Source organism: Euprymna scolopes, chromosome 32, assembly GCF_053919585.1.
Source record: "Euprymna scolopes isolate OS-2025 chromosome 32, ASM5391958v1, whole genome shotgun sequence".
In the NCBI taxonomy this organism is placed as follows: domain Eukaryota; kingdom Metazoa; phylum Mollusca; class Cephalopoda; order Sepiida; family Sepiolidae; genus Euprymna; species Euprymna scolopes.
In genome coordinates this window covers 5,228,469-5,300,557 of record NC_136513.1, presented here as the reverse complement: position 1 = coordinate 5,300,557, position 72,089 = coordinate 5,228,469, and the positions used below count along the sequence as shown (strand labels likewise).

The following is a 72,089-nucleotide window of genomic DNA, read 5'->3' as shown; positions in this document are numbered from 1 at the left end:
ACATAAATATATATGGAAACAATTTTGTGTTTACTATAAAATTTTACGCAAATATTATGCAAGTATAAATCATGTAGAATATCTGCATTAATATAATTACACGTAATAGTTAACTAACGATGATCATCCTATAAGAAAACCGAAGAAACTAATAGGGAATTAATTAAAATGAATGTTTAAAAGAATATGCAAATTAGCTAGATCTTTTGCCAGTGAATGCAATTCCACGACCCATATATAAGACAATTGTATTTTCTTTTTAAATAAATAGAGATATAGTAACACAACAGATCCTAGACTTTGCAATATTTATTTGCTCAAAATATAAAGTAATTACATTTTAATGTTTGAATAAATTAGACACAATATCATTCAAAAGTGTAGGAAAATGAGTGTTTGTCCTACTTTGTTACCATAACTAGAAAATGTCTATCTAAACTAGAATCATCAATCACCATAATACCGCATTTACTCCAGGGGTCGTCCTACTTAAAATTTCTAAATTATTAAAACTTTTTATTAAAAATGAATAAATAAATATGTCTATATACAATAATTGCATTGACGAGAATCGTGGAGTGGGGGGGGGGAACAAAGAATAAAAATTGGTTAGTAAGAACCTCCCAACCTTTGATCCGAACCAAAAGGCTAAGTCTTCTGACTAAATATTAATTTGGGAATGATGCTCAAACCATGCTTCACGGCGTTTTCTATTTTTATTTGTCAAACTCATGAAACACCGCTAATCTGGAAATATACTTTTGTATAGTGATGACATTGCAAATGCTGATGCAAAGAAGGTAGTCTCTATACCTTGTGAGAAAGCTACTTATACCTGACAGCATTCTAGGACCTAGTGACATATGGCCGAGTGGTCCTAGACGTTGTATCAAAGTTTACAGTTACCCAAAGGTGCTGAGTTCAATCCTGAACGAAGGCAGTGAAAAGTAACATTCAAAACAGAGAATCAGCAACTATGTCACAGAGTCTAGCTGGAGTCCGAACACGGTAACCCCGTAATAATAATAAAGGGTTGGGTTCGTGACTTCTAACAAACGATTCCCCAGTTCGATACAAAACACCTGATGAAAGCCGGAGGGCAAAACGGCCGAAACGTTGTAACTATAACAACCAACATGAGAAAGTCAATCCGACAATCTCAATCAATGAAAACACCTCATCTCGAAAATACAGACAATTAATAAAACTAGATAAATACATCATTTATCAATACAATAAAGAATCGTCTAATATAACTAGGTTTGATAAAGAAGAATATCTCATTTAAATATAAAAGTAAATCATCGGCATTTAACTGTTTTAAAAGCGAAATTTTATATTAAAAGTAAATAAGCTTAATGAAATATAATTAAATGATAAAAAAAGAATTATAATGTATGTAATAATAAATTTAATTAAAATATCTTTTAAAATAAATTTTATATGGATATATAATTTAGATAAAATTAACAACTGGCATAACCGGAAATAAAATACATATATTTTGTTATTAATTTCGTATAAAATTAAATAGATATATAGACATATGTTATATATATTACAATTATTAATAATATCTAAGTAAATCTAAGTAAATATATATATATATATATATATATATATATATATATATATATATATATATATATATATATATATATTAATTATAAATAATAAATTAATAAAATACTAGATAAAATGTTTTAGTAGTGTATATCAAAATTAATACAATTTATTAATACGGAAATTTAAATTTTTATGACTTTACTTGAAAATTCAAAATGGCGTCATAAAAATAAAATAAAAAGCAATTGTAACTTCTCTTCCAATTTTCAGGTTTTGTAATCATGCCCAAATGCATTTTCTTTTCTTTTAATGGGTTCATAGTTACTATTTCTTCTGACGAGTTAAGGAAAGAATAGATTCATTGATTGATATGATAGTTAAATGAATTATTTTGCGCTACGAAACAAGAATTGTGACTGTCAACGTAATTAAAGGAATAAATTGTAAGATGGTCAACATCATGAAATTTGGTATATAGACTTTTGTCGTTTGCTTTATACACACACGCACGCACACACGCACACACATATCTATATATCTATAAAAGTGAACGTGCCTGTCTGTGTGTATGTGTACATTTCCCTACGCAATAACTCTGTCAATTTTTAGTCTACAGACTCGAAATTTGATATACAGGTTACTGAGATTTGGAAAAATCGATCTTTGGCCAGAAATTTGGCGATTAAGGGGCCAAAGTTCAACGATTTGTCCTTTGAGAACTCTACCAAACTCCTCCGACAATTTTGGGTCTACGCACTTGAAATTTTAGATATAGGTTCCTTGGACATGGATCTAACTTAATAATTTGAGCCCAAAATAATAAATTTGAGGGGTCATAATAGGGGGTCAAAGTTAAAAAAAATTGACCTCCACGGTCTCTTCCAAATTACTCAGACAATTTCTGGTCTAAATATTTGAAATTTTACATAAAGGGTATTCAGAGATAGGGCAAGCTTTTTCATCAGTTTGGGTCGAAAATTTTTAGTTACCAATATATAAATGTATGTGTGCATGTCTGTTTGCATGTCTGTCTTAAATTTTCAATAGAGGCGACGGATTTTAGCAAGATCAGTATCGTTTTAAAGTTCGACCTTTTATACGACAAATATCGAAAAATTAGCTAAAAACATTAATATCTTCCCCTTCAACTAGGCACTTTTCTACAGGGGGAGGGTCACTTTTTTGCCGATATTTTTTTTAAGTTATCCTCTCCTTTAGATTGTCTAGCCTTAATTAAAAAAAAAAAATGTCGCTTCCGGTTTGGCGGTGGTCGTAACAGCATAAACGTTAGGTTTTACTCCGTTCATTTCATTCATGCTCTGTAAATACATTATGCTTCTTAAATAAGGATTGATATATATTATAAGAAAATATATTTCTACACACACACACACACACACACACACACACACACACACACACACACACACACACACACACACACACACATATATATATATATATATATATATATATATATATGCAACGTCCAACTTCCACCACAAACTCATGCCACTTTAAAAATATATCGCAACAAGGAATATGAAACAAATCATGCACTGGATTCCAGCGTGTGTAAAGATTTTAAACCGGAAGTCGAGTATTATTTCTTGCAATCAATGATTCAACGAATTGTATGTCATGCTAGTGGATCCTATGGATGACCAAAATGTAATAATGCCACGAAATGTACATTAAACACAAACAGCTTTTAACTCTTATTCTGCACTTTAACGGAATCCGTATACACTTCGAAGTAAGGTTTCTGGTCTCGTTAGTGTTCCACGCGGCGCAGATGCTAATTTCATAAGCCTGAAAGAGGTCAGGGTACATTTGATCTGAACGTGAATGACCTAAACTATTTAAGGAGACGTTGTATAAACTTCATCTAAGATTTCATATACGAGGTTTATTGACTATTTATATCGTATAAATGATAGTAGTTCTATGTTCTACTTTTGACAAATGTTGTCGACGTTAATTTCGTTTCATTTGTCCCTTTTACGGAATATTAACCCTTTTGAGTGTCTTCTTAACGTCCCAAACAATACTTATTGATCTATTATGTTTCGAAATTCTTAAAGTGACAATTAATACTTTGTATCATTGGGATTATTGGGACTACTCGCGGCATAACGGATAAAAGCGTTGATTACAGCCAGTTCTAAATGATTAAACCCACTCATACTAATTTCCACAGCCAAACAACGTCGCAGCTCACAAGAGCCATGACAGTCAACAAACCGAAATGTCAAGACCCGAGTTTCGCCCTCATCTGGGCTCATCAGTTAGACACATCCAAACTCAGGATTCAACCCGAGCCTCTTGCATGCGAAGCAAGCACTCTGTCAACTGGTCAAACGCCCACACAATAAATCCTATTAACGAACACATATCAAACAAACCTCACTGAAATCCGACTGTAAAATGGTCCTACTTCGTCTCGACAAGGTGCGCGGTCATCCAACCAGTTAATAACCCCAAGCTGATGTCTCACAAGTAGGAGTTTCAACTCGTAAGGAAGATGCAATCCAGCAATGCTAACCTAGCGATCAATTAGTGATAGAATTTTCAGAATATGAAAGATTATATAATAATTTCCACAGCCAAACAACGTCGCAGCGCATAAGAGCCATGACAGTCAACGAACCAGAAGTACAAGCCTCGAGTTTCGCCCTCATTTGGGCTCATCAGTTAGATTAATAGTTAATTTATATATATCTATATAATTATAAAATCCGAATGACCTTGTAACGAGTGTTGCAATCCGCATCCGGTTTACGACTTCAGGTTGCGCATGCGTACATAAACATAAACTCATAACAGCGTAAACAAATAAACACAAATCGCCATTTATTTAGTTTATTTATTGTCCATTTTTAATACGCATTTCTTAAAAACATTCATACATTTTCTTCTACCAACATAAACAAATAACCCCGAAAATGTTTTTTTTTTTAATTTGCGTTACAAATAAATAATCAACGAGACAATAAAACGTATTGTTTTACTGTGTATGTTTTCAATGTCCCAATTTTTTTTTTCGCGTTTAAATTATCCAAATAAACAATTATTAATACTTTCTGCTTTTTTTACATCGTTCATTTCTGCATTGTCTTAATTAATTTTATTGACTTTATTATTAACATTTAAATTAAATATTTGACCCAGCGGGTCATGAATGTTTGTTTAAAATAAATGAAAAAAGTTACATTCTATTTTCATTTTCAAATTCAAAAAGCCATTATTAACACGGGGAGAGTGTTTTCAACTATTCTGTACTTTCAACTAACAATTTCATTAAAAAAAGATATACCAAAATTTGAATTTAACTTTAAGTATTATGGTATCTGTTCAGTGAACATTTGCCTATAAGTATGGCAAAACACTTATAATTCAATGGCTGTAAGTTCTCTTTTTTTTTTTAAATAAACAATTATAAACAGAACGACTCATAGAAATTTATCTATATTCTTTTTTTATTTTAATATACTTTCATAAAAAAGTTTCTGTTCTGTCACAAAAAAACTATTTTCTTTACGTCACAAGTGTCACGCACATACATTAATTTCATAGCTAATACAACATACTGACCCCACGGGTCACGAGTAGTCTAGTATATATATATATATATATATATATATATATATATATATATATATATATATATATATATATAAAGAGAGAGAGAGAGCGAGTGTGATATACACACACACAGACACACATATATATATATATAAAAAATAAAAATTACAATTAAGTTATGTCTCGGCAGTCGTGTGAAAAGCATATCTTATTTTTCTTTTAATAATATTATTGGGATTTTCCCCTTTTCTTTTCTTTGTACATATTTGTGAATTATTCCATGGATTTCGGTCTTTTGGATTATTTTGGACCATCTTCCAATTACGTGATTTCCTTGGATTTTTCTTGTGCAAATGGAAGCTCAATTAACTTTCTTGGAGTTATATTTTTGGATTTTACCGTAATTGGATTATTTACTTTTCACCAGGCTATCCATTCACGTGTAATTATCTTTTTCTCCACCATATTCTCTTTGCTTCACTTTTTGTTATCAAGTAAGATCTTTGACTTACTTGTAGTTTCATCATATATTTTTGTATGCAAAATCCGATCCCGCATTTTGCTAATTCCCACCCTCTGATGAGAAGGAAAGTATTTCTTCGAAACTCCGCGGATTAAGGACTATCCACTTATCAAGTGTTTCCTTTTTAGATTAAATATGCTTTTAACTATTTTTCAAAGTGTTTTTTAACGTGTTTTATTAACTGTTTGATCTTATATATATGCATATATATGTATATATATATGTATATATATATATAGAGAGAGAGTGATATATATATAGATATAGATATATAGATAGATAGATATATATATATATATATATAGATAGATATATATGTAAAGTCAAAAGTTCTAACTTTAGTAGCGTCCTGACTAGATAAAAAGGATTTATTTTATTTACTTTGTAGAGCCACAAAGTGTTAAAAGTTCTGGTCAGAAGAGAGGAGTGGATTACATCTATTTAGTCTGCATAGAGTTGTTATGGCGGAATGTGAACCATGCCAGTGTTATTTGAGAACACATACACACATATGTGTATGTATGTAGGTGTGTGTGCATAGGCATATATGAACATAGAGAGTGTACAGGAAATGGTATATATATATATATATATATATATATATATATATATATATATATATATATATATATATATATATATATACATGAAAGTGAGTATACAAAGAAAGGGAAAACTTGAAAAAACTGAATGCAATCATTGTCAACAACAATTGCTACTGATGAAAGATAAGCTATTCACCCACCGCACACACTTCTCTTCCCGTGTAGGAGAATGTTGTTGGCCAGTTTGTCTTTTTATAGAATGATTAATCATTTCGAGAACACAAACTTTTAGTCAGTCCTGAATCTCATTATGCGTTTGGTTTCGTATTTTCATCTGTGCTGTTGTATCTTAAAATTGGAGACTATGATGATGTATTTGATGTCGTCTTTGATCTGGTTTGAGAGCTTGTAATGCATAGTTACTGCTTACTGTGTGAAGTCTTTTATTATCTGTTTATAATTATAAGGATTTAGAAGGAAATCTGTTTCCTCAACGTAATTTCTCATTTTGCATCGAGTTCAAATGGTGGTTAAGTAAACCACATTGGGACTATCGCAGGTAAAAGAAGGGGTAAGTTGGACGTTGGTTCTGTAGGTGTTAATGCATCGTTGGTGATGTTGAGTTGGAATATTTTGCATCTAGGTTTGCTGATATTTTGTTTAGTTGTGGTGAGATGATGTGGTGTATTTTGGTAGGTGTTAGTAGAGAATTTATTTTAGGAGGCTGTCGTTTTGCACTGATTGGTGCTTTGTTGTATATTGCATTGATAGTAAGTCATCTTGTAGTTGTTTTAATATATTTTAAGGAATTGTGAAGTTTGTGGGCATTACATTGAAGTCAAATACCCTTGGTTTAACTGAGGGTGATTTTTTGTTGTTTTTGTATGTTAGTAGAATTTGTCTTCTTATAATTGATGTCCTTTATGACACGTTTTATTAGTTGAAGGGGCTAGTTTTATAAATATTTCATACACACATATGTAGTATTATATTTGGGCAATGCATATATATATATATATATATATATATATATATATAGAGAGAGAGAGAGAGAGAGAGAGAGAGAGAGAGACATGCATATATACATACAGTGCCACAAATACAAGACTGTAGAGAGAGAGACTGTCAAAAAAGAGAACTTATCACAGATTTCTGCCGCTTCAAATGTTTCAAAGGAATCGTAGTTGATGAAGTGTGAACATTTCCTTTTCGTCTTTTTCCTTGTATCAGATCAATAATTATCCGACAGTTATTCGATATCCAATCGATCCGTTTGGATGTTTCAATCTGACAGCCTCAAACTGAATAGCAATGCAACGTACTTTTGTACGAGGCCAACAAAGGCATCTATATAGTCTAAATCAAAGCCGTACACTCCCTTTTTCTCCATACACACACACACACACACACACACACACACACACACACACACACATATATATATATATATATATATATATGTGTGTGTGTGTGTGTGTATGTGTTTGTGTATATATATATATATATATGTGTGTGTGTGTGTGTGTGTGTGTGTGTGTGTATGTGTGTGTGTGCGCGCGAGTGTGTGTGTGTGAAAGGAATTCAAATATGAAACGAGTTAAAATTATAATTTACGAGAATTTTTTCGCACATGAAATACAAGATAAAGATAATTATTTCCTTATTCTATGGAGTTTCACAAATTGCTTTTTTTCTTCAGAGGAAAACAGTTAGAAAAAAACTTTTGTACGGACTAGCTATAATTTTGCTGGTTAGCACAAAATTGAAAGCTAAAAAGTTTGAAAGAAATAGTATTCGACAGATTAAATGCACAAACATTCACATTGATATGAAGATGTATTTATGCAGTAACAGAATCAAATCAGTGAATTTCCTAAAATTCGTAAATCCATTGGTACTATATACATTCGTAGACTTGGAATACATAGATCATATAGATCTATATATTCTTAAAGGGAATATAACGAAGTTGGCGCTAGAAATACTTGTAGTGTAGAAATTATAGTTTGCAGAGGATTTAATGAATTTAATTTAAAATAAAACGGCCAAAAGCTAAAATTGATGTTAATATCGCAAGGTAAAGAAATATCCAGTGATTTTTTTTTCCATGGTCAGCAATTGAAATGCGATTAAAATTAATAGATTGGTTCTTTGTGTGGTGATATAGTGTTAAGTATGAGGCTATCTGGGACTACCAGCTAAGTGGAAAACGTCCAGATGAATATAACTAAAAGAGGTTGGGAGAGAGGAAGGTTAAAGGATTGGGTTTGAATATCAAGTTACTGTCTTGCGATATATTTAGGAGGTAATATAATCGTTTGTATCTAACTTACAGCGGAGAAGTAATATATATATATATATATATATATATATATATATATATATATATATATTCGTATGTATCAAAGGTTTCAAAGGTTCTCACAACCGAGTGTGGTAGTGGTGATAAGCTTCCTCTCGATAAAAAATCCTCTCATAGTGTGCGTCTCAAATAACCTATGACAACTCCTGACATTCTCGTGTGGTTTAACTACTAAGGCCGGTTTATATTAACTGGAAGGGGCATCGGCGGTTCACTGGCGCCTTAAAACCAGTCACTTCGGGCATTTGAGGTTCGTCAACTTTGGATGATAGCTCACATAGGAGAAGCCAACTCTGACTCAAAACGTTTGCTACCTTGCGAGATTACCCACATCAGAGGAAAGGCTAAGGGACCCTAACAGAAAATCCAGAGACGGAGTTCCTAAGGCGGACTGATGTTATATTGTCATCATCGGCAACTCCCGCGGCGCAGTTAGAACAAGCTGTATCGACTTTGTCTTTCCCTTGTATCTTCTGGCTTCGTGCCCGGACAGCAGCTATCCTCCCATATCATGTCTCCCAAGACGAACGGTTATCGAAAACAATATGATATGTCTAGACACATAGGCATTATCAGGTAAAGATTTTAAATAGGAGGAATTAGAGGTTATATTTGTAAACATGTTAAGAAATGGGCTTGAAAGATAGATAAAAAATACTTCAGTTGGAGGAATTATTTAGTACGAAGTTAAGGTAATTAATAGGGATGTACTTTAAATTTAAGAAGTTATTTCTTGTTAAGCAGATAAATTGAATTATGAAAATTAATTTCATTTGTGTAAATATCTGAGCTAATTTGGGTAAATATCTGAGCTAATTTGTGTAAATATATAGCTAATTTGTGTAAATATCTGAGCTAATTTGTGTAAATGTATAGCTAATTTGTGTAAATATCTGAGCTAATTTGTGTAAATATCTGAGCTAATTTGTGTAAATATCTGAGCTAATTTGTGTAAATATCTGAGCTAATTTGTGTAAATATCTGAGCTAATTTGTGTAAATATCTGAGCTAATTTGTGTAAATATATAGCTAATTTGTGTATATATATAGCTAATTTGTGTAAATATATAGCTAATTTGTGTAAATATATAGCTAATTTGTGTATATATATAGCTAATTTGTACGCTATTTAAGGATCTGGTTAATGAGGTGATAAAAAACTCTTTGGGATGATTAGCCATTTAGAATCTGTTTTAGTTGAAAGTAGGAAGGAGTAAGCAAATTTTGTTAATTACTCAAATATAATACATTTTGGGAAATTATTATATGAGTTATAAGAAAAGCCAGATAGAAGCAAAATAATAGGGGTATGTAAATATGTATTGATGTGAAGGAGAGAGGAGAGAAATAATGTAAAAGTAAAGTCAAACAGCTTTTAATTAAGTTGTATTTTAATTTTATGGGTTTGAAACGGTATAAACTCTTTATGGAATTCGTATTTTTAAAAATTATTATGTTTCATGGGGATTTCTGTGAATGATCACGATTTTTCTAAGAGATGTCTTTTTTAAGTATTAGCAATACATTTTTTAAGTATTAGCAATACATTTTTGTGGATACAATCATTATTAAGTGGACATTGTTGGCAATTATTATTATATTTTGGTATTTTAACTCCCTTCGTATACAAATGTTCTATCTCGAATAATGAGCATTTTCATCTGTTCCCTTTTATTATATATATTAGTATTAATATTTCGATCCCCATTTTAATTTAAAATTCTGATTATTTATATATATATATATATATATATATATATATATATATATATATATATATATATATATATATATACAAAATGTGAGAGATTATATAATTGTTTCTACAGTCAAACAACGTTGCATCTTACGAGACCCATGATTGTCAACAAACCGGAATTCCAAGATTCGAGTTTCGCCCTTATTTGGTTTTAACGTGCATCATCAGTTAGACATATTCAAACTTGGGATTCGAAACCCGAGCCTCTTGCATGCGAGGCGAGTACTCTGCCACATGAGCAAACGCGCTAAACACAAGAAAGTCTATTAACTAACACACATCAAGGAAACCGCGGCGAAATCCGACTATGTTTGCTTGATCTGTGTAAGTTAATAAACTTTATATCGATGATTAAGTAGGGATGATTAAGTAGGGATGATTAAGTAGTGATGATTAAGTAGTGATGATTAAGTAGTGATGATTAAGTAGGGATGATTAAGTAGGGATGATTAAGTAGTGATGATTAAGTAGTGATGATTAAGTAGTGATGATTAAGTAGAGATGATTAAGTAGTGATGATTAAGTAGTGATGATTAAGTAGTGATGATTAAGTAGGGATGATTAAGTAGTGATGTTTAAGTAGTGATGATTAAGTAGTGATAATTAAGTAGTGATGATTAAGTAGAGATGATTAAGTAGTGATGATTAAGTAGTGATGATTAAGTAGGGATGATTAAGTAGGGATGATTAAGTAGTGATGATTAAGTAGTGATGATTAAGTAGAGATGATTAAGTAGGGATGATTAAGTAGTGATGATTAAGTAGTGATGATTAAGTAGTGATGATTAAGTAGTGATGATTAAGTAGGGATGATTAAGTAGGGATGATTAAGTAGTGATGATTAAGTAGTGATGATTAAGTAGGGATGATTAAGTAGTGATGATTAAGTAGTGATGATTAAGTAGTGATGATTAAGTAGTGATGATTAAGTAGGGATGATTAAGTAGTGATGATTAAGTAGGGATGATTAAGTAGTGATGATTAAGTAGGGATGATTAAGTAGGCATGATTAAGTAGTGATGATTAAGTAGTGATGATTAAGTAGGGATGATTAAGTAGGGATGAGTAAGTAGTGATGATTAAGTAGTGATGATTAAGTAGTGATGATTAAGTAGTGATGATTAAGTAGTGATGATTAAGTAGGGATGATTAAGTAGGGATGATTAAGTAGTGATGATTAAGTAGTGATGATTAAGTAGGGATGATTAAGTAGTGATGATTAAGTAGTGATGATTAAGTAGTGATGATTAAGTAGGGATAATTAAGTAGGGATGATTAAGTAGTGATGATTAAGTAGTGATGATTAAGTAGGGATTATTAAGTAGTGATGATTAAGTAGGGATGATTAAGTAGTGATGATTAAGTAGTGATGATTAAGTAGTGATGATTAAGTAGTGATGTTTAAGTAGAGATGATTAAGTAGTGATGATTAAGTAGTGATGATTAAGTAGGGATGATTAAGTAGAGATGATTAAGTAGTGATGATTAAGTAGTGATGAATAAGTAGTGATGATTAAGTAGTGATGATTAAGTAGGGATGATTAAGTAGTGATGATTAAGTAGTGATGATTAAGTAGGGATGATTAAGTAGTGATGATTAAGTAGGGATGATTAAGTAGTGATGATTAAGTAGTGATGATTAAGTAGTGATGATTAAGTAGTGATGATTAAGTAGGGATGACTAAGTAGGGATGATTAAATAGTGATGATTAAGTAGGGATGATTAAGTGGTGATGATTAAGTAGTGATGATTAAGTAGGGATGATTAAGTAGTGATGATTAAGTAGGGATGATTAAGTAGGGATGATTAAGTAGGGATGATTAAGTAGTGATGATTAAGTAGGGATGATTAAGTAGTGATTATTAAGTAGGGATGATTAAGTAGTGATGATTAAGTAGGGATGATTAAGTAGTGATGATTAAGTAGGGATGATTAAGTAGTGATGATTAAGTAGGGATGATTAAGTAGGGATGATTAAGTAGTGATGATTAAGTAGTGATGATTAAGTAGGGATGACTAAGTAGGGATGATTAAATAGTGATGATTAAGTAGGGATGATTAAGTGGTGATGATTAAGTAGTGATGATTAAGTAGGGATGATTAAGTAGTGATGATTAAGTAGGGATGATTAAGTAGTGATCATTAAGTAGTGATGATTAAGTAGGGATGATTAAGTAGTGATGATTAAGTAGAGATGATTAAGTAGGGATGATTAAGTAGTGATGATTAAGTAGGGATGATTAAGTAGTGATGATTAAGTAGGGATGATTAAGTAGTGATGATTAAGTAGGGATGATTAAGTAGTGATGATTAAGTAGGGATGATTAAGTAGGGATGATTAAGTAGTGATGATTAAGTAGTGATGATTAAGTAGGGATGATTAAGTAGTGATGATTAAGTAGGGATGATTAAGTAGTGATGATTAAGTAGTGATGATTAAGTAGGGATGATTATGTAGTGATGATTAAGTAGTGATGATTAAGTAGTGATGATTAAGTAGAGATTATTAAGTAGAGATGATTAAGTAGTGATGATTAAGTAGGGATGATTAAGTAGTGATGATTAAGTAGTGATGATTAAGTAGTGATGATTAAGTAGGGATGATTAAGTAGTGATGATTAAGTAGTGATGATTAAGTAGTGATGATTAAGTAGTGATGATTAAGTAGTGATAATTGAAGCATAAAACAATGCCGTCGTTTTTTTTTCTTGAATATTTTTATTATAATTGAATATTTAAACGTTTTGCATTCTTAGTCGAGAAATGGTAGAGTAATAAAACGGAAATGCACCCGCCCATGTGCACCCGCCCGTGTTCAGGGTATAAATGTGGTAAAAATTGGACGTTAATGTTTCTTATGGGAAATAGTCGTTTAAGTGTTATTTAATTGTGTTTACAAGCTGTTATTTTAAAGCATATTGTTATTTAATTATTTACGTTTAATAATTTAGTATGAGTTATCTACTAGACTATAACGATTTTTTCCAGCTTAGTTTTGTTTACCTGTATTTTGCAAATAAAATAATGAGAATATTGTTTTGTATTTAAGACTTTGCACTCTGTTGTTTAGAGTAATTCTGTATTCCAATTAATATATTTTTTAGAAAGAGGAGCTTTATTTTGTTATTGATATACTTTTTGATATGGTTTTGTTACTTGTAATTGTCTGACTTAACGTGTGTTCGCAATTGCCAGCATTTTATTCGGGTTGTATTATACAATGTGTTGCCCGATATTGATTAATAAATAAAGTTGTTTTTCATGTGAATGTGTGTGTTCTTTTTTTATTTGCTAGTCTGTAAGTGGTTTCCATATTCATCAAATCTTGACTATTAATTCAAGTTAATTTTTATTAATAAATTATTTATTCTATATCCGAGTTAGTTGTAGTTCAATAACAAGTTATTTGTTGGTATTCTCCCAACTATAGATGATAACAAAATAATGTGACATTGACAAGAAGACAAATGAACACAAATGAAAGAAAAAAATTGTATTGATAGAAAATATGAGGAAAAAAGTCGTTTTTTGCGGAACTTATCTGTAAGATTCTTTCCTGTGGAGTTTTGGCCTGATTGAGGAAGAAAAAGGAGCCTGGAGTTCTTTGGAACTGCAATACTGTCAAACGTGTCTGGTATAAATGGCGGAGGAAGCTGACAGACACGTGTTGTTTTTGATGCCCAACAAGCAAAAAAGGTAGAGAATTCGAAGAAACCGCTCTAAAGAGGTTGGGGAGAAATCTAAAAGCGAAGGCTGCAATTGGTTGTTTTTTTATCCAATCACAGGGCACTCCGTTAGCGACTCATTTATAATTCCAATATTCTCCCCCAAAACAAAATTGCAATATGAAATCATTGCAACATAAATCTTTACAAGTTGTTTTTTTCTAGAGATCGAAAGCAGTCAAAACTGAAAGTTCATAGAAAACTTATTGTAAGATAAAATAACCAATGATGAAAGTTCACCGAAAATGTTTTTAAGGCAAAAATAGTCAAAGATGAAAAGGTTCTCAGAAAATTGATTTTTAATGGCACATATAGTAAATAATAAAAGTTCACAGAAAATGTGTGTGTGTGTGTTTTTACTTTAAATTAAAATGTAGAAGGGGTGGAGATTTGTCTCCACGAAGAAGTCCAAAGTTTTCAAAAAGTGAGTGTTGTATTTTGTTTGCAAGTGAAGAAATTCTCATTTACTGCACTAATCGGACTATAGAAATTTCATCCTTTCAATAATAAAGGAGGATATCATTAACACATTTTTTTTGTTCTACAATAAGTACCTATACGCTAGAGTATGTGCAGATCGCAAGTTTTAGATAAAACTGAATTTAGAAGTATACGTAAGGATTATTGGGAGAGTTTTTACTGTTTTAAAAATTATTTTTAGTCCTTTCGGGGTGTTGCTTTATTGAAATGGATGCACTCTTAGTATCTAGTACATCGTTCGATACTTTTGATTTTGCAACATCAATTTTCTTATCACACACTCCCTTCGAGTCTGGAATAATTCTAGGATGTTGGACATGATAATTGTGTTGAAAATATTTATTTGATACTCTTTTAGAGGTACTTTGATTTTCATATAAAAAATGTTGGCAGTTACCTAACGGAAAAATTCCTGTAGAAAACTCCCAAGCAGACCGTTTCATGCAGTTTTCCATTTTGAAGTTCTTCATAAATTGAATTACATCGATGCCAAAAAGACCATGAAACCTAATATCATTTTCCGTGCAAAAAGGCTCATTTGTAATTTAAGTAAGTAATTCTTAATAGATTAAAAATTACTGAATCTTAGGTTCATATCGAATTCATCATCTATAGGAACAGGTAGAGGTAAAACATTATTATTAACTTCAATTCCTACTACAACTTGATTCAATTTTTGGACCCTAAAAAGGTTTTCACATCATGTTCTACTGGAGTGAGATTTATGGCACTCTAATTTTTCAATAATCTGCCTACTGAAATAAGTCCTTTGGCTGCCTGTATCAAAGAAGCAGTTCAATTTGTATTTATGTTTTTCTTTAGTATCAGTAATTGCCACTATCAGTAAAATATAGGGCTGCTCCTGTGTGCCAATGTTGGTACACACGTGCATGGAAGCAGTTGAATTGTTTCCAGTTTATCTGTTTCATCACAAGGGGGGTAATGTGGCCTCGGGATTTGCAATTTTCACATTTTCGAGGTAATTGATTTGTTCCGCCATAGCAGTCTTCTGTACTATGACTAGTACTGGTACAAAAGACACAAACCCTTTTCCCTACACGTAGAACGTCTCGAATTAAGGGAGGAATATTTGGAGCAATAGTTCATAGTGTGCCTGTTGAGATTGCAACATCTACAAGCCTAGAAATTTTTCTAGATTTTATAGCAAAGTTTTCCAATGTTGGAACATTTTTTCTTTGCAGTATTCTTAATATAATTCCCGGGTTTGTATTACTGTACACATAGATTCGAAATAGTTGTCAAAATACAAATATATAACAAATATATGTTATCAAAGGCAAGATAAGTTACTTTTCTACCAAACTGGATACATTTTTTCGTGTTTTTATTCAATGTAACATGTTTATTCAGCTCGAAAACCATGCAGTGTTTACCGATGTATTGGAACATTCAAGATGGCGTCTGATTCTCTCTTTAACACGGTAAGTTTGGGAAAAGGTGTTATAAATAAAAAAAAACGGTTAAAATACTGTTAAAAACTCGCTCAATATATGTTACCGTGACATAGGTTGACATATATTCGGCGGGTTTTTAATAGTATTTTGTATAGTTTTTTATTTATAACACCTTTTCCCAAACTTACCGTGTTAAAGAGGGTGTGATACGCCATCTTGAATTTTCGAATACATCGGTAAACACTGTATGTTTTTCGAGCTGAATAAATATGTTACATTGAATAAAAACACAAAAAATATATCCAGTTTTTTTTTTTTTTTTTTTTTACAAAGGCATCACCACATTATCAAGGCCCAGAGGCCACTCAAGGATAAGGGTTAAAGAGTGTACAGTAGAAATTGTTCAATATAGTAATCATTAGTATTGAAAATTTGGTAAATTTAATAACTTATATGGAACGGCTCATCAAGAACTTATTTACTTTAGACTTGAACACAACCATATTGTAGTCAGCCGGAAAGCAGGAAAACGGAAGACAATTCCACAGGCGTGCAGTTCTAAGAAAGAAGCTTTGTTCATGGAATATACGTTTAGGTTTAGGCACAGATAAAGAGTGGGGGAAATTATTGATAGTGTTTACAGCTAGACGAGTGTTTCTTGTGAAAGTTTGGCGAGGGGGGACCATAGATTGAAGCTCAGTTGAACACTTTCCATGAAAATAACGATACATCAGAGACAAACTCGCAACATCTCTTCTGTGAGATAGAGGTTGCAAGGAGGAGAAAAGGACATCTCCTACGAGGCTACGAAGTCTATTTTGAACTCTATCAAGGCAGGACAAGTCCTTTCTAGCAGCTCCTGCCCAGATGTGGCAACAGTATTCCATCCTTGGACGTACCTGGCTCTTATATAGGTAGAGAATAGCATCAGCAGTGAGATATCTACTGGATCGATAGAAAGATCCCACCATTTTTCCAGCGGCCTTGGCAACAGATTTGATATACGTGTTCCATTTAAGATCAGGAGTAATGGTCAAGCCCAGAAGCTTGTCAAAACTTGAGGCCTCCTGAAGACGAGAGCCATTCATTTCAATTGATGACAAATGTGAATTAGAATGTTGATGATGTAAAGAGAGAAGCTTGGTTTTAGATGCATTAAAAGTAACCAGCCACTCCTTTCCCCATTGTACTACGTGCTCAAGATCAGAGGAGAGAGAATTGGAGAGAACTTGGTCGTTTACTGTCTTAGATGTGGTACCATAAATGGTAGTGTCGTCAGCATAAATGTCTACAAATGATGTAAGGATATGATTTGGAAGATCATTAATGTAGATCAGGAAAAGAGTTGGGCCCAGGATGGATCCCTGAGGGACACCGGCATTAATACTGTGAGCTTCTGATTTTTGCCCCTCAACTACTACTCTTATGAACCTATCAGAAAGAAATGATTTAATAATTGAGAAGACTTTTCCAGCTATACCATAGCTAGCGATCTTATGAAGTAAACCTTTATGCCATACCCTATCAAAGGCTTTAGATATGTCAAGAGCGATTGCCTTAGAAAGATTGCCACCGTCGAGAGATTTGCTAATCCTATGCGATATAACTGTAAGGACATCTGCTGTAGATCTAGCAAAACGGAAACCATATTGAGTGTCACTAAGAAGGTTATTTTTGTTGAGATGTTTGATTACTTCTGTATTTAACACAGATTCTAGCAACTTACTCATGACGCAGAGGAGACTTATTGGCCTGTACTGAGAGGGGGATGAGCGATCACCTGAATTCTTAAATACATGGCATACTGATGAGATTTTCCAGGGAGATGGGAAACTATTCTCCTTAAGACAACGTTTAAACAGTTTTGTAAGTATGGGCGCTAATTCAAGTTGAAGTTTTTTGAGTACTATAATTGGAATACCATCAGGGCCAGTTGCTTTACTCGAATCAAGGTTTTTGATTAGCTTGGCAACATCACGTACAGATATACGTATATCACATAGCGTGTTTTCTGATACAGGAGGAAATATTGGAGGTTGGCGGTCTTGGTCGCAAAGGGTAGAATTAGCTGCAAAGTTCTTGACAAAGAGTTTGGCTTTGTCTGATGCTGACGAGATTACCTCAGGTCCATTGATAATAGTTGGGATGGAGCACACGCTTCTGTTTAGGATTCTGTTTGCTATTTGCCAAAACTGGTGGGAACCAAGCCTCTGCTCAGCTACTTTGGACTTAACAGATTGAGCATACAATACTCTTGCGTTCCTTATTACTTTCTTACAATGGTTGCTGGCAGTCCTGAAAACGGCTTTAGTTTCCATACATCTATTACGTTTGAAGCAGTGGAAAAAGTGATTTCTGTGCGCAATGGCAGCAGCACATTCTGGAGAGAACCATGGCTGGCTGTTAGGTTTTTGCTGAAACTTTTTAGAGGGTATGAAATGGTCAATACCTACAATTAACCATTCAGTTAGGTCTAATACTATAGAGGACACATCCTTTTTAAACATGGAATGCAGAGGTAGATCAGATATAAATGTACGGAAGCTATCCCAGTCAGCCTTAGTGTATCGATATACTGTACGATGAAGAGGTACGTCTGGGGACTTATTACATTTCATTTTTATCTTAATTGATACAACAGAGTGGTCGGAAGATCCAAGAGGCGACAGAACAGAAACTGAACATAGTTCAGGGCAAGTTGTGAGAAAAAGGTCTAGTAGGCTCGCATACTGGCCGTCATTATCGGGCACACGGGTAGGTTCCTGAACAATCTGAGTGAGGTCATAGGCAATGGAGAAATCATGACAGAACCTCCCCTCATCATCGGTCTTGTTTGAGTGGGTCAACCATTCGACGTTGTGAACATTGAAGTCTCCACATACGTGAATGTTAGCTGAAGGATAAGTTAGGTAGAAAAGTAATTTATCTTGCCTTTGATAACATTTATTTGTTATATATTTGTTTTTTGATAACTTTTTCGAATCTATGTGTACAGTAATACAAACCCTAATTCCCTTCCCGCGAAATAAAATTGTCTCGGTGGAAATTAGGATTTATTTTTAATCTGTTTTAATTAAGGTTTTTATAACCTCGTTGTAACTATCAAAACTCTGATTGATTTTTGGGTAGTTACTGTCAAGTTTTTAGATTAATTCCTTTTGAAGAGTTGGTGGTAATTTTGAAAAAAAATGGCTAATCAATTCATAGCCTGAAGTGTTCTCTTCAGAAAAGTACAAATTATATAAGGTTTTTAATTCAGAGAGGCCGGCTGACAAAAAAAACTTTTAATTTTGACGAACTCGAAGTCATATTTAGGGCTACAGCTTATCAATTGCTTAAAAATTTCGCCAATAATGATAGGAATATCCAAAAGTTCCTTTCTTAACAAATTGATAGCCAAATTAAAGTTTTCATCTTTTTACGAAAGATGAGACACTACCTGAGACGCATAGTCTGTTAAAGAGCTTTTTAAAAGTAACAATTTGGCTTTCTTGGAGTGTACAGCGTCCACGCAGTTTTCAAATTGAACGAGGAAGTTTTTAAACTAAAATTTACCGGTTCGTATTTCACTGAATTTAGCAACCTGCAACACGAGGCTATGAGTGGTATTTGTGGATTTGGAACTGAGATGGACTTTATATTAGAATAGAAATATTCTCTTCTATTTCCATGAGTCTGATGAATGTATTTAAAAATCACTTCGCCGCTAACTTCTCGTCTTCCAATACACCGTTTTTTCTAAATCAATATCGGCCTCACTTATTTTTATATTAATTGTGTCGACTTGTGTCAATCACGTATTTATGCAATTTTCTTGTTTTTTAAAACAAGTCTTATTCGAGGATGTTTCTGCTGACATTAATTCATTAATGCAGAACTTATATTTCTTTTTAAAATAATCCATGTTAAAAACTAAAACCTCACACCCTTAATCTGTTTGAAGTCGTTCATCTAGCTTAGAGAAAGATAGCTACACAAACAAATTAACAAAAAAAAAAAAGAACAACAAAAAACAAAACAAACAACAAACAAAATGAAAGAAAAAAGAAAAAAAATGACAGACGAAACCTTACCTCTTCAATCCTAACAGTAACAGCAAATGAAATTGGTGCGTATATCTCTTCCTCTGGCGACGCCACGTTTTGGTATTAAATTATCTCACGTGGTTTTTCTGCAGCATAAAACTCAAACTGTTTTAAAAATTAATTTACACAATCTATTTCATGTAAAATTATCTCACGTGGTCATCTTCTGTCAATTAATTTACATAAATCTATTTCATGCAAAAATATCTCTGTGTCTATTTTGCAACAAATTAATGTGACGTCGACAAGAAGAAAGAAACGCAACACAAATGAAAATTGTCCTGAAAAAAAAATGTATTAATAGGAAAGATGAGGCAGAAAGAATGTTGGCTTGCAAAAACAGTCGCTTTTTGCGACACTTATCTGTAAGATTCGTCCAGTTAACGATGTTTCTTTCCTGTTGAGTTTTGGCCCGGTTGAGGAAACAAAAACAGGAGGGGGGGGGGGAGCTCTGAGTTCTTTGTTGCTGCAATTGCTGTCGAAGCTTTTAACACGTGTGTGGTATGAATGGCGGAAAGGGCTGAGAGATACATGTTGTTTTTGATACTCGACAAGCAAAAGAGATAGAGAATTCATTATTATAAAGGTCAAAATTATTGGTTATTATTATTAAGGTCAAAATTATTGGTCATTATTATTAAGGTCAAAATTATTGGTCATTATTATAAAGGTCAAAATTATTGGTCATTATTATTAAGGTTATAATTATTGGTTATTATTATTAAGGTTATAATTATTGGTTATTATTATTAAGGTTATAATTATTGGTTATTATTATTAAGGTTATAATTATTGGTTATTATTATTAAGGTTAAATTATTAGTAATTATTATAAAGGTTAAAAGTATTGGTCATTATTATAAGATTATTATTATTGGTCATTATTATTAATGTTATAATTATTTTTTATATTTATAAAGGTTATAATTATTAGTCCTAATTATAAAGGTTAATGTTATTGGTCATTATTATTACGGTTATAATTATTGGTCATTATTATTAAGGTTATAAATATTGGTCATAATTATTAAGGTTATGATAATAGGTCATTATTATTAAGGTTATAATTGTTGATCATTATTATTAAGTTTATAATTATGTCATTATTATTAAGGTTATAATCATTGGTCATTATTATTAACGTTATAATTATAGGTCATTTTTTTTAAGGTTATAATTATCGGTTCATTATTACGAAGGTTATAATTATTTGTCATTATTATTAAAGTTATAATTATTGGTCATTATTTTAAGGTTATAATTATTAGTCAGGATTATTAAGGTTATAATTATTGGTCATTTTTATTAAGCTTGTACTTATTGGTCATTATTATTTAGGTAATAATTATTGGTAACTATTATAACGGTGATAGTTATTGGTTATTAATATTAAGGTTAAATTATTGGTTATTATTATCAGGTATATATTTATTGGCCATAATAATTAAGGTTATAATTATTGATAATTATAATAAAGGTTATAATTATTGGTCATTATCATTAAGGATATAATTATCGGTTATTGTTATTAAGGTTATAATTATTGGTTATTATGATTAAGGTTATAATTATCGGCCATTTTTATAAAGGTTAGAATTATTGGTCATTATTATGCGGTTATAACTATTGTCCATTATTATTAAGGTTATAATTATTGGTCATTATGATTGATTATAATTATTGAGCATTATTATTAAGGTTATAATTATTGGTTATTATTATAAGGGTAATAATCATTGGTTATTATTATTAAGGTTATAATTATTGGTCATTATTATAAAGGTTATAACTATTGGTTATTATTATTATTGTTATAATAATAGGTCTTTATTATTACGGTTATAATTATTGGTCATTATTATTAAGGTTATAGTTATAGGTCATTATTATTAAGGTTATAAGTTTTAGTCATTATTATAAAGGTTATAATTATTGGTTATTATTATTAAGGTTATAATTATTGGTCATTATTTTAAGGGTATACTTATTAGTCATTATTATCAAGGTTATAATTATTGCTTATTATTATTATTATTATTATTATTATTATTATTATTATTATTATTTAGCTTATAATTATCGGTCATTATTAATAAGGTTATAATTATTTGTCATTATTATTAATGTGATAATTATTTTTTATTATTATTAAGGTTATAATTATTGGTCCTAATGATAAAGGTTAATGTTATTGGTCATTTTTATTAAGGTTATAATTATTGGTCATTATTATTAAGGTTATAAATATTGGTCATTATTATTAAGGTTAATCTTATTGGTCATTATTGTTAAGGTTATAATTATTTGTCCTAATTATAAAGGTTAATGTTATTGGTCATTATTATTGAGGTTATAATTATTGGTCATTATTATAAAGGTTATAATTATTGCTCATTTTTTAAGGTTATAATTTTAGGCCATTATTATGAAGGTCATAATTATTGGTCATTGTTATAAATATTATAATTATTGATTATTAATATTAAGGTTATAATTATTGGTTATTATTATTAAGGTTATAATTATTGGTCATTTTTATTACGGTTATAATCATTGGTTATAATTTATAAATTTCATAATTATTTGTTATTTTTATTAAGGTTATAATTATTGTTCATTATTATTAAGGTTTAAATTATTGGTTAAAATTATTAAGGTTATAATTATTAATCATTATTATTAAGATTATAATTATTTGCCATTATTATAAATGTTATAATTATTTATTATTATCAAGGTTATAATTATTGGTCATAATTATAGAGGTTAATGCTATTGGTCATCATGATTAAGGTTATAATTATTTGTCATTATTATGAAGGTAATAATTTTTGGTCATTTTTTAAGGTTATAATTATAGGCCATTATTATGAAGGTCATAATTATTGGTAAATATCATTCAGATAATAATCAATGGTTATTCATAATAAGGTTATATGTATTGGTTATTATTATTAAGGTTATAGTTATTGGTCATTTTTATTAAGGTTATAATTATTGGTAATAATTTATAAATGTTATAATTATTGGTCATTATTACTAAGGTTATTATAATTGCTCATTATTATACAGGTTGTAATTATTGGTTATTATTCTTAAGGTTATAATTATTGGTTATTATTATTTAGGCTATAATTATTCGTCATTATTATTAAGGTTATAATTATTGTTTGTTATTATTTAGGTTAGAATTATATGTGATTATTATTGAAGTTATTATGGTTATAATTATCGGTCATTATTATTAAGGTTATAATTTTTGGTCATTTTTATTAAGGTTATAATTATTGGTTATTGTTATTAAGGTTATAATTATTGATCATTATTATTAAGGTTATAATTATTGTTTATTAGTATTAAGGTTATAATTATTGGTCATTATTATTTAGTTTATAATTTTTGGTTATAATAATTGAGGTTGTAATTATTGGTTGTTATTATTAAGGTTATAATTATTGGCATTATTATTAAGGTTATAATTATTGGTAATTATTATTTTGAAGTTTATAGTTATTGGTCATTATTGTTAAGGTTATAATTATTGATTTTAATTCTTAAGGTTTTAATTATTGGTTAATATTTTTAAGGTTATAAACATTTGTCATTATTATGAACGTTGTAATTATTGGTCAATATTATAAAGGTTATAATTATTGGTCATTATTATTATGGTTATAATTATTGGTCATTATTATTAAGGTTATAATTATTGGTTATTATTATTAAGGTTATAATTATTGGTTAATATTATTAAGGTTATAATTATTGGTCATTATTATTAAGGTTATAATTATTGGTTGTTATTATTCTTTAGGTTATAATTATAGATCATTATTATTAAGGTTATAATTATTGGTTATTATTCTTATGTTATGATAATTCATCTTTATTATTAAGGTTATAATTATTGGTTGTTATTATTATTAAGGTTATAATTATTAAGAAGGAACTAACGTGATGCCCGGGGATGTGTTTTTTTTCTTCCAATCCCAGGGCATCTCTTAGTGACTCTTTCATAATTATTTGTTCGTAACTAAAAATCAAATGTGATTTTGAATTATTTAATAATTTATTTTTGCGTGTCTGTTATAAGGTCCGCTTATTGATATTCATACCCCTGAAAAATATACAACGTGCTAATTGTTAGGACTATGACAATAGAATTTTCTTTTCATTGTTTTGACTCTCGAGTATATATCCGACACAGTTGGACACAGTTAATCAACCGAGAATCACATCACTCCATATAAAAGCATATAAGATATCAACGGATACACACTCGAGAGTCAGGACAATTAAAAGAATATGCTGTTGTCCTAGCCCTAGTAATTATTTTCTTTTTAGTAGCTAACCCATTGTTCTGACAGATAACCTCCTCACGTTCTGTCATATCTTGCGTTTATTCAATGCAGTAAAATCGTTTCGTAAAACTTATTTTGATAAGAAGATCTGTAAATTATGATGAAGTTTATTTGTGTACTTATGAGATTATGTTTTATTAGAGTAATTCTGTATACTTTAATTAATATATATATATATATTTTAGAAAGAGTTGTCCTCTTTCTAAAAAATATATTTAATTATCTAATTTAAGATTCGTAATTTGTTTAGTATGCGAATCAGTTGTAGTTTCGTAACGAGCTATTTAATCCTAATTAATAATTAATATTGATTTTAAAATTATTCAGTTATTCATTGTTTGCGAATCAGTTAGTAGTCATTGCATAATATTTGTATTTGTAAAAAAATTAATTGTAGCAATTATTTCAAATTAATTGCCTGTTATAATTTACTGTACAAAAGGTAAATATTGAATTTAACGGAGAGTAACCATGAATTGGCGAACTGATTTGTGCCTGCTTTTATATAAAAACTAGCAGTTCATCCCAGCGTGGCTCAGGCCCTATGTACTGTTTATAATTTTATGTGCATATATATATATATATATATATATATATATATATATATATATATATATATATATATATATATACACATATATATATATATACACATATATATATATATATATATATATATATATATATATATATTAGATCTAGATTCATTGAAATAAAAATTAAATTAATATATATATATATATATATATATATATATATATGCAGTGGAGTCGGGAAAGGTGAAAGTAGAAAACACGACGACTGATGAGAATACGAAGAGCATTTATATTCATAACAGGGTTAGCGATACAGGAAGATTAGTAAGTCCGTGGGGAGTCGTCTGTACGACATCTGGATAGCTCTCATTGAGCGGTCTATACCTGCTGCTTATATGGGTAATGGATAAGTCCATCTTAGTGACTATAAGGGTGTGTATGTCCCCACAACAATAGACATATATATGTATATATATATATATATATATATATATATATATATATATATATATATATATATATATAGGTGTGTGTGTGTGTGTATGTGAAAAAGTTTGACTTATGTCCACGTAACCTACATCTAAAATTTCAAGTGTTTAGACCCAAAATTAACGGACGAGTTTGGTAGAGTCTGCAAAGGTCAACTTTTTCAACTTTGACCTCTTGGCAGCTAAATTTTCAAACTTTGACCCCAATTTTGATCCCTTAACATTTACTTTTTGGGGCTCAAATCAAATTAAACATTTGATTCATGTCCAAGTAACCTAGATCTAAAATGTCAAGTGTTTAGACCCAAAATTGGCGGAGAAGTTTGGCAGAGTTTTCAAAGGTCAAATCGTTGAACTTTGACCCCTTGATAGCCAAATTTCTGGCCGAAAACCGATTAAAAAGATTTTCCAAAAGGTCAATATCTCATATGTCAAATCTCGAGTCTTTAGACTGAAAATTGAGTTATTTGATAGGAAAATGTACACACACACACACACACACACACACACACACACACACACACACACACACACAATTTCACTTTTATAGATATACTAGCAGTGCAGCCCGGCTTTGCTCGGGCCCTATGTACTGTTTATAAATTGCCATACGTGTGAATACACTTTTTGTAAGATTTCAAATGTTTAGACCAAAATTTGTCTAAGTAATTTCGTAGAGACTGCAGAGGTATTATTTATTTACTTTGGCACTAATTTTGACCCATGAACATTTATTATTTTGTCTCAAATCAAAATACAAAGTTTTACCCGAGTCAAGTTCCTACATCTAAAATTTCAAGTCTTTAGGCCCAAAATTGGCGGAGGAATTTGGTAAAATCTGCAAAGGTCAACTCTTTTTACTTTGACCTTTTAGCAGCCAAATTTCCGTCCCCAAACTATTTAAAATACTTGCCGGATGTCTGAATACCCGTTATGTATAAATTTCAAATGTTTAGACCCAAAATTGGCTGAGTAGTTTGCTAGACATCGCAAAGGTCAAATCTTTTGAACTTTGACCCCTTGGCAGCCCAAATTTTGACCCATTAACCGATTAAAAAGCTTGCTCTATCTCTGAATACAAATTATGTACAATTTCAAATGTTTAGTTCAGAAATTGGCTGATTAATTTGGTAGAGAAAGAAAAGGTCAATGTTTTTTTTAAACTTTGACCCCAATTTTAACCTTTTAACATTTACTTTTTGGGACTCAAATAACATTAAAAAGTTTAATCCATCTCCAAATAACCTTCATTTAAAATTTCAAGTGTTTAAACTCAAAATTGGCGGAGGAGTTTGGTAAAGTTTTCAAAGATCAAATTGTTCAACTTTGACCCCTTGACAGCCACATTTCTGATCGAAAACCGATTAAAAAGATTTTCCCAAATGTCAATTCTCCTTATGTCCAATCTCGAGTCTGTAGACCGAAAATTGACAAAGTTATTTGGTAGGGAAATGCACACACACGCACACACACACACACACACACACACACACACAGACATTTTCACTTTTATAGATATATAGATAGATAGATTATTAAAAAGAAATGCAGTACATATTTCAGATACGTACCATAGTTTCATTAACATCGGAAGACCATTACTATTAAAAACCATTACAACCCATCTTGGCCTTTTGGCTAGGAACAAAGTGTAGTACCTGTTCTAATACTACACTTCACCTCGCCTGTCCTCGGTAGGTGGAGAAGAAATCCTTCATGACTGAGCCCATTTTTATTTTTGTTCCTATCCAGAGCGTCATTTTCTGGGAGCTGGATATTCCCCAGATTAAAAACAGACCTTGTGTCCTCGTGGGGAGGCAATTAAATAGGAACTTCAGAAATGGAGACAGTGCCGAAAATTGTAGTTAACTTCGTGCAGATAGATAACACACACATACGCGTGTGCGCACAAATATATATACTACTTCATTTACTCACATAAACCTAATATACGAAAGTATAGATTTATGCGTAAACTTTAAGTATTTACTTCAAAAGTGATCAATACGTAGGTAGAGCTAGTTAGTAATTTATAAAATATATATGGCGATTAAGCTACACTGAATATTCTGCGTTTCATCCACTATAGGATTCGTCAGGCTTATGCGCGAATTCTGTGGTTGCTTCTTGTTTTTATATATGTTGAGGAGTTCTAGTTAGCCAATCAGCTTTCTAGTATCCACCGCGCCCCTTCCTATCAGCCAATGGGCATGCATTTTATCGAACAAAGGATCTGTTTTAGAACTAGGTTAGTGGTTTAAGGTAGACGTTTTCCTTCCTTTTTTTTTATATATATTTTTTATATATTTTATAAATTACTATATATACATATATATATATATATATATATATATATATATATATATATGTATATATATATATATATATATATATATATATATATATATATATGTATATTATTTAACACTCCGAGCATACAATTGTTACGGCTTACCATCATTTTTCTAATGCTCACACTCTATGGTCATCATCACTTCTCGCGTAAATAAATAAAATAAATAAATAAATAAAACGACACCCTCCACAAGGAAACATTCATTCTATAATTCATATTCTTATAGAAGCTTATTCTTTGCAGTAATGTTATTTACATCCGTATAATCAAATACAACACCTTCGTACCATGTGCCTTGCATAATAACTTGCATCGCGTGCTATCGATATAGATTTTCCTATCATTTACAGGCAAGTCTAAAATAAGCGTAATTGACTAACCTTTTATTTCTTGAAATATTTTTCAGGCTTAATTTATCCCTTTTTTAGCCATTATCTCACAGTTTTGGATTTAAAATGCAAAATTACATTATTTAATAACAGTGCTGCGTTTACACACTATTCTATACTAAGATTAAGCTTGTTTCCTTCAATAATTACAAGAAACCTTCTCTACCACCAGTAGCAATGGCCAAGAACACATTACCTGAAAGTACTTCCTTTAAACTCCTCGGCCTAAGGTTTACAGGGAACATTAATTGGAATAAATACATTGAGAGCATTGCCAAGGCTGCTGCGAAGAAGGTGGGCTCTCTCTACCGTGCTAGAAAACCACTTATGTCTGAAAGTATCCTGTGCCTCTATAAGGCTACAATTCGCCCATGTATGGAGTACTGTTGTCACATTTGGGCTGGTGCATCTTCTACTTGTCTCTCAGTTCTGGACAGGGTTCAAAAGAGAGTCACCAACGTGATAGGTCCTGAAATGTCATCTAGGCTTCAGCCTCTGTCCTATCGACGAAATGTTGCATCCCTCTGCCTGTTCTACAAGTACTTTAATGGTGAGTGCTCTGACGAACTACAAGCACTTGTACCCCATCTACGTGAACACCCCCAACAAACCCGACAAGCAGCTAAATCCCACCCCTTCACAGTAGAGATCCCCAGGTGTAAGAAAGCCTTCTACTCCAATAGTTTCTTCCCCAGAACTGCTAGACTTTGGAACTCGCTTCTGGGATTCTGCTTTCCTAACTGTACTGACATGCAGAAGTTCAAGTGTAATGTGAACAAACATCTTTCTACTCATCTCCCTTCATAATATCCCTGCAACTTATGTTCCTGACAGTAGCCCTCTACTTCAAAGTGGCACTGTGCCTTGTTTGGGGTGAAAATTGAATAATAAAAAAAAAATTCACCTAACAAACACGAAACGACTCAAATTACGAATAACTCAATTCTAATGTCTACGCGAAGCATATTATAAAATATGGATTAATGTCTACTTTACATCTCATTGTGCTTTTTTTATCTTGTACTTTTATTAAGATATAAATCAAGGATTCCTATTTTTTTAAGATATTGTTTAATTTTTGCTACGTATCACACCGTATTCAGTTACAATATCTTATTCAATTCAACTAAAGTGACATAAAGCATGTTCTTTTTTTATTCTGCTAACCGGCATTGCTGAGGGGGGGGGCGTAAAATACGCTTAAATTTGATATTTTAATTTGTCCAGATTTCATATAGATTATTATAGAGTCGTGATTTTAAAAGTAAAAAAAAAGTATTTAAGTGCCATCAGATAGAATCGAAATCGAAACTGTAGCATTCACAGTTGGTGACGTTACCATCGTACCAACGTGAAACACATATCAACTGATTAAAAATTAAAAATTAAAAATAAACGAAGATGAATGTACAAAATATATGACGATTTTAAATTTTTTTTACCTATGTTTACCTCATTTTTAACCGCCTAGTGCCCCATAAAAGAACGGCCAGTAAAAAAAATCCAATCATTTGAGGTCCCTAGCGCCGCTCTGCGATGTTTGGTTTCGGAGGACATAGAGTTTGAAAATATGGAGACAGACAGATAGACAGACAGACCGAAAGACATATAGCCTATTATATATTAGATTTGAAAATAGTATTTGAAACATAAGTGTGACGGACTCACGAAAATTCAATTTCAAATGTGACCTAACAGACGAAAATAATATTTGAAGCTTAAGCGTTACGGACCAACGAATTTTTATATTAAATGTGACCGTGACAGACAGACGAAAATGATATTTTATACTTAAGCGTGACAGACCAACAAAATTATATTTTAAATGTGATTGTGGCAGACAGAGATAAATGATATTTGAAATTTAAGCTTGATATGCTTGTGAAACTTAAACGAGATATGTATATATATCTTATTCAAACACGTGACCTTGACAGACAAATGAATATATCCGAAACTGAAGCGTGACAGACTGACGAAAATCCTATTTTAAATTTGTCAAAATGTAAATATTCGAACCTTAAGTGTGATAGAACCGATAAATATTCAATTTCAAACTTGATCATGACGGATAAACAAAACAGCCATTTAAAGTTTAGCATAACAAAGAAAAATATCATTTCAAACCATGGCAAACCTAACGACAGAGAACTTCTTTATGGAGATTTCCAGACGCATCTTAAATAAGACGAGCGTGCTATTTCTGACCGAAGTGTGTTTGGCCTGTGAAGCAACTGACAGACAAAGCCTCCCATAGGTATATATGTGGTCGCAGCGAACACTGCAAGGAACACGTGTTGAGATAATAAATCTTTGTTTAAAGCCAAAAGCAAAGTTGAGAAAAATCGACAATCGATTGACGCAGACACCAACTCGCTAACCGGAAGTGATTGTTGCAATTTCTCACAAAGAAATGACGAACAAGTATAACGTATTCGTTCTTTTTAAGTAGCGGAAATAGATTATGAAGTGACGCGGCGCGCTGAAAAAGGAAAAAGATAACTAATTCCGCCACTATTAAAGAACAATATATATATATATATATATATATATATATATATATATATATATATATATATATATATATATATATATATATATATATATATATATATATATCAAATGATAAGATGAATATTAATATTAGCATTAAAATTTTTATATAGTGAAAATTATAGATATAATATTCCCACGTGATGGAGAAATGAAAAATGAACAAACAAAAAATATCTATGTATACATCAACGTTTCGTCTTCATTTGAATATGTCCTGATTTATTTGATAAAATAAAATACCCGTACACTATTCGAAAATATATCCATTGTGTTTGTAATGAGAAATGGATATTTTTTAAAATTCTTTTTTCAAATGAAAATATAACCGTTATCATTTAAAAGATATGACGCTGTTTTTGTTCGTTTTTGAATGAATATAGCCGTTAGAATTCATAATGTTTGATATCTATATGAAATAAAATGACTTTTGTTATTATTTATTTATTGATTGCTTTTTAAAATTTTATTATCGATATCAATTTCTGTACTATTAATATTTAAGTTTAATTTAAGTTTACTGATTAAAGGAGATAAATAGATCCGTTTGGTAATGAGTGCTAATTCAAGGAGTTTTAACTGAGAATTATTTAAAACTAGCCTGAGTACCCGGCGTTGCCCCAGTGTTTGGAGGTGTGTGTTGAGCAAAAAAAAAAAAAAAGTGGTAGTAGGCAGGCAGGCTCGAACCCGTACCGCAAAGGAGGAAAAGAACGTGAAAAAAAACGTGACGTCTTTGCCATTGCGTCCATCGCCAAAGCAGAAGTGGCGAAGGTTTAAATTGAGGCTAGTCAATCAAAAAGAGAGGATGACTTTCAAAAATATTAGCGAAAAAGCGACCCCTCCCTGTAGAAAAATGCCCAGTTGAGGGTGAAGGAATTAATGTTTTTAGCCAATTATTCGATATTTGTCGTCCGAAGGGTTGAGCTTCAAAACGATACCAATCTTGTGAAAATTCATCGCTTCTGTCGAAAGTTTTAGGCATACATACATACATACATACATACATACATACATACATGCATTTAAACAGACAGGTGAGATTTATATTATAGATGAATTTAATGATTTTAGCTTGTGTGAAGTTAAAAGAACGATAATGTTGTCATGAATAAAAGAACAATGCATTCAAGAAAATCCTTTTTTAAAATATCTCTTTGATGTTGATTAACCATTTATTTTAGTCACGTTGAATAAATGGTTAATCAACATCAAAGAGATATTTTAAAAAAGGAATTTCTTGAATGCATTGTTCTCTTAAATAGTTTTCTTTTTTTTATTGTATACAAAAATGTGAGTTTCTAATTAATATTTGGGTAAGGGGGGGGGTTACTATACACAGATTCGAAAAAGTTGTCCAAAACGAATAAATGAAAGCAAAGGTAAGGTAAATTAAGTTTCTATCTAACTTGATAAGTTTTTAGTGTTTTTATTTAATGTAAAATTTTAATCGGCTCAAAAAACTCAGTTTTTATCTATGTATTTGAAAAAGACGAATGGTCGTGGACTCTGTTGAATACGTTAAGTTTGGGAAAATCAGTTAAAAACTATACAAAATAGTGTCAGACACCTACTGATTATATGTTATTGTGACATAAGCTGACATATTCGGTGGGTTTCTGATAGTATTTTGTATTGTTTTTTTTAGTTTTAAACCATTTTCTCAAACCTAACATCATCAACAGTGTCCGTCACTGTTTGTATTTTTCAAATACACTGATAAACACTGTTTTCGAGCCGACTAAACGTTATAGTAAATAAAACGGGTTTGTATTACTAAACACAGAAACGAAAAAGTTGTTGAAAAATAAATATAACAAATAAATGTCATAAAAGGCAAGATAAGTTACTTTTCTACCTAACTGGATAAGATTTTAGTGTTTTTATTTAGTGTAAAATGTTTAATCGGTTCGAAAACATGTAGTGTTTATCTGTATATTTGAAAAATACAAATGGCGACAGACTGTTGAACACATTAAGTTTGGGAAAATGAGTTAAAACTAAAAAAACTATACAAAATACTGTCAGGAACTCACTCAATATATGTTACCGTGACATAGGCAGACATGTATTCGGTGGTTTTTAACAGTATTTTGTATAGTTTTTTTAGTTTTAACTCATTTTCCCAAACCTAATGTGTTTAATACAGTCTGCCGCCATTTGTAATTTTCAAATATAGCAGTAAACGCTGTGTTTTTTTTGAGCCGAATAAACATTGTACATTAAAAAAACAAAAAAAATTATCCATTTTGGTAATAAAGTAACATACCTTGCCTTTGATAATATTTGTTATACATTTATTTTGACAACTTTTTTGAAACTATATGTACAGTAGTACAAACCCAATAAAAACACGAAAAATTATCCAATTAGGTAGAAAAGTACCTTATCTTGCCTTTGAAAATATTTACTTGTTATATATTTGTTTTTGTTGACAACTTTTTCAAGTCTTTGTGCAAGTAGAAACCCAAAGATGTATATTTCTGTCTAATTTTATTTTTAGTACTGCGCTTAAATATAAATTTCACGATATCTTTTTTGGGGGAGAGTATTTTTTTTACATTAGGTCCACCTCAACAATTTTCGACTATGCTGAATAACAAAATCTCATTTAAAATTTGCAGAGGCAATTAGTTTTCGAGATATAAAGACCTTACTATGCACTATAATTCACTGACGGCCATGAATAAACACTCCCAACCTCCCCATATTAAGAACAGCTTTCGGAATAAACAACACCCATGCCTAACCACATGTTTTAACCTTTTACCTGTCTTTCGTCTTTTAAAAACGGCTTTTGGAATAAATACCACCATTCTCCCCATGTTAAGAACGGCTTTCAGAATAAACATCCCCAACCTACCCATGTTAAAAATTGCGGAGGTGGACCTAATGTGAAAATTTACCTTTTGTTTTTTTAATAAATTGTTAGTTGAAAGCACAGAATAGTGACAAAACACCACCCCCTCCGTTATTATTTCAGCACAGATCACTCTCTACATGAGTACCTAATGTTTTTTTCAGCCATTCTTACCATAGAGAGGGGATGGTGTTTTGTAACTATTCTGTGCTTTTTTAACTAACAATTTATTATTAAAAAAAGATATTGTGGAATTATGAAAAAAATGAAAAGATATTGTGAAAGTTTAATTTAACTTGAAAAAAAACAACAACAAAAACAATGTGAACGGCGCGTTCAACATTATAGCCAGACCTTATTTGGCAATAAGGTCACGTTAGTCGATTAAAGGGTGCTAATGCACTTACTGATCCGCGCTATTTTTTAAAATCGTATTTCCAAGTTTAATTAAAGTTTTATGTTTTTTTGGTATTTTTTTAGATTAGGTCCACGTCCACAATTTTCTTTTAAATGGCGACTTTTAAAGGTTTACGACTATGCTGAATACAGAAATCGCATTGAAATTTTGCAGAAATAAGTAGTTATCGATATATAAATAGTTGTTTTATGCATTGTATTCTTTGGCGGCCATCTTTGTTACGCGCGTAGATTTGTTTATGACGCGCACAAGCGTGTAAAAAGATGGCTGCGAGAGATTACAATGCATTATACAAATTTTTAATATCTCGATAACTACTTATTTCTGTAAAATTTCAATGCGATTTTCGTATTCAGCATAGTTGAAAACCAATATAGTCGTCATTTAAAAGAAAATTGTGGAAGTGGACCTAATCTAAAAATTTACCGTTTTTTTTTATTCGATTGTAAGGTACAGAATAGGTACAAAACACCCTCTTCTCCCCATGTTAAGAATGGCTTTTTAAATAATAATGTTATTATTTCAGCACGGATCAATAAGTGCACGAGTACCCAATTTCTTTGAAAGCATTCATATTTTCTTATATAAAAACAACTTCTGTAAAAAAAAAGAAAAAACGTGCACTTTCAATTTTTGTTAAAAAAGGTTTTCTTAAAAAAAATACGGTAAAAAAAGTAAAGAACAAAACGTTAATCGGTATTCACGCAGAGAGTGATCCGTGCTGAAATAATAACGTTATTATTTAAAAAGCCATTCTTAACATGGGGAGGGGAGGGGGTTTGTACCTAATCTGTACTTTAACCTTACAATTGAATAAAAAACATATCATAAAAATTTAATTAAACGTTGAAATGCGATTTAACAAATAGCGCGGATCACTCTCTGCTTTAGCACCGAAAGTACAAATTAGTAAGAAAACATCCTCCCTCCCTATGTTAAGAATGGCTTTCTAAATAATGTTAATGCTTCAGTACTGTTCCTTGTCTGCTTAAGTTTAACTTTTGTTTATTAAATTGTTAGCTGAAAGTCCAGAATAGTTACAAAACACCCCTATTCCCATGTTAAGAATGGCTTTCTAAATAATAACGTCATTATTTCAGCAGGGTAGCTTCTCTGAATAAGTACCATGTTTTGTTTTTAAATTGTTAGGTGAAAGGACAGAATAGTTACAAAATATCATCCCCATGTTAAGAATATCTTTCTAAATAACATTATTCCAGCACGGTATTTTCTATGTATACGTACTATCTATTTTTGTTTATTAAATTGTTAAGTGAAAGTATAGAATAGATGCAAAACTCCCTCCTCATGTTAAGAAGAGCTTTCTAAATAACAGTAGTACTATCTTTTGTTTATTAAATTGTTAAGTGAAAGTATAAAATAGTTACAGAACACCCTCCCTTTCCCATGTTAAGAATGGCTTTCTTAATAGCATTATTTCAGCACGGTACCTTCTCTGCATAAGCACCATCTTTTGTTTATTAAATTGTTAGGTGAAAGAAAGTATAGAATAGTTACAAAACGCCCTCCCAATGTTAAGAATGGCTTTCTAAATAGCGTTATTATTTTAGCACCGTACTTTCTCTGTATAATTACCATGTTTTGTTTATTAAATTGTTAGGTAAAAGTACGGTACTCATGCAGAGAGTGATCCGTGCTGAAATAGTAACGTTATTATTTAAAAAGCCATTCTTAACATGGGGAGGGGAGGGTGTTTTGTACCTAATCTGTATTTTAACCTTATAATTGAATAGAAAAACATATAATAAAACTTTAATTAAACCTGGAAATACGATTTAAAAAATAGCGCGGACCACTCTCTGCATTAGCACCAAATATTATTTAAGCAAGTTACCAATGCGTAAAATTTATTCGAAAAGAAAAAAAAACTGTACTTTTATCAAACAATTTATAGTGTTAATAATAATAAAAAAGTTAATATTTTCTTATATCAAAAAATAAAAAAAACAAAAACAAAAAACAAACAAAAAAACGACTTCGACTCAAAAAGCAAGCGACAAACTTTTTTTTTGCCTGATATAATAAAGAAAAAATGTTTAAATTAAAAAATTTGGAAGATAAACAAATGAATTGTTTTTTTGTTGTTTTTTTTTTTACTGATCTAGTAAACAGAAAATGAAATCTAGTTCGTTTCGTCAATTCGTGAATCTGAAATGAATCGAACCGGAAGTTCAGTTCTATCAACAAAACAGGTTCGCACTAACGGCTTACGAAAATATATTTATTTTATTTAATATTTTAATAATTGGCGATGTCAATTTATTTTAATAACATAAAAACATCCCTCGACTCTAAAGATGGGTTGTCTGAAAATTTCAAATAAATTGGTAATGTAGAAATATGGTTGTATAAATTTTGAACGAACGAAGAATTACATTTATATATATATATATATCTATATATCTATATATATATATATATATATATATATATATATATATATATATATATATATATATATATATATATATATATATATAGCTGCATTAGATAGGAATTTGTTTTGAAAATGTTTTGTTGTTTTTAATGCTTGTTTTATAGTTTGTGATGTAGTTTGTATTATTGGAATTTCTAGTCTGTTTAGAGTGTTGCAAATTATTGTATTATTTTCCTGAGTGGGTACAAGAAGATGCTTTTTTTTAAATAAAAGTGCCTGGTATATGATTTCTGCTTATTGTTTCTGGGAACTATTTGTAGAGCTTTTCTATTTGCGTTTAATATAAAATATGTGAAGTAGTGCAATGTTTCAAAGAATTTCTGATGTATTTGAATTCTTCATCCAGATATTCAGGACTACAAATCCTGAATGCACTGGAAAAGAAATCGATTATCATGCCTGTTTTTATTTTGTTATCATGGTGTGAGTAGAAATGTATGTAATCGATTTTGTGTGTAGTTTTGCAATTACTTTTGAAGGATAGACTGTTGTTTGATTTTATTATAGATATGTCTACAATGATATTGAGTGATTCGTAGGTAAACTTTATGGAGGGTTCGATTGTGTCTAATATTCTCTATGTATGTGTTTTCAGGAAAAACTACAAGGTCGTAAAAATATCTAAACCATTTGATTTTGGGAGGTAAGCTAAACTTAAAAAAGGCCAGATTCTAGAAATTCTAAGAATAGGCGGGCTAGTATCCCACTAAGAAGATTATTCATAGGGAGACCGAAATATTGCTTGAAGAATTTATTATTGAATTGAAAGTAAGTTACGTCAGTTTTAGTAGAGTGTTAGGAGGAAACCGTAAGTTAATCTTAATTTTGTAGGTGTATATGGAGTAAATTGAAACATTTCTTGATGTGCGCATTAATCTTCTATCTATTCTTTCTTTCTATCTTCTTCTTCTTCTTCTTCTTCTTCTTCTTCTTCTTCTATATAAATAAAATGAACTCATTTTTTCCCGTCTGATTTTGACATTAATAGGATTAAAAATCAAGATATTTCATGCAAATATAATATGCACAAACGGCAGAACAATATCTGAGGTGTGTTATAAGCTTATTATTTCTCAAATTCCTCGATAATCTTAGATTTCTATACTTTTTCTGCTGAGAAGTCACGGCCAAAATCGGTTAAGATCAATGGAAGTGGTAAAATATTTTCTCTCTAATAAATTCCTCCTCCCCCTGCCACCACTTAACACCGTTTGGGGATCGTTCACAAGGAACAGTTGAGAAGAGAACACCGGTTTGGCTTCGTAGTTCTTTCATGTGAAGTTATTTAAAATCACTAAACTAAGCTGCAGTACTCTGTGGCGTAGTGGTTAGCGTGCTGGACAAGTCACATTATATTTTCACGTTCGCGCCGACCTACCGTAGTTGTTTTGTTTTTTTTCCTAAACAACTGGAATGGATTTTTCTTGGTGGCCGAACTGTTAACGTTGCAGATGTTTTTTTTTTTCACACTTTATTTTCCTACTTTTACTCATGACTCCGGGTTTGATCCTTCCTACTTACCTACCATAACATTTTTTAAAACTCTCCCCCCCGTCCCGGAAACAAACACTCGGGCAACGCCGGGTACCCCCGCTAGTATATCTTCTTTCTATTCTTCTATCTTCTTCTCTTTTCTATCTTCTTCTCTCTTCTATTCTATCTATATAAATAAAATGAACTCATTTTTTCCCGTCTGATTTTGACATTAATAGGATTAAAAATCAAGATATTTCATGCAAATATAATATGCACAAACGGCAGAACAATATCTGAGGTGTGTTATAGGCTTATTATTTCTCAAATTCCTCGATAATCTTAGATTTCTATACTTTTTCTGCTGAGAAGTCACGGCCAAAATCGGTTAAGATCAATGGAAGTGGTAAAATATTTTCTCTCTAATAAATTCCTCCTCCCCCTGCCACCACTTAACACCGTTTGGGGATCGTTCACAAGGAACAGTTGAGAAGAGAACACCGGTTTGGCTTCGTAGTTCTTTCATGTGAAGTTATTTAAAATCACAAAACTAAGCTGCAGTGCTCTGTGGCGTAGTGGTTAGCGTGCTGGACAAGTCACATTATATTTTCACGTTCGCGCCGACCTACCATAGTTGTTTTGTTTTTTTTCCTAAACAACTGGAATGGATTTTTCTTGGTGGCCGAACTGTTAACGTTGCAGATGTTTGTTTTTTTTCACACTTTATTTTCCTACTTTTACTCATGACTCCGGGTTTGATCCTTCCTACTTACCTACCATAACATTTTTTAAAACTCTCCCCCCCGTCCCGGAAACAAACACTCGGGCAACGCCGGGTACCCCCGCTAGTATATCTTCTTTCTATTCTTCTATCTTCTTCTCTCTTCTATCTTCTTCTCTCTTCTATTCTTCTTCTATTCTTCTATTCTATCTTCTCTTCTATATAAATAAAATGAACTCATTTTTTCCCGTCTGATTTTGACATTAATAGGATTAAAAATCAAGATATTTCATGCAAATATAATATGCACAAACGGCAGAACAATATCTGAGGTGTGTTATAGGCTTATTATTTCTCAAATTCCTCGATAATCTTAGATTTCTATACTTTTTCTGCTGAGAAGTCACGGCCAAAATCGGTTAAGATCAATGGAAGTGGTAAAATATTTTCTCTCTAATAAATTCCTCCTCCCCCTGCCACCACTTAACACCGTTTGGGGATCGTTCACAAGGAACAGTTGAGAAGAGAACACCGGTTTGGCTTCGTAGTTCTTTCATGTGAAGTTATTTAAAATCACAAAACTAAGCTGCAGTGCTCTGTGGCGTAGTGGTTAGCGTGCTGGACAAGTCACATTATATTTTCACGTTCGCGCCGACCTACCATAGTTGTTTTGTTTTTTTTCCTAAACAACTGGAATGGATTTTTCTTGGTGGCCGAACTGTTAACGTTGCAGATGTTTGTTTTTTTTCACACTTTATTTTCCTACTTTTACTCATGACTCCGGGTTTGATCCTTCCTACTTACCTACCATAACATTTTTTAAAACTCTCCCCCCCGTCCCGGAAACAAACACTCGGGCAACGCCGGGTACCCCCGCTAGTATATCTTCTTTCTATTCTTCTATCTTCTTCTCTCTTCTATCTTCTTCTCTCTTCTATTCTTCTTCTATTCTTCTATTCTATCTTCTCTATATAAATAAAATGAACTCATTTTTTCCCGTCTGATTTTGACATTAATAGGATTAAAAATCAAGATATTTCATGCAAATATAATATGCACAAACGGCAGAACAATATCTGAGGTGTGTTATAAGCTTATTATTTCTCAAATTCCTCGATAATCTTAGATTTCTATACTTTTTCTGCTGAGAAGTCACGGCCAAAATCGGTTAAGATCAATGGAAGTGGTAAAATATTTTCTCTCTAATAAATTCCTCCTCCCCCTGCCACCACTTAACACCGTTTGGGGATCGTTCACAAGGAACAGTTGAGAAGAGAACACCGGTTTGGCTTCGTAGTTCTTTCATGTGAAGTTATTTAAAATCACTAAACTAAGCTGCAGTGCTCTGTGGCGTAGTGGTTATCGTGCTGGACAAGTCACATTATATTTTCACGTTCGCGCCGACCTACCGTAGTTGTTTTTTTTTGTTTTTTTCCTAAACAACTGGAATGGATTTTTCTTGGTGGCCGAACTGTTAACGTTGCAGATGTTTTTTTTTTTTTTACACTTTATTTTCCTACTTTTACTCATGACTCCGGGTTTGATCCTTCCTACTTACCTACCATAACATTTTTTAAAACTCTCCCCCCCCCGTCCCGGAAACAAACACTCGGGCAACGCCGGGTACCCCGCTAGTATATCTTCTTTCTATTCTTCTATCTTCTTCTCTCTTTTATCTTCTTCTCTCTATATAAATAAAATGAACTCATTTTTTCCCGTCTGATTTTGACATTAATAGGATTAAAAATCAAGATATTTCATACAAATATAATATGCACAAACGGCAGAACAATATCTGAGGTGTGTTATAGGCTTATTATTTCTCAAATTCCTCGATAATCTTAGATTTCTATACTTTTTCTGCTGAGAAGTCACGGCCAAAATCGGTTAAGATCAATGGAAGTGGTAAAATATTTTCTCTCTAATAAATTCCTCCTCCCCTTGCCACCACTTAACACCGTTTGGGGATCGTTCACAAGGAACAGTTGAGAAGAGAACACCGGTTTGGCTTCGTAGTTCTTTCATGTCAAGTTATTTAAAATCACTAAACTAAGCTGCAGTGCTCTGTGGCGTAGTGGTTATCGTGCTGGACAAGTCACATTATATTTTCACGTTCGCGCCGACCTATCGTAGTCGTTTTTTTTTTTTTCCCCTAAACAACTGGAATGGATTTCTCTTGATGGCCGAACTGTTAACGTTGCAGATGTTTTTTTTTTCACACTTTATTTTCCTACTTTTACTCATGACTCCGGGTTTGATCCTTCCTACTTACCTACCATAACATTTTTTAAAACTCCTCCCTCCGTCCCGGAAACAAACACTCGGGCAACGCCTGGTACCCCCGCTAGTGTATAATAATACATCTAACCTGTCTATAGTTTTGTTTTGTACATCAATTTGTTTTCTAAAGTAAATATGCAGGGTTATGTGAGAAATTAATGAAGTTAGAATATTAGATATTGCTCGTGCGATTTCGTGTGCGCTGCTATCGATGTCGGATATTATGGGGCGTATAGGGATGCACGATTTGCGAGTTTTGGAGAGGCCATATAATGTGGGAATATTGGGGTGATATTCAATATATGATGACCATGTTTTATCGTATTTTTTTATAAGATTTCTTGAAAAATTTGTTAAAAGTTTGAATGCTTTTCCGATGCACAGAAAGAGATTATTAGATATTAGTTACTACAATGCGACATTTACTCCAAAAAAAAAATTATCGGAAACTACTGGGCCAATCTTGCTGAAAATTTGGATGGTCCTTTGTTATAATAAGGTGCAGCGAACTAAGTATTATTGTATCCGCTATATTTGCAGTTAGAGACTAATAGAGAGTAATGGGGATTAGTATTTAATGCAGAAATGAGCACAAATTTAACCATATACAGCCATCAATTTGGCATCATTCTAAGTCAATGGTCTGTAACTTTTGTCCGTTTTTAACAGGCTGAAACGTCTAGTATTAGAATTCAGTAGCTTTTCTTTTAATGAACTAAATCTAAGGAGTTCAAAATTGTTTAGGGGTACATAATGAAAATAACCAAAACAGAAAAAAAAACAGTCTTTTTGTCATGATATTCATTTTAATCTCTTGTACATCATAACATATTTCGGAATAGAGAGAACTTGATTAATTAATACTCTTATTCTTAAAACAATGAATTTAACTTCAGCTCCGTAGACATGTTTTTTTTTAATTTTATCACTGACCGTTTATTTGGTTTTGTTGTATTGATTGTAAGCAAAATTGCGAAATAAATAAATAAATAAATAAAATTACTGATTGGATTTCAAAAAAAAGTTTGTAAGTCTTCCCCAACTCGTCCCTTTGGTCAGTGTTGGCAAGTAGTTCTATGATGATTTTGCTAATTTTAGAGGAATTCCTCTCTGCAACTATTGACACAAAGATTCGGTCATACCTGCCAGCACATGTTAGCTATTGCTTTAGAGCAGCCATTCTTAACATTTCCTCCAGCATTAACCCCTCGAATTTATCAATACTTAAAGTTTTTTCGGATCATTTAAACAATGGAGCATCGGACGATTAACCAGTCAGAACAGACGTTGTTCATCACCTATCGCATCACAGCTATATTTGGCACAAGAAATACAGCTCGAAACAAGACTGTCATTTAATAATCTCAATATACAAATATTTTTTAAATTAATAAATTAAAAAATAAAATATTTCTATATTGAAATTATTTTAAACTAAAATGACCCCCCCTCCTCTAGTATGAGGGTGGTGGTGGTGGAGTGGACAACAAAATTGTTGAAAAAGTGAAAAGGGCAACATTTTTCTTTTAAAACTTCTTTGTCTCTACCTCTCTAACCCTAACTCTTTCCTCCTGCCTTCGCCTCTTCTATCACCCCTTCTCTCTCTTTCTCTCATACGAAAAGTCGATGGAAAAAGTCACTGAAAATAACGCCCACCCCCATTAATTTTGTTCTGTTTACTCCTCCTCCCCATAAAAAATGAATATTACAAAATTAATTCATCCACATTCTATTTGAAGCAATATTAAAAAAGAATATATCAGCTTTTTGTGTGTATCTTTTATTATTTTTGACTTTTAAGTAGATCCACACACACACACACACAGAGTCAACTACTATTTGTATAATGGATTAAAACTATATTTTTATTAACAACTTTTTCTTTTTTCTGAAAATAAATATGTAACATTATTCAAGAACCATCACGTTGTAGCCTCAGTCGCAAAGCGGACAAAGAATAAAAAAAGAACATCAACTCGCTTTTTTTCTTGAAGACCAACAATTATTACCTCATTCTATCGTTACCGCTGTGACGTCCCTCTAGCGTGATCTCGAACGTTATCTACGCCTCTGGCATTATCTTGAACGTTCTTTTCGTCTATAACGTGATCTCCTTTTAAAAGTCTTTATTTTCTCTACAGGTGACGTCATTTTCGCATATATTTCATACGCGCGTCCGTGTTAAAAATAGTGGATATTGCAAGTGATTGGTTCATGATTTTTTTCTGTATGGTTCGTGGAAAAGGGAGATAACTGTCTTCTACATTTTCAGTGTCTCCAAGTTAAACTACAACTTTGAGATAGATGCTATTTTTCTAAAAGTAAACACTGGTTTAACGTTTCTCGGATACGAGTCAACTAGTTATGAATTACTGTTTTTAATCAAATTTCTTGCTAAAACCTGCTTGTACGTAACACCAAAGTATTTCGAAACCCTGACTAAAACCATTTAAATTCGTGTGACTGAAATGGGAATTAATCGCCTATTGTTTAATTTAGTAAAGCTATAAACGAAAATGTAATATTTCAATGCAAACCAATGTTTTCTGTGCGTCATGAGTAAGTTGCTTGAGTCTATGATAAATAGAGAAGGTGTCAACCACCTCAGCAGAAACAAACTACTCGGTTATAGGGAATATGGTTTCCGTTCTGCGAGATCAACAGCTGATGTACTGACGGTAATACCACACAAGGTCAGTGAATCTATTGACAGTGGCCTCGTTTCTAGAACAATAGCTCTTAACATCTTTAAATCATTTGATAGAACTTGGCATAAAAATCTACTTCACAAGATTTCCTGCTCGAAATAGCTGGAAATTTCTTCTACATCAAATTATTTTTCTCTGATGGTTTATTTAAGTAGTTGTTGATGGGCAGAAATCCGAAGCTCACAGTATTAACAATGGCGTGACTCACTCTCTTCCTGGTTTTCATTAACAATCTCCCAAATCATATTCTTCAATCGACATTTATGCTGACGAACACTACCATTTATGGCAACACTTCAAAAGCTCGCAAAAACCAAGATCTTCTGATTTCCCCTCCTCCAAACCAAAGCGCGTGGTACAACTGGATTAAAAAAATGGCTAGTTACCTTTAATGCACCAAAAAACAAACTTTTATCTTTGCACTACTAACGCTCTAATCACCACTTGGCCACAATTGAAATGAACGGCTCTCATTTTGATGAAACACCCTGCTTTGACAAACTTCATTCCTGACCTGAAATGGAAGATCTACATTTGATCTGTTGTCGAAACCACTTCAGAAAGTACCTAAATCCCGACGCAATCCTCTATTGTACAAGAGCCAAATACGCCCTAAGATGGAATACTGTTGCCACATCTGGTGGAGGGGGGGGCTGCTAAGATTATCCTTTCCTGCCTTAGTGGATCAGGGCCGTTTTGCCTCACCACTTCATCTTTCTCACAGAACAGACGCCGCAAGTCGATCTCTACTCTCTCGTTACGTTTATGGTAGGCGCTCGACTGGACTTCAATCTACGCCCCCCCCCTGTAAAACATTCGCAATAAATACTCGACCAACTACAATAACTATTAACAATTTCCCTCATTCCCTATCTGTGCCAAAAACTAGACGAAAATTCCATGCAGGGCCTTTTCTGTTGCATTTCATCCATTTGTTGACAGTATTTCTCCGCCATAATGGTTTCGCCCGCATTCAAGAAACTGCAATAGATGAGACCGATCGCAGACCACTGAACAGTCAGCATGAGATTCTATTTGTGCACCTCTGGCTTCGGGAAGTGTCGTGGAGTGTTTTCAGCGTCTAACTACTGAGCTGAACATCGCCGGTTGTCGTAAAGAACCCACTTTTCATCACAAGTCACAGCCCGATCGAGAAAGGGGCCGCTCTTGTTACGTAAAAGAAAGGAAGATGGGACTTCTTAACGGCGTTTCTTTTGACTGTCGTTCAATCCGTGAGGCACTCATTTTTCAATTTTTTGTTTGTTTTTCTTTCCAATCTCTCTCAAGTGGTTGGAAATCGTCATTTGCATTACGTCTAATTCAGAAGCAAGTTCTCGAACAGTTGTGAATGGATTGGCTTCGACTAAGGTTCTTAATTAATCGTTGTCAAAATCCGATGGTTGACCACTACATTCATCATCTTCAAGATTCTCGTCGCCGCTGCGAAATTTCTGAAACCACTTTTGTGCTGTGCGTTCAGTAGGCGTTCCTTGGCCAAACGCTTCGCTGTTTCAGCAGCTTTTCGACCTTGAGCCTGAATTGAAATAAGAAACTTGTGCGAATTTGCTTTTTCCATCTTGTATTCAACGTTCTGAAAAGAAGACATAATTGATTTAAAACGATTGTAATTTAAACGATTAGATTGAGTGAATTTAAACGTTCTTTAAAATGATATATAAATAAAGGTATTGAAACTTATTTAAAAATACATCATTTGAAATCAAAATAAAAAAAATTCCTAAAGAACTTTCTTCAACCTACTAAGAATACAATTACGAATTACTTCTACCTTCTACCCGTTCATGTCTGGCAGAACAAGAACAATAAATTCTCGTTGATTAAAAAAGAGGTTTCGTTCAAAATTCCGTAGGGATTCCCAAGTTCGATATAAAGCTTCCCGCGTTGAACAAGACACACTTGAAGAAAGTCGGAGGTTTCATCGACCAAAAACGTTGTGAAAATAGCACTAAAAATGAGAAGAGTAATCAGAATAATCCAAATTATTAATCCTCATCTAAAAAAAAAAAAAAATCCCCAAACAAAATTCTTCTTACAAATGAAAAAAGTTAGCATTTTACGCACGCCGCGGTAAACGTACGCATGCGTTGTAGAGTGTCTGTTCCCACCATTTAATCTTTCCATTCGTGGTGGTGGTGGGGGTAATTTATAAGATTGATTTATCACCACCGACGCTACCCAATTATACCCGGAGTGGCAGTCTGTACGATGTGTTTTGCCCAAATTTGGTAGTGTTACACACTTAGCGTCACCTCGTCTACTCCTACTCCTCCTCCTCCTTTTCTCTTCGCTCGTTTTTAGACCACGTGATCAGTGTAATCTTCTACCCGTATCTTCGCATCCCAGAATATTGGTGTAATCGCAGCAGACGGGGCGGTTATTTTTCGATTAGTCTTACCGTTTTTGCAGTTTGGCTTTCTGTGTATAGAGAAATCGGTTCGATCAGTGTAATATTTTTGCAGGCAGATATTTTATTCATATTGGTTGCGATGATGCGCGTTTATACATGGTATTCAAGTTGGAAGATATTAGACCCGACTCTGACTCTTAAGATTTAAAATTTGCAAAATTCGACTTATTAGAATTTCAACATATCCGACTCCAACTTCAACTCCTTATTTTAAAGTCCTCCAATATTCAAACTGTCTGTTGATTCTTCGAAAAAAAAAACAACAAAAAAAAAACGACTATTCCTCTAAATATTCTTCTGAGTCCGACTCGAACTATATTAATTTAACGTAAAATGAGCACCCACTTTATGGCTACCTTTTTTTTTGGGGGGGGGGTCTTATTTATTTTAGGGGTAGTGTTCATTGTGGCTTGGTAGACCAACACAAGACCTACCTTACAAAAAACTTGTTTTCAATAGGTTTTCAGGTGTGCTTAAAACGAATATCGCATTTAATTTTTTTTTGCAAATAAGTATTTTTTCGAGTAATTAGCAGAAATATGCGCGTTTGCGTGTACAACAATGGCTATCACTTATAGCAAAGAATTACATTGTTCAATACCTAGAAAAATACTTATTTGCGGGAAATTTAAATGTGATATTCGTTTTCAGCACACCGAAAAATCTTTAGAAAACAAGATTTTTAAGGTACCTTTTATGTTGGTCTACAATTCCACAATTACCAGATAAACACCCTCTCTCCAAAAAGGTGGCTATAAAGTGGGTGTTAATTTTTCATTAAATTGTTATAGAAAAGTGATCCCCCACTCTGAAACTATAATTTTTTCAGATCTTGGAAACTACTCGTTTCCAGTAATTTTAAACGTTATTTTTGTTTTCAGTACCCTCGAAAAGCTATAATAGTGATAATTTTAAAGCAATTTTGAGGGTGGAAAGATACTGCACCTTTACTGAAATATTTTATGGCTGTAAAAAAGTGCCAAAAAATAGGATCTGGATGGTGGATGATCACCTTAATGTGCGAACTTTAGGGCTAATGTCACATAGCCTACTACACAATCCAGGTCATTACCTTTCCAACAAGCCTTCATTTGTTAACTTCTGATTAATAGTCGCTGAGATTTCGAACTTATAAAATTGCCAAAAAAGGTGATACACACACACACACACACACACACACACACACACACACACACACACACTCGTGCTGGTCAAAATAATAGAACATATGTAAATTCATTCCCTTTGGGATAATTTTCGGCTTGTAAATTGTACAGACGAGATATTTTATATTGAAATAATAATTGCAACTATTTTTAATCATTTGAGGAGGTGCATATGGCATACAATGAGTACTTTATTATCACATTAGAAAAGTCAACGTTTCAATTTAATAGAACATTTTGTCGTTGAGTGATCTTAAACTCAAAAAATTTTGCAAATATTGTTTAGAAAGATTTTGAAAGCGATTTAATAATACTGTATAAGTATGGATCGCCCTAAAGACATATCTTTGCCTGAGAAGCAGCGTATCGTTTATTTGCGGGCAGAAGGAAGACGCACATGGAAATCGCAATCAAGGTCGGATGTTCAAGATCAGTGGTGACCAAAGTGTTCCGGAAAGGTGCTGAGAGTGTTTCCAACAGCAATCGCAAGAAAAGTCGGATGAAAGAAAAGCACCACCGAAAGAGAAGACCGGGCACTGGACTAGGTGGCAAAGAAAAGTCGATTCCAATCAACAAGTCACATCACTGAAGCGTGGAAACAGGCTTCTGGTGCCGACGTTTCGAGAAGCACTACCTACCGAAGGCTCTTGCAACTGGGATACGGAAATCGTATAGCTGCCACCAAACCGTTCCTTATCAAGAAGCAGATATTGAAGAGGCTGCGATGGGCAACTGCTCATCAAACCTGGACTGCAGACTAATGGCAGCGTGTGATCTTTTCAGATGAGTCTCGATTTTGAATCTCCTTTGGCGACCAAGGGCCACATGTTTGGTGAAGAACATCAGAACTGTATAACCAAGAATGCATTAGGAAGTATGTGAAGTTCCCGCAGTCTTGCATGGTTTGGGGCTGTATGAGTGTTGAAGGTGTTGGTAATTTATGCTTCATCAAAGGAACTGTAAATGCAAAAGTATACCAAGATATCCTGGAAGCTAATTTACTGCCAGTGTTGGATAACCAGTTTGACAGGGAGGTTACAGGCATCATTTTTCAACATGACTTGGCACCGGCACACACTGCCAAGACCACGTCTTCCTGGCTGCGAGAACGATCGATCCCTGTTCCTGAATGGCCGGCGAACTCGCTAGATTTGAACGTTATTGAAGCACTGTGGAACCAGATGAAGAGGAATCTCTGCAAAGAAAAACCTACTACCCTTGCAACCATGAAGATTGCAATCCAGAACACATGGGATTCGGTATCTACACAGAATTGCGAGGAGCTTGTTGATTCCATGCCCTAGCGAATCGATGCTGTTATCAAGGCAAAAGGTGCTGCTACTAAATATTGATTAATTTTATTTGTATTTATGTTAATAAAAACTATTTTGTTTACTTATCTGCATTTTTTTACTATTTTGAAACAGGAAATATTAAAAAACTGACATTGCAATTGATATGACCCCCCCCCCAAAAAAAAACCCCCAAAAAAACTCTGTCGTAAAACAACTATTTCAGTTAGTTTAGCATGATAGGAATATTTTCGCACAAATTACATCTCACAGATCGTCCTCACTAAGAATTTAGCGCCAAAAAAAAAAAACATGATGTTCTATTTTTTGACCAGCACGCGTATATAATATATATATAATATATATAGTATATATATATATATATATATATATATATATATATATACTATATATATATATATATATATATATATATATATATATAAGCGAGATAAGACACTGATAGAATTTAGATGAAAAAATCCTGATAGATATTACTTGAAGTAATACTTTCAGTTATCCTAGCCAAAAAGAATTCGAATATATGTGTCTATATGTTGTTTTTTCAGTATTTAAAATTTAACCACCAAACTTATATATTGCTCTATTCTTAAATATTGAGCTTTTCCTTTTTGGCTAGGATTACCTTGAAAGTATTATTTCAAGTAATATCTATTAGGATTTTTTATTTGAATTCTATCAGTGTCTTATCTCGCTTATCTAGAAGCTCCCTTTCCCTGGTCGAGCTTTTCTATCCTTACCAAAAATGTTTGACAAGGAATATATACCCCTCTCTGCTAAAAATATCCCAATTCCCTCTAATTCATTTTTCATCCACAAGCTTACACAAGCTATCAACAAATTCCTCATTAATATTTTTTTTTTTTTTACACAGTGATCACCACTTATCAAGGCCCGGAAGCCACTCAGGGATAAGGGTTATTGTAAGTACATCACGTTAGTGAGGAGATTTTATGAAGTGTTTAATTAGTTTAATTGTTTAATATTAGATGGAAGGCATTCCATATTGATATGCGCTACAACAAAGAGTATAAAATCAAAACAAAAATCCCACACTCAAAATACTGTAAAAGCAATAAGGTGCAATACACTTTTTTGCTATATGGAAATATTACTTTATCCCCTGGACCTATTTTCTGTCTACCTAGATTTATAACCCCGGAGGACATTGTACTCTTTCTGATTGTATCAAATTCTTTTTTCCTATAATTATTTCCATATAATTATCAACAACCGCTCAAAAAACTATTTTCAATATTTGTGCCGAAAAGCAAAATAAATGTCTATTCACAGCTGAACATTTTGGTAACCGCATTTCATTTCCTCTGATGATATGAGTCATTATTGAAAATCCATGGATTAAGGAAATCAACATAACCCCTTCTATATATTCCTTTTGTCAAACAATAAATTCTTAATTCGAATATATGTGTCTATATGTTGTTTTTTTCAGAATTTAAAATTTAACCTCCAAACTTATAATATATATATATAATATCTATAGAATATACATATTATATATATATAATATATATATATTATATATATGTATATATAATATATATAAATATATATATTATATATATATAATATATATATAATATATATAAATATATATATTATATATATATAATATATATAAAAGATATATATAATATATATTGATTTAAAGGTTATGAGGGTTTTTTGAAGCATGAAAAACGATGTTACTTCTTGTATTTAATATTTTTATTGTTATTTTTTATATTTCAAGCGGACCTCCGCTCTTGGTCACAAAAAAGTATCGAAATGAATTTTTTTTTTCATTTCGATATAATATATAATATATATAATATATATATATAATATATATATAATATATATATAATATATATATATATAATACATATATATATATATATGTAATATATATATAAAATATAATATATATATATAATATATAATGTATATAATATATATAATATATATATGATATATATACTATATATATTATATATATAATATATAAATAATATATATTATATATATAATATTTATAGTATATATATAATATATAAATAATATATCTAATATATATTTATATATATACATATATATATATATATATATATATATATATATATATATATATATAGGGTGTAGGGGGGCGCTAGATAGGGGTAGTACCTTTGGCAGCTTGGCATAATATATATAATATATATATATATAATATATATAATATATATAATACATATATATATGTAATATATATATAAAATATAATATATATATAATATATAATGTATATAATATATATATAATATATATAATATATATATGATATATATACTATATATATTATATATATAATATATAAATAATATATATTATATATAATATTTATAGTATATATATAATATATAAATAATATATCTAATATATACATATATATATATATATATATATATATATATATATATATATATATATATAGGGTGTAGGGGGCGCTAGATAGGGGTAGTACCTTTGGCAGCTTGGCATGATGTGCCCTACCTTCTAGGGCATATGAGTGCTACTGGACACCGTCCACCTCCTAATCTTTCACGCGCTGACTCCAAGCGTCACACCCTGGTACTTCAGCTGGCAGGCTAAACTATGTGAGGAGAGGTGATGTTTACACTGCGTCACTAATCTAGGCGGAGGGCCTGCTGCTAATTTCTCAACAGCTAGAGGACAGAAAAGATTAATTATCCAACGACCAAGTGTAGGGGAGTAAACCTATCAAATCAGGAGTGGAGCCCCGAAGGCGGATCAGTGTGCTGTGCAAACTGACTCTGGCAACTCCTGCAACCAAACTGGTGCCAAACGTACTGCTCTGCTTTCCTTTGGAACACACTAGTGAGGTCAAGAGGGGGGTCTTAAGTACTGGGCATTTTGCCCAGGCTCGTGCCCTGGAGAGGACACTTCATTGCCGCTGCTCCAACGACAGAAACAACATGGAAGACGGCAGTTACGAGTTATAAGTCTTGATCATATTGGCGTAAGCTTGGATGCTACGGGTTGTCTCCGACGGTTGGAGGAATCATCGAAATCCCGACTAGTCAGCCATCGCCCACCTTAAGCCAAGCAGCCCCCAGTCAATTAGATGCTGACTCGCCACAGTCTGTTTGCTTCATTGGGTGACAAAATCTGAAAAGCAGATCAGTAACTGTGCACTTACCAAAACCAAAACTAAATCTTTAAAGTTTTTTAAGCTGCCAGCGCTGAGATTGGCAACTTGGAATGATAGGACCATGTGTTCTGGACTCTCTAATGATCAGCAAATTGACGACGCAAGAAAGACAGGTATAATAAACTGCGAGTTAAAGAGGCTCAACATTGACATTGCAGACGAGACTATCCTGAGTATCTACGCTTCCACTCTCAACTCTAGTGCTGAGGTAAAGGACGAGTTCTATGAGGAGCTGGAGAACACCATAAAGACAATTCCTGCCTCAGATAAACTACACCTCCTCGTTGATTTCAATGCCCGTATCAGAGCCAACCGTGACTCCTGGCCTCGTTTCATCGGTCATTTTGTAATCAGCGAGATGAACGAAAATGGACAGAGACTCCTCGGACTGTGTACATTCAATGACTTATGCATTGCACACACATTTTTCCAAACAAACCCATATCACATACCACAGAGTGTCTTGGCGGCACCCCTAGGTCGCGTCATTGGCACCAACTAGATCTCATCATTACCAGAAGAAATTCGCTGAATTATGTCTGGAATACTCACAGCTATCACAGTGCAGACTGCGATACTGATCACATGCTAGTTGCAGCTAAAGTCTGTATCAAACCTAAGAAAATCCACAACGACAAACAAAAAGGATGACCTCGCATAAATATAGCCTTCACCTCCTTTCCCAACACATGCGTGCGCTTTGCAGACTCACTCCAGAAAACCTTAAAAGACTGTCCAACCAATATAGTGGAAAAGAGATGGGGACACATTCATGAGGCCATCTACGACTCTAAGCAGGAAAAGAAGAATCCAAACTGGTTTGAAGCGGGGATCATTGAATTAGAGCCAGTTATCTCAGCTAAACGCGTTGTGCTGCTTGAATATAAAAGAGACCCTTCCGAGAAGACACTTGCTGTACGTTCGTGGGATGCATGTGGGACTAAAGGTGGCCTTCGCCCCAAGTATAGTTAAGACTTTACCACTGAAGTCAGAATCAGGCATCATCATCACTAACTGTGGAAAGCAAATGGAGAGATAGGCTGAATATTATACGCAGCTATACTCACATAAGAATATCGTCACTAACGCAGCAATTGAAGGCATCCCATCCCTGCCATCCATGAATGAGCTGGATAATCCCCCCTGGCGAACTCACCGAAGCCATTGACACCTTTGCCAGCGGTAAAGCTGTAGGTGGTGATGGCATTCCACCTGAAATCATAAAGACCGGCAAAAATACAGTTCTCCTTGATCATCTCTATCAATTTCTGCTCCAGTGCTGGGAAGAGAGTTTGATTCCGCAAGACATGTGTGACACCAACATTACAACGCTTTACAAAAATAAAGGTGATCGCGGGGATTGTAATAATTACCATGGCATCTCTCTCATCAGCGTTTTTGGAAGGGTCTTTGCACGTGTTGTATTGAAAAGACTCCAGTCACTTGAAGAGAGAGTTTACCCAAATGTGAAATGCGATTTTAGAGCAGAAAGATAAACTGTGGACATGGTATTCTCTTTACGACAACTACAGGAGAAGTGTCGAGTGCAAAGGAAACCACTGTACCTCGCTTTGACCTGGTTAGCAGAAGCGGCCTTTTTGTGCTACTACAAAAAATAGGATGTACCCCCCCCAAACTCCTGAGAATGATAACCCCTTTTCATAAAGACATGAAGTGCTCCATCAAATTCAATGGATCACTTTCCGCATCTTTTCCCATCCTCAGTGGTGTGAAACAGGGCTGTGTTCATGCTCCAACTCTTTTGGGCATATTTTTCTCACTTCTGCTACTATACGCTTTTCATGAAACTGAAGTTGGCGTCTATATTCGCACAAGAGGAGATGGAAGCCTTTTCAACCTGGCCCGTCTATGTGCCAAAACTAAAGCCTGCATGGCCCTCATCAGGGAAATGCTGTTCGCAGATGCTGCAGCATTAGCAGCCCATTCTGAGGAAGCCCTCCAACAACTCATTGAGCACCTCGCCCATGCTTGCAACAAGTTTGGTCTGACAATAAGCCTCAAGAAAACAAATGCCACGGCTCAAGATGTCAGCGTCCCCTACATATCCATTGGCGATCACACACCTACCTAGGCTCCATTATTTCCAACAACCTCTAACTGGACGCTGAGCTAAACACCCGCATTGGGAAAGCAGCAACAGTTATGCCCCCCCATGACAAAGAGAGCGTGGAGTAACAACATGCTGACCATAAACACAAAGATAAGGATATGTCAAGCCTGTGTCCTCAGCATCTTACTCTACTACACTGAGATATGGACCCTCTACAAGCATTAAGAGTGCAGACTAAATTCCTTCCATATGCGCAATCTAAGAAAGATCTTAGGCATTACATGGCAGGACCGCATTCCAAACAAAAACATTGTTGCCAAAGCAAATCTTCCAAGCATGTTTGCCCTCCTCTCCCAGGACGTCTGCACTGGCTGGAGCATGTCGTTCACATGCAGGATGGCTGAATCCCCAAAGACATCCTGTATGGCGAGCTCTTAGCTGGCATTAGACCAACCAGTAGACAATTCCTCAGATTAAAGGATGTGTGCAAAAGGGAATTAAAATCCGTCAACATCAACCCTGTTGACCTTGAATCCTATGCTGCAGGCCGTGACTCCTGGAGGGTTAAAGTCAAGAAATGTGTCCAACTGAGCGAGGAGAGATGAACAGTGGGAGGAGAAGAGAGGCAGGCGCAAAAGGACAACATCAGCAGCAGCATCGGCAGAGCATGACAGAGGGTATCCTTGCGGGAAGTGCAACAGAATCTGTCGCTCCCGCATCGGTCTGCTCAGTCACAGCAACAGTTGCCACCACTCATGACAACCTTCAGGCCTGATTCTCCATTGTCTATCTAGACGGAAGGACGCCAACAATATATATATATAATATATATATTATATATATATATATAATATATATATATTATATATATATATAATATATATATTTAAATGAGAATTTGACCATGTGTGTGACCATCTTTTACTTTATATATATATATATATATAATATATATATATAATATATATATAATATATATATCATATATATAATATCTATATAATATTTATATAATATATATAATATATATATATAATATATATATATAATATATATAATATATAATATATATAATATATATATAATATATATTATATATAATATGTATATATAAGTTATATATAATATATAATATATAATATATATATATATATATATATATATATATATATATATATATATATATATATATATTTGCAGTCAAATTGAATATTGAAATACTCATGTCTTTAGTTCTATGGGACGAAACTACATGAAAATTTGCAGGCTTTTTGAAGATTATAATACTATTCTTGTTTAAAATTTTACGATAATTGGTAAAAAAGAACCTATATTTTCAAATCAATAAAATATGTCCAAATTTCTCTACATTTGTATATATAGTGTCCTGGCAGGATAACTTCAGTTTTGCTGCTTTGGGATGAATTTAACTAAGCGTTTTTTTTTTGGTTGGTTTCTTGCCAGGCCACTAAGAAAACCTTTAGCAAGAAAGGTATGTCGACAGTAAAACTGTCGATATTGAATGAGAGTTAAAAAAAAAAGCATTAGAAAACTAAAAATAGCATTTAAAAAAAAAATAAAGAAAGACGATTTGATTTTTACTGAAATTCCACTTTATTCAATAAAATTTTAAAAAAATAACAAGAACTATGTATGTAAAATTATGTATGTTTAAAGCAAAATGCAATAAAACACTACAAAAACTGAATTATGAAATTAAGGAACAAACAATAATTAAACTAATTAAAAAGATGAATGATTTTTAAAAGAGATGAATGATTTTTAAAATTAAAACGGACGATAAAGTTTGTATGAAAAAAAACCCCGATAAATTTTGAAAACATAAAACAGATTCAAACAAATAATTTGAATAAGAAGTAAAGTTACTTGTACAGAAATATTTCTTTTAAAATCAAACTAATAAAACACAATCTTTTAGATTTTGTTAGTGTAATATTTGAAATGTTATTTTTCTGATTAATTTCTTCGTAGTAATATTATCTATAAATCTTTAAAAGTGAGAATGCACGTGAGGACAATTCTCAACTTATATACTCGACGAAGCGTATTCAGACACGTAAAAATCTTTTAATCAGTTTTCACCCGGAAAAAGAGCTGCTAAAGGGTAAAAATTGAAAAATTGGTACTTGAAGGGAATTCATCGGATTTTTATCTGTTTGTCAACGTGACAGATTCTAATCTTAAGAATAAATAGGTTTTAACACACTTTAAAGGCGTGGCAAGCTAGCCTAATGGTTATCGCACTTGACTCACTGTATTTAGGTGTTGGTTTGGATCTCAGCTCAAGAAGTGAACTGTTTAGAAAAAAATAAACATAATACTTGTAATCAAAAGAGAATTGTCTCTATAATAATAAATGCTGAGTCTACATGAATTGGATGTCATAGTTTAGAATAGCTTACGACTGGGCAATGCTGGGTGGCCTAATAGTCATATATATATATATATATATATATATATATATATATATATATATATATATATATATATATATAAAAGAGTGTAGCCATCAACAATTGCAGGTTTTTATGACTTTTATCATTTTTTAATATTTTAAAATATTTTTATAACGCGTTTCAAGCTTTGTTCAGCTCTCTTCAGATATTTTTATATAAAAGTATTTTAGGTAAAAGTTTGGAATTTCGTTTTGGAAAAAATTTTATCTCTGCCAACACTGATTGTTTTTTGTAATTGTCTGTATTTTTGAGATGAGGTGTTTTCATTGATTGAGATTGTCGGACTGACTTCCTCATCTTGGTTGTTATAGTCACAACAAGTTCGATACAAAACACCTGATGAAGGCCGGAGGGCAAAACGGCCGAAACGTTGTGACTATAACAACCAAGATGAGGAAGTCAGTCCGACAATCTCAATCACTGATTGTATTTTTCAGAGAAATGCCAATCTCAGACATTTTGTCACCAGTAGTCGGTGCGCTGATCAAAAGTTCAATCAGTTAGAGTTAAGCCCATTTAGTGGGTGAGAGGGCTTTGAGTCTATTTGGTGAATATTTTTATGGGTTTTTATGAGATTCTTTCTTTTTTGATGTGTGTGTATGTGTGTGTCAGTGTGTGCTTGTGTGTTAAAGCGAGGGTTGTGTGTTGTGTGTGAATGTGTGTGGGTCAAGATCTGTGATTTCTTCTTTCACATGTGTGTGCTTGTGTGTGTGTGCCTGTGTGTGCATGCGTGGATGGGTGTACATGGGGTGAACTCTGTGATTTCTTATTTTTACATGTGTGCGTGTTCCTGTGCGCGCGTGCGCATACCTCGGCGTGCGTGCCCGTGTGTGTAAGAGATAGATAGAGGCAGGATATCTAGACAGGTAAAAGGTCGATACATAGTCTAAACATACATGCATACATGTATTCAGTCACACACACACACACACACACACACAAAATGGAAAATAGATGATACATACATATATACACACATACACACACACACATATATATGTATGCATATATTCACACACACACACACACGCACGCATATATATATATATATATATATATATATATATATAAATACAAATGCAGGAGTATGCATGCATACATACACACACCTACATATACATACACACAGGCACACACACACACACACACTCATATATATACACACATATATAAACACACACGCACCTTCACACACACCTGCACACCACACACATATTGGTTAAAGTTGTCTAAAGTCTAGAAGGATTTTCTTTTATTAAATGTGGGCAGAGTAGTGTATTTTGTTTCTAATCGTTTGGTTTGTTTAGGGAAACGGTATTATATTGGATATGGACGCGCTTGCCCGTGAATTTGTGCGCGTGCTTTATTGTGGTTGTCTTGATTCATGTGTGATGGTGCACATTTGCATAAATGTATTTTGTGCATAAATGTATTTTGTGTTTTGCCTATTTATGTGTGCTGTTATTGGGATCTTGGTTATGAAGTTTTTTTCTTGTGTTATTTGTTATGAAGTTTTTTTCTTGTGTTAGTAAGTAGAAGTAGTTGTCAATTTGGAAAATGGGCATTATCCCGAATTTGCCTGCACTGCATGTGTGTATGTGCTGTGACACATGCAGGTATCTATTTTCTGTGATTTTGATGTTGGATCAATGTAAGTCTACTCTATTACTAAGGTTTTTAGTGGCGCCTATGTATGATTTATCGTATGCTGCACATTTTATTACTAAGACCACATTTTTTGAGGTGCAGTCTAGGTCGTTTTTGATTTTGAATGTTTGTATGGGGTTCATGAATGTGTATGTGTTTCCCTCTAATATTATGTTGCAGACTCCACATTGTTTGTTGCATTTTGTGACTCCTTTTGTTGTGTTTTGATTGAGTTTGGATGAAGTAAGAATGCGTTTTAGGTTTTTGGGTTGGCGTTTGCTTTTTATTATTTTTGTTGTTCAGTTTGCTGTTTTGGTTAAGTAGGACGAGGTTTTTCGTTATCTCTGAAAAGTTCTAGGTTGTTTGTGTTGTGTGCGGAGACGTATGTTAGGATTTGTTCTTTGTTTCGATTTTTAGGGGTTCTCAAATCTTCAACTGGTATATTTATCGCTAGTTGGATCCTTTTGTCTATAAGTTATGGTGGGTATTTTCTTTTTCTTAGATTCATTCGTAGATCCTTGAGTTGGATTGTTCGAAGATTTTTGTCTGTGACTATAGTGAAGATTCTGCGTTCTAGAGTGTAGGGAATGGTTTTTATGCAGCTTTTAGGTTGATGACTTTTAAAGTGTAGGTATTGTTGGGTGTCTGTAGGTTTGCGGTATATGTCTGTGATAATGTTATTGTCTTTAATTTTTATCAGTATGTTTAGGAAGGGTAATTCTGTAGAGCTTTGTTCAAGGATGAATTTAATTTTGAGGTGTAGGTTTTGAGTATGGTGTGTAAGTCTTTGATGTCCCCCATGTGGATTTCCACACGATGAAGTAGTTGTCAAGGTATTTTTCCAGGATTCTATAAACAGACAACACCCACAAAAACTGCACCCTAGATTCACAAAACAGTTCATCATCGATAGTATAGAAATAATCCTAAATAATAATTGTTTTGAATTCAACAATGGCAGCTACATTCAAATACTAGGTACAGCAATGGGAACAAAAAAAGCACCATCATACGCAACCCTTACTCTAGCCTTCCTAGAAGAAACTTTATATGAAAAGATAGAACAAACATTTGGTCACAACACGAAAAAACTGTTTAAAATTAATTAAATTTTAAATACAATTGCATTATCCCACCGCGACATTCGTCCACACCTTAATTATTTTTCTCTCTTTATCCACTTCTATCAACTTTACTCCTCTATCTTTATACCTTTGCCTTATATCCCCCCCTTTACACCTAATAACAGCGCAACCCTAGGATTATTACTACATATTATCTTCTGATATTTATTATTAAATTCTTACAACAACCCACCCATACTCACCTCATAACTTACCCTGTAATTCACCTTCGGACCTTCCCCTACCTTACTAAATGAAAACCCTAGTACACGACGCCCCATGTAATCCACACCACAAATTTCATTCATCTCATAACATCACGCTGTAGCCATAGTCCTCTTATGAATAATGTTGTGATAACAGTTACTTTTGATTAATCCTACTTAGCATACATTCTCTCGCTTTGATTCATCATCATAATATTACGCCTGAAAACATACACCGTCTCTAACTGCTGTTGTTGTCTCGGTTACCTCTGTTGATAAAATACCTTTTAACGTAAATCCACTGAATAGATACTATACATCTTACATACGGAAGAAATAGAACAACCACCCAACCACCCCTATACCTCCCCTTGAGTTTTAAACTACCTTATTTAAGACTATGATAGAAACCCTATACACCTTTTTACATTACACTTTATATAAAACGCCCCTCCTTTATATACGAACTCAATATAGTTCCCTCTAATAAAATAAATTTCGTTCCTGATGAACCCTTCGCTAGACATCACATCCCCATTATGTTACCTAGCATCTTTACTCTTCTGATAATATTTGTGACTTCATTTTCCACTCCTATTGTCTCATATATATATATATATATATATATATATATATATATATATATATATATATATATATATATATATATATATATATATATATAGTAAGTTATAAAATATATATGGCGATTAAGCTACACTGAATATTCCGCGTTTCATCCCCTCTAGGACTCTTCAGGCTTATGCGCAAATTTTGTGGTTGTCTGTCGTTTTTATATACGCACGTTCTATTGGGGTTTTAATTAGCCAATCAGCTTTCTAGTATCCACCACGTCCTTCCTATCAGCCAATGAACATGCACTTACCGGACAAAGGCTTATTTGACTTTTGGTTGACCTGTTCCTTTGTGTGTGCTCTATTTAGCCTGGATATCTAGTTTCTTGACCTGTTTTAAATCTAGGTTAGGGTTTTTTGTTTTTTTATGTTAGTTTATATATATATGTATGTATATATATATATATATAGACATATATATACATACATATATGTGTGATAGTTTATGTATATTCATGTTTATTTAATTTATTTATTTATTTTCTATTGTTTTTGTTAGTTTTAAAATTATTTTGCATCGCTATCCTAGAGTAAATTTTATCTTATGAACACAGCTGTTCGCTATTTCTCTTCTACAGTTCAATAGATGTTGGGGTTCTTTAAAGTACAGGATAGCAAATTTTTCATGAAAGCATAATCTACATGGGTACTCTAGGTCTCTACATGTGGTAGCTTGTCTTATTATTTTCCATTCGACTACCTGCGAATGTCCGTTTTCCTTGAGTTCCCAGTATTTATTTTCTAACGTTGTTTTCATACGGTGTTTTTTATTGTTGAATGTACTTTTGTGGTCATAATATCGAGTTTTGAAATCTAACCTTCGTAATATTTTTTATTATTCTGGTTTTCTATCGCAAATATTGTGGCTTGATAAACTACGCTTTTGGTTAGACATTTATTTGGAAGTGGGCAAGGTGTGCGGTGTCTACAGTTGCATTTATCTTGTTCGTTATTAGTATTTTTATTTTTATTTCTAGTATGGAAATAGGCTAAATAGAGAACACACAAATGAACGGGTCAACCAGAGGTAAAATAGGCCTTTGTCCAGTAAGTGCATGTTCATTGGCTGATAGGAAGGGCGCGGTGGATACTAGAAAGCTGATTGACTGACAAAAATCTCAATAGAAGGTGCGCATATAAAAACGACAGACAACCACAAAATTTGCGCATATGCCTGAAGAGTCCTAGACTAGATGAAACGCGGAATATTCAGTGTAGCTTAATCGCCACATATATTTTATAACTTACTAACTAGCACAACCTATGTATTGAGCACTTTTGAAGTAAATACTTAAAGTTTACGCATAAATTTATATTTTCGTATATTAATTTTATGTGAGTAAATGAAGTAGTTATATATATATATTTATATATATATATTTATATTATATTGATACATATATTTATATAAAGATATATTTATATATATTTATATATTATATATATTTATATATATTATTAATATATATTATATATATATATTTATTAATATATATTTATACATATTTATTAATATATATTTATATATATTTATACATATATATATATATATATATAATATAAAGCTGAATGTGTGTGTGTGCGTGTGTGTGTGTGCGTGTGTGTGTGTGTGTGTGTGTGTGTGTGTGTGTGTGTGTGTGTGTGTGGTCATGATTAGGCTCCTATATGGTTGACTATTTAAAAAAACTGATTACATATAATGATAGAAGATGTATCGAGACACAGGAATGGGTATGTTTGATCTGGCAGAACGGTGGTTCATTAAAATTGTGGGGTCTGCGTTCGCGCCTGGTCCACAAAGTATGGGAATAAAACATTAAAAAAAAACGTTTACAAGTGTTTTTGATATCGATGTACATAAGAATACTTTGATAAGTATATTTTAACTTAAATAGGGATGGTATAATAAAATTTTGGGGTCTGCGTTCGCGCCTGGCCTCCATAGAATGGAAATAGGCACAAACTTTAATAAAGACTTTTCATATCTATCTGCGTAAGTATACTTTGATAATTATGTTTCAGTTTGAAGAAATATGGTACAATAAAATTATGGGGTGTTCGTTCGCACCTGACCTCCACAGAATGGAAATATGTCACAAAGTTTAATAAGTTTTTTTAATATAGATCCACAGAATATTGTGATAAGTGTTTCAGTGTGACCAGGTATGGTATAATAAATTATAGGGTTTATCTATTTTATTTTTACTTTCATCATATTTTGCTTTGGTTTTGATACCCCCAAATTTGAAGCTATCTCTTTACAACCCTTCCTTTTCATAACCTATCATACTCTAATAAATCTGAGTCCATTTTCTGTAGGCTGTTTTTGAACCCAGTCAACGACGGGTACTTTTGCTAGTATATATATATATATATATATATATATATATATATATATATATATATATATATATATATATATATATAATTTGATTGCAGTAATTTCCCTCTGGACCAAATTAGCGCAGGTTTGCAATAACACATATTTTATACAAATTTAACATGTCTAAATTATTATGAATCATCTTATGTAACTGTAGAATGCCGTTTGATACATATTTATTCGTTATAATAAACACCTACAATCTGTCCCAGGAGCGCAGTCAACACTATCGTCAAAACCTACGGAGGAAGTAGTTCGTATTTTTCCATCTATTAAAGAAGGCCTCCCACTGATCTCTACTCACGGGTAATATTACTTACACTACACATATACCCTCCAGTTTGTCTTCGTAACTGCCTCATGAACACAGACTATTACCTTTCCTCATTATAAAAATAATAATTTCTCTCTTACAGGCATCCGGTAAATCTCATTGGCCGGAAATAACCAAATCACTTATTCCTGATTACGACTACTCGTAAGTACTTTGTACTTAGATTAGATATTGTTTCGCTAAAATCCGGTAACGAGTTACAAGACCCAAAAGGCGACCACACAAAATGAAACAATGGTTCTTGAGGAAAGAAAAACGAAAAGGCACTGATTTATTTATTGGATACTTGGATTTTGAACCGGACGGTCAAAATCTGCATAAGTGCCATGTTTTATTAAAATCTGAAATAAAAATGAAAAGTTCTGTTACTTGTAACAGAATACAACACTTGAACGAGGATAATAATTTTTTTAAATATATTATACACAAAACTTCCTGTCGGAAATAATAAACTTGGAATATATTTCCGCACGCGCGTGCGCACATACACACGCATGCACGCACGCGCATTTTAATGGAATTAAGGCCAAATTTAATGAATTTAAAAGAAACTAACGAAGCTATCGTAGTCAAAACCGAAATATTGCTAAGTTTATCGATTTCCTGTTTTGAAAACGAAAGATGACTCTAAAATAGATACAAGAAACTCAACGAAAAGTTATATTTATTATTAAGAGAACAAACTGACAAAAAACACTTAATGTAAAATTATTTGTTTTCGACAATAATAATTAAAAAATTGAAATTTTAAACTGTCTCCAATAGATATTTACGGTAAGAATTGCCCCAAATGCCCTTGATCTTAGCTCCGTATAAGAAAATATACAGTTAAAAGAAAAGAAATCAACATAATATTTTCTGTATTATCACGACAAAGCATTGTAATAAATCTCATTCAAAACTTTTAAAACTGGTGGATTTAAAAAAAAAAATAAATAAATAAAAATAAATAAATAAATAAATAAATAATAAATAAATAAATATAGCTAATTTAAGCTATGTTATTTTTGTCCATTACCGCACTTACAATCGTCGTATATAAATTGCTTCTTTCATAATTAGAAATAATTTTTAAAAAGTTATAAACCCTATTCTCATATTTAACATTGATTTCTCAGAGTCCATTTTATTTCTTTTATTAGTCCATTATTGTAAAACATCCCTTTGTAAACCTTTTCGCACATATTTGCTAAAAGTTTCAGGGAGTTCATACTTGATATTAAAAGATTTAAAATGCTCTGGACAAGGTTTTTCAATTTCGTTGGCACTGTCTACGTACTATCATTGTCGTATCTTCTAAAATAATTAATGCTTATTGAGCTTCTTCGCTTTGGATACAAGGGAAAATATAGGTAAAAACATCACGAGGAGTTTATCAAAATCTTGTATAAAATGCATAAAGGGAAAACTTGTAGAATTTTCTGAGTTAAAAAGGAAATTATATCTACATTTAAATTTAGTCCCCCCACCCAGAAGAATGAGATTCGGGCATTTGTTACTATAACTAACAGAAGAAAAAAAGAAATAAAAAAATATGCATCAACACATGTATAAGTTTATTTGTATTTAAACTTATTTTAAAGCGTGTTTTTAGCTCAAAATAAACTTAGTGTTCACTCTGTTGAGTTAGTATAAAAAACGATTGTTCAAAAGCTCTTCACAACGATAATCACTCAAAATCGAAAATTAAACAAACACTGTAGAAATACATCAAATGAATGTCAATCGAGTGAAAATCGTATCTCGACAAGTATTTTGTTTTGATTTTTGAATGATTAGACAAGATTAAAGAGTTAGAATACAACGGAAACGATTATCATTTTATGCTAATTTTATGTACGAAACTGTTTTCCTACTCGAAATTCTAAAATAATTGTTTTTTCTTTCGTCACGTAATCGTTTGAAAAAAAAAAAAAAAAAAAGAAGTACAATCTCATTTGGAGGGAGTGATTTAGCTAAAGGTGTCCATCTATTTGCTGCTATTATTATTTATTTTTTTGTTTTTACAGTAACACAAATCAATCTAATAACCGACCAAATTTTTATAATTGCGAGAAAAAAAAAGCATGAACACTTCTTCAGAGAGGGAAAGTAAAGAATAGTTAACGGACACTTGTCACAATGTTAAGAATTGTTTTCTAAATAGTAACATTATTATGTAGAAACTCATTCTTGACATGGGACGGGCTTTGTTAATTGTTCTGTTCGTAAACCGTTTTCTTATTTTGCATACAAATCGTCAATTCTTTTTAATCGTTTATGAAAATTTCAAATGGCATTAATGACAGCTGTCAATTTTCATCGAAATTTGATATACAGGGTATTGAGATTTGGGAAAATCTTTGCAATCTGTTTTCCGCCAGAAATTTGGCTGTTAAGGGGTCAAAGTTAATGATTTGACCTTTGAGAACTCTACCAAACTCCTCTGCCAATTTTGGGTATAAACAATTGAAATTTTAGATATAGGTTCCTTGGACATGGATCTAACTTGATTTGAGCCCAAAAACAATAAATGTTAAATGGTCATAATAGGAGTCAAAGTTAAAAAAATTTGACCTCTGCGGTCTCTACCAAATTACTCAAACAATTGCTGGTCTAAACATTTGAAATTTTACATATAAAGGGCATTCAAAGATATGGCAAGCTTTTTAATCGGTTTTGGTCGGAAATTTGAGCTACCAATATATAAATGTATGTATGTATATTTGCATGTCTTCCTAACACTTTCGACAAAAGCGACGGATTTTCACAAGATCTGTATCATTTTGAGGCTTGACCCTTCATACGACAAATACCGAAAAATTGTCCAAAAACATTAATTTCTTCACCCTCAACTGGTCACATTTCTACAGAGAGGGGTCGCTTTTTTCACTGATATTTTCGAAAGTCATTCCCTCTTTTCGATTGTCTAGCCTTAATTTAAACTTACATCACTTCTGGTTTGGCTATGGTCGTAACCGCAAAGACGTCAGGTTTTCCTCCCCGTTCTTTTCCTCCTTCACGGTACGGGTTCGAACCTGCCTTCCTACTACCACTTTTTTTTTTTGCTCAACACACACCTCCAAACACCCGGGCAACGCCGGGAACCCATGCTAATATATATATATATATATATATATATATATATATATATATATATATATATATATATATATATATATATATATATAAGTTTGTGTGTCTAAATTATTTACCTCCGAAGTTCGAACTAATTTCATTTATAAAATTCAAAACAAATAAAATTCAAAACAAATTTCAATTACGACATCCAATTAAAAGAAAATTATGTACTTTAAATATAAATCAAAAGAAACAGGAAGAAACAGGACAAATTAAATATACTTTTCATTCGTAAGCGCTTAATGAAAACGATCGTCAGCTGATGTAATTTAAAATAAATATTTTCAATGATTAAAACTTTTATAAGAATCATCTCAAGTGTCGTCCACTTGAATAGATGTTTTAAATACATTCGTCGTTAATAGTTATTTCTTGATAGTAAAAGAAAATCATGCCGCTTTTCCTTGAATTTAAGTAACAGCAAGTTTTCAGCGATTTCTTTTTTTTTTGTCAATTTTGCAAAAAAAAAAAGAAGAAAGAAAAATGTTTGCAAAAAAAAAAAAAAAATCAGCTATTGGAGAAAATTTGGCCAGCAAAAGCAAGAATGAACGAATGGTTTTTATAGTCAGGAATGATGGTGGGATATATGAGATTGTTACAGAATCATTTTGCAATCTTTTTATTGTTTTTTTTTTTTTTTTTTTTTTTTTTTTTGTCCGGTAGGAATTAGACTCTTGGATTCCGCACCATGAAACAAACCCGTTATTTTGTTCGTAGACCCTGTTTAGATAATTTGCTGAAAGAGCATTCCATTTTTGCAACAGCATATCATCTATATCGATAGCTTGTGTGTTATTTTGTGTGTCACGCTTATATTTGTTTTCTTCCGAGTGAATGTCGTTCAATTGTTATGACTTTCCATTTCTTGTAATAAATAATTTTACCAAGAATTCTTCATAAGTTTTAGTTTCGGTTTCAATTATAGCTTTTATTTATATATATATATATATATATATATATATATATATATATATATATATATATATATATATATGTACATATATATATATATATATATATATATAATTTAGGTAAAAAATGCATTTACGTATAAATAATTGAATTCATTCAAAAAGTATCGTGAACAAAAACAAATAAATTACATCTACATAAAAATCGCAACATAAGACAGCAGTAGAGGTTTAGGCTTTTTTTCATGGAGTTCCGATTTCGAATCTCGCTAGATTCAGCCACTCTGATGAGTCGTAGACGACGAAACACGTGTAAGTGACTAATTCTATTTTAAAGAATATACAGGGTGACCCCCCCCAAAAAAAAACGGGCTCCGACTCTAATTAGGCCCCGTTTCTTAGTGTTTTGTCCGAATGAAATGAAACTTTGGTCATAAGTAGTTTATTATATTCAAAACATCACATCAAAACACTAGGGTCTTTGGCCTTTTTTCTCCGTTCTACAGCATATGTTCTAGATGGCCTCCATTTAGCTTTTGTTTTTTTTTTTTTTGTTTTTTGGGGGGGTCACCCTGTGTGTATATATATATATATATATATATATATATATATATATATATATATATATATATATATATATATATATATATTCTTCATAAGTTTTAGTTTCGGTTTCGATTCAAGCTGATGCACCCAAGCCATATGGATACATTTTTTATTTTTGAAATCACAACTTTATAATATATAAGAATCGATAGAAAATTAACTCTATAATAATATATACGACATCTGCTTAAATTAAAATATCATATTTAAGAGTATTTTACGACCGGGCTACGCCAGGCGTCCTAGCTCGCTTAGATAAATACGTTTGCGGTTTTAACAAAAGAGCTACAATATCAGGGCGTCTCCATTTACGCTGAACATCCACAGAATGCCAGAATCAATATATTACATATGAAAGAATCTGCAAGTCTCGCTAGTCTAATTTATTATTTTTGACAGTTTCCACGACCAGTATTTACGTCCCTTCCACCGCGAAAAGATGTTGTACAATGTCAAAAGGTTGAGATGGTAAGTGCGTAAAAGATAAGACACTCTGGTTCCGCAAAAAAATGTCTGAACAGCCATGCCGACATATTCTGATATGTGCGCTTCATGCGATTGGCCATAACTCAACTCCTTCTCAAAAAGAGAACGTGATGTCAGGGAACATAGACGTGTTAGGATCACCTAAAAAATAATTCAGGCCAATAAAGCAGGGCCAGATGATGCCAGAACAGTCCACCCTCTGTCAGACTGATTGCCGATGACGTATCTTCTATTGATAATTCTATGTAGAGAATTCTCTACATAGTTTTTACTGAGTGAATATTGGATATTCAAATTCTGTTGATAATGTACCGTAAGTTGGAGCGACTCTGACTATTCGGGGTGACTTTGAGCCATTAAAAAAAAAAATAAAAATGTCAATGATCTCTTTATTTTACTCATAATTTTAAGGTCTTATACGATTTCATAATTTTGCAGACACATTGTGGTGCAGTGCAGCAGCAAATATTTACTGCGGAGTTATTTACACATTGTTATTTTTATTTTATTAATCTTAGTGGCTGAAAGTCACCCGGGATAACCAGAGTAAACCCAACTTACGGTAGTTGACGAATACAAGTGAATCTCCTAAAAACGTAAGCGCCAGTATGCAAACGTCGGCGACAATAGACAACAAAAAATAGTTGGCTTGAAGAACACACATTTATGAATAACTAGCGGGTGGGGGGAGGAGGCTTTGCCCGGTCGAAAAATACACTTCAATATGATATTTTAATTTGTCCAGATTTCGTATATATTATTGTAGAGTCGTGGTTTCAAAAGTAAAAAAAAGCATTTGGGTGCTATCAGCTAGAATCGAAACCAAAAGCAAAACTGTAGCATTCAAAGCTGGTAACGTTACCACTTTACCACAGATGATATGCATATGAACGGATTAAAAATAAACTAAGATGGATATACAAAATTTATAACGATTTTTTTTTCAATTTTTACCCCTTTTGGTCCCTTAAAAACTGTTTTAATCGGTTGAAGATCCATAACAGAACGGTCCGTAAAAAATCCAATCATTTGAGGCCCTTAGCGCCGCTCTGCAACTTTTAGTTTCGGAAGAGATAGAGTTTGAAAATATAGAGACGGATGGACAGACAGACATAATGAGTTTTATAAATTAGATTTTTCTTAAAACTATATCACAATGTAAAACAAACATACAAGATCGATTATACATAAAGTGAATAGATGTCTCAAAACAATAGAATGCACATAATTGCAACAAAAGCCGTATGAACACAAAGAATTACAGTTGCCTAATAAGAGTCGGTTTGTAGTAGCTGGGTCAAAATCTGGTGGGTCTATGACGTGGCCCCTGGTCTTAGTCACTATACTTTCATAGTAAACATAAGTCGAGATTTCATCTTCGATAATCAGTCCGACAGAAACTGGGAGCATTTCGATGGCCTTTTTACTGTTGGACTGATGCAAAATGTTCTGTGTAGCTCTAGGAGGTTCACTCTCCCAGGTCTTGCCTCCCAGCTTTCGGGAGGAGCAAGTTTATCGCTTGTTGTCTGAAGCACCTCGATTGGAGAATGCTGACGAGGCTACTCAGTTATTTTTGCAGATCCAGAGTGCTCCGCCTCTTGGTGTACTTGCCCATTTTCCCATCTTCCGACCTTGTGTCACATTCTCTTGCAATAGGAGAGTGGTAAATACTGGCCTTGATAAAGACCATTTTGGACAATGATATCATCTTACGGCATGACAAAGCACTACACCGACATTTAATATATATTGTGTAGAAAAGGTTTGTTTTAGCGAAGGAAGAAAATTAAAGATATCTACTGACATGCATATAAAATAGAAAGAAATGAAGCATTAAAAGAATAGAAGGGTCACCAGGTAGCAAGTGCTACATAAAACATAAACAGAGTTTTGTAAATGAAAAATGGAGAAAACCAAAGTTTTATAACAAAACAATTTTATGCAAGAAATAAGAATAAAAATGTTACTTTTGATAATGAACAAATGAATTTATACCAACACGAGTTTCGTGAAAAAAAAGTTGGGTAAGTAATTACAAGGCTTACATGTAGGTCAACATGTTCATAGTGTAAATATGCATGTGTAAGTAATATACGTATGTAAGTATTTGGCAGCGTGGCATTGTGTATGTGTGTGCGTTGGTTTACTTTGTTCCTTGTTCCTGTTAATGCGTGTGAATGGGCAGTAATTATTTTCTTTCTCCTGACTCTTGCTAGTGTCTAGAGGGGGGGGGATAAGCAGACGTTTTGGGGTCCTTCCATGCTGATGCAGTTGGTGAAGTCTGTAAAAAACTGATTTTGTTAACCAAGTCTTACAGGATTTTTTAAGTTCGCATTGGCTTATTACATTCACGTATTCGTGTTACTTTTGAGGGTTGAAACAATTGTCATCGATTGGAAAATATTTAGAGTTCATACGTTCCTGTGAAACTTGCTTGCTTTATGAAGTACGAAAGAAATCGAATCTAAATGAAGCTGAAAAAGAAAACAGTAAGCAATTAGCTATTTGCTTTTAGGATTCACTTCACGATTAGGTCGCCACAGTTCTGTTCAGTTCGGTAACTAGTAAGCAAATAGAAGAAATAAAAAAGGTCTAGTTCTCAAACATCGTGATCTCATGGAAGCAGGGGTGAGTATTTACGAGATTTGGAGACTTGACCCCTTTCCAAGGAACTCAATTCTCAATCCAAAACCCCATTGTCCCTCCAAAAATATAACTTCAAAAGGAGGTAACTTCATCGTTCCTACAACACTTATCATTTTTACTTTCATGTAACAAAATAAAGCGAACTACTTTCACCGGCAATAATCTAACTGGAACCAAGATAAACATTATTAAAACGGTTCTCCCTTTATTCATTACCATTCAGTTATACTGGCTTATCTTCACAGGGACTTAAGGATAAACTCATATATAATACTTTGTGACAACAATCGTCTTCAAACAAAAGAAAAGCAAAAAAAAAAAACGTCTATAAATAACAACGATATGTCTATTTGAGCGGCCTACACTGTTGGGTGTAGGTTGTCGAAAGATAGTATGACAGTCGCGGAAGTAAAGTAAGAACGCAAGAGAGGGTCGATTGTTGAAGTTCTTCGAGCAGTGCATCCTCCCGTATGAGGATAGCCTTGCTTGGGATCATGTTAACCAGAGCAAAGTGAGGGACATGTTCCTTCGTTAATGCCCGGGAGCTCTCAGGGATTGCTTTCTAAATTGTAAAGAGTTGGAATATATATATATATATATATATATATATATATATATATATATATATATATATATATATATATATATATATATATGAGTTCCTTCAGCTATAATCAAAACCTAAACCAAAACTTATGAAGAATTCTTGATAAAATTATTTATTAAAAAAATAGATTATTGGAGTGCCATCATCTATAATCAAAACCGAAAACAAAACTTATCTATGTATGTAAAACTTGGTAAAATTATTTATTACAAGAAATGGAAGACCATAACAATTAAACAACAATTACTCGAATGCAAGCATAACATACAAAATAAATAACACACACACTAGCCTAGTAATATATAGATTATATTGGACCCAATATATAGTAATGATTTAAAAAGTTTCATTTTAAATCTCGTGCGTCACCACCGAGAATCGAAACCAAAACGTTTAGCTTACGATTTGCTTTTTCCTTTGACGTTAATGCATGAGCTATGAAGACATGTTCGCTGCAAAACTAAAAATTAAAACATGAACTAATAGCTATTACGTTACACATGCATATTCATTATGCCGTCGTTCGACCTTCAACTGGCAAATTCCTTTTTATTAATTTTTACACTTTTGCACCGACGTTCCCCTGCTAAAACCAAAATATAAAGTTTTGCATGAGTTCGAGTATCCTATATATTAAGTTTCATGTCTATACACCAAAAACTGACAGAGGAATTTAGTAGGCAACCTTTTTTAAACAAATATATATATACGCATACATAATTATGTATAGGAAGAGGTTTGTGTTTACTATAACTATTTTACACAAATATTATACAAGTATAAATCATATAGAATATCTGCATGAATATAATAATACGTAATAGTTAACTAAAGATGATCAAACCATAAGAACACCGAAAAAACTAATAGGGAATTAATTAAAATGAATGTTGAAAAGAATATATAATTAAATCTTTTGCAGATGAATGCAATTCCCCAATCCATATATAACAAAGTTGTATTTTCTTTTTAAATAAATAGAAAAAAGGGTTGTCTTTTTTCTGTTGTTCTTGGCCTTCGGGCCGCGATCAAAGTATAGAATTTTTATTAATATTGTTATCTTTTTCGTATTTT

At 32.5% G+C, this 72,089-nt stretch overlaps 2 protein-coding genes and 1 pseudogene across 2 annotated transcripts; all 3 read left to right on the top strand.

The window, feature by feature from the left end:
- The first annotated feature begins 27,049 nt into the window (after window positions 1-27,049).
- LOC145256653 (U2 spliceosomal RNA) lies at window positions 27,050-27,232 on the top strand (annotated as a pseudogene).
- Window positions 27,233-51,823: 24,591 nt separating this feature from the next.
- On the top strand, window positions 51,824-52,264 carry LOC145256079 (protein CFDP2-like). The gene has a single exon (XM_080114662.1). It carries the CDS (start codon window positions 51,824-51,826, stop codon window positions 52,262-52,264), a length of 441 nt encoding a protein of 146 aa, XP_079970788.1.
- Window positions 52,265-52,886: 622 nt separating this feature from the next.
- LOC145256078 (uncharacterized) lies at window positions 52,887-53,258 on the top strand. The gene has a single exon (XM_080114661.1). It carries the CDS (start codon window positions 52,887-52,889, stop codon window positions 53,256-53,258), a length of 372 nt encoding a protein of 123 aa, XP_079970787.1.
- The last annotated feature ends 18,831 nt before the right edge of the window (window positions 53,259-72,089 follow it).

Coding starts and splice junctions, on each gene's coding strand:
- LOC145256079 (XM_080114662.1), top strand. CDS start 51,824: ATGTGTTCTGGACTCTCTAATGATCAGCAAATTGACGACGCAAGAAAG.
- LOC145256078 (XM_080114661.1), top strand. CDS start 52,887: ATGAGCTGGATAATCCCCCCTGGCGAACTCACCGAAGCCATTGACACC.